The 72,089-nt window shown below is 35.7% G+C and overlaps 6 protein-coding genes across 7 annotated transcripts in view; 1 reads left to right on the top strand and 5 right to left on the bottom strand.

The window, feature by feature from the left end:
• Nucleotides 1-3,572: 3,572 nt before the first annotated feature.
• Nucleotides 3,573-4,892, bottom strand: LOC130957275 (uncharacterized). The gene has a single exon (XM_057884142.1). The coding sequence runs from the start codon at nt 4,890-4,892 to the stop codon at nt 3,573-3,575; it is 1,320 nt and encodes a 439-aa protein (XP_057740125.1).
• A 443-nt stretch (nt 4,893-5,335) lies between these two features.
• On the bottom strand, nt 5,336-6,652 carry LOC130957274 (glutathione S-transferase T3-like). Its single transcript, XM_057884141.1, has one exon. It carries the CDS (start codon nt 6,650-6,652, stop codon nt 5,336-5,338), a length of 1,317 nt encoding a protein of 438 aa, XP_057740124.1.
• A 5,903-nt stretch (nt 6,653-12,555) lies between these two features.
• On the bottom strand, nt 12,556-14,124 carry LOC130957916 (protein TRANSPARENT TESTA GLABRA 1). Its single transcript, XM_057884764.1, has one exon. The coding sequence runs from the start codon at nt 13,817-13,819 to the stop codon at nt 12,788-12,790; it is 1,032 nt and encodes a 343-aa protein (XP_057740747.1). The 5' UTR covers nt 13,820-14,124; the 3' UTR covers nt 12,556-12,787.
• A 20,083-nt stretch (nt 14,125-34,207) lies between these two features.
• LOC130954687 (dehydrogenase/reductase SDR family member FEY-like) lies at nt 34,208-38,974 on the top strand. The gene is made up of 8 exons (XM_057881445.1): nt 34,208-34,699; nt 35,398-35,518; nt 35,798-35,915; nt 36,628-36,764; nt 37,109-37,210; nt 37,645-37,737; nt 38,105-38,177; nt 38,466-38,974. The coding sequence occupies exons 1-8, from the start codon at nt 34,470-34,472 to the stop codon at nt 38,723-38,725; spliced, it is 1,134 nt and encodes a 377-aa protein (XP_057737428.1). The 5' UTR covers nt 34,208-34,469; the 3' UTR covers nt 38,726-38,974.
• Nucleotides 38,975-43,335: 4,361 nt separating this feature from the next.
• On the bottom strand, nt 43,336-44,571 carry LOC130957273 (uncharacterized). Its single transcript, XM_057884140.1, has 3 exons — nt 44,439-44,571; nt 44,155-44,267; nt 43,336-44,058 (listed from the first exon to the last, which is right to left on the bottom strand). Exons 1-3 carry the CDS (start codon nt 44,569-44,571, stop codon nt 43,336-43,338), a joined length of 969 nt encoding a protein of 322 aa, XP_057740123.1.
• A 25,206-nt stretch (nt 44,572-69,777) lies between these two features.
• LOC130956517 (kinase-interacting family protein-like) overlaps nt 69,778-72,089 on the bottom strand; it is an 8,118-nt gene continuing 5,806 nt past the window's right edge. Inside the window, exons 1-2 of one of the 2 annotated variants that reach the window (XM_057883569.1) lie at nt 71,453-71,486; nt 69,778-71,366 (exon numbers count right to left, since the gene is read on the bottom strand). In XM_057883569.1, coding sequence (XP_057739552.1) covers nt 70,288-71,366; nt 71,453-71,471 — 1,098 coding nt within the window. In that variant the 5' untranslated portion in view covers nt 71,472-71,486 and the 3' untranslated portion in view covers nt 69,778-70,287. Of the gene's footprint in view, nt 71,367-71,452; nt 71,487-72,089 lie in introns of those variants that run through there. The other variant, XM_057883568.1, reaches the window with a different exon arrangement.

Raw genomic sequence — 72,089 nt, 5'->3', positions numbered from 1 at the left:
GAAGCTAAAGGGCTAACCTTGGAGGTCGGATTTTGCTTGGTGAGTAGCTGGAATTTCAAAGCTTGAGGTGTGATATATAAGAGAGGTGTTCCAGGTTTATTGGAAAATCGGGTAAGGTATAGTTTCGGTTTCTCGTAACTAAAATATAACGTGTCGTGAAGACTTAGGTTAGTTGACCGTAGGATAAGAATTGAATTATTAATGTTGTTGATGATTGTGATGAATTGATATGCATAAGGATTAGTGAGTTTGAAGTTGTTGTTGGTGCTATAATGGTTGTGATATTGGTATTGTGTTTGATAGAGATAATTGGTGATATGTATGATAATGATAATGACGATGATGTATATTGAACTTGAATTGTTAGATATGGTAATGATGATGTATATATTGAAAATATTGTGTTGAATTGAATGTGAAATGGTTGAGTTTGTTGTAATTTGGCATGAGGAAGTTGATGGTGTTGATGATGTGTGTATATATATATATATATGCGTTGTTGATATGGATTATGTTGTTGTTGGAAATGAATTATTGTGTGGGAGTGATCATATTTGTGAAATTGATGTGATATGGAGTAGAATTGGTGTATTGAAGAATGTTGGGACTTGGTTTGATGTGGTTTGGGTAAGTTTTAAAAATGGTTGGAATTGAATTGTTGTGAAAAATGAGGTTTAGCAATCTTTGGGAATTTTTGTGAAAAGTTAAATTTTGACCAAACTTCGGCAAGTTATAACTCGGCTTTTGGACCCCTAAACTTTTTCAAACTTATCTCATATGAAAATTGGGTCCGTGAAGTTTACACCGTTCGAAAAACGGATGAAAAATATTTTAAAACGAAAAAGTTATGCACGTTGGAAGTTCGGTGTGCAAAACTAAAATTCTGCAGCACTTAGCTAATTTGTCACCCTGCAGAATTCGCGTACGTGACCACCTACACGCGACGTGGCCATTTCCTTCGGGTTTGGTGTCTTGCGTATGCGAGTAGGTGCATGCGTACGCGAGCAAAGAAAAATACACCCACACGTACGCGTAACCCACACGTACGCGGGACTCCTATTTTCAGCAAAGTGTATTTTATATTTTAAATTCGAACTTCTAAACCTCTATTTTCACTCTTTTAGCCCCTAAACCTTAGTTATATGTTGATTGATGAGAAGAAGTTACGAAGGGGTGGTAACTTAGAAATGAAGAAAGCTTGAGACATGATGAATTATGTCTGAGAAGTGCAGAGATGTGATATACAAGTGATGAATGAGATATGATTGGGAATAAATGTGTGAATGATTTATAATGAATTTGAAAATGAGAATTCTTTGTGGGGTTCGTGGTGGTTTACCGCCCACGTGTGTGTGTTGTTTTCCAATTGAAGATCTTGCGAGGTTCATGGTGGTGTACCACTCGTAATGATGGGGTTCATGGTGGTGTACTGCCAACCGATTTTCAAGAGGACGATATCTGGGTTAGCTACCGAATGTGTCGAGTTCTGGCAAAACAACCGACACGTGAGCTCATGGCCAGTAGAAAAAGCATGCATCATATGCATTTATGTGTCTTGTTTGGTTTTGCATTCTTGGGCTTGCGTAATTGATATTCATGCTTAACAGCTATATGTTCTTGTCGTATCTGTATCCTACTTGTATTTGCTTTGTCTGTATTTCTTGTCTGTGTACTAGAGCTTTGGAGGATTGGAGAAAGGGTGATAAAATTAGGGATTAAGTTAGAATTGGGATAAAATCAAGAATCCTTAGATACTTTACCTTATTTATGGTTTTAAATGTTAGCTTTAAGTTTGAATCTTTTGTCGGAAGTTCTAGGATTGCCTTCGACTTTTCTGGGATCTTATATGTTAGTTATATAGGCACTGTTACCATGCTGAGAACCTCTGGTTCTCACCCCATAGATATTCTGTGGTTTTCAAATGCAGGATGTGAGGCACCTCGCTAGACATACTGGGAGCTTCTGAAAGCGAAGATCTTTTATGCTTTTGGGACTTTATTTTTGGTTATGTCGTATATATGTAGATACTTATTATCTCCACTATATATGTATATTAAGTTTTATCCTTCTTAGAGGTTGACTTAGAGAAACAGGTTCTGTAAACTGTATTTTGGGCATGTCTTTTGGGATTCTCTTGTATATGTGTATATATGTATATATGCTTTGGCCGATTTTAACTTCGCGAGGCGAGTCAGGAGCTGTGTGTGTGTGTGTGTGTGTGTGTGTGTGTGTGTGTAAAATTTTGAATATTATAACATTTTTTTTAAATTTTGCCAAACATAGATATCTATTTAATGTAAAAAAAGAAATTACTTCGAAAAAACTAATGCTTTTGAAATAACAGACAAAAATTCTTATTTATTCGATTGGGTCATGTCATATGAATTTAATTTTACTGCATATCAAACAAAATAAACGAATATTTTTATTTGATTTGACAAATTTCGTTTTATGATAATTTTTTACTAAAATACAAATATTAAAAAAAGTGTATTAGGAATTTGAATTTGTTTATTCGACCTTTTTTAGTACTTTGAAAAATTCGAAAATATTACAAGTATTGTGCAAAGGTGTGTGTATGTGTGTCATTTTGCTCTTATCCGTATGATTACGTTTATCGATTACGCGAGTGATGCGCTTTTCTGTTTAATGCTTTTGTTTATCTTTCCTTAAAAAGTCTCTTAGGTAAAACCCTTTTTCACCTATATTATATATATGATTTTATTTTTAGAGGACGTAATATCTCGTCACCTTGATTTTATGACTATAGCATAAGACTCTATATAGTAGGATGTTACATTTTTAATATAAGAGACCAACCCAAATGTTGATGAGAAGTGTGAGAAAGTGTGATATGAAGGAAAAAGAAAAATATTCTTTTAGTAAGATCTTTTTTTTTGGACAGGTAGTAAGATCAAAAGAGAGAAAAGTAAAAACATATAATAAAAAGGGAGAGTTGATAAAGAAAAGGATAAAACTAAGAGTGGGGTCACAAAAAAAAAGAAGGATATAAAAGTGGAAAAAAAGAACTAAACGGAAATTTAGAGAAGAAATTAGTAAGAAAAGAAACAAGGCAGGCTTTGAGGGAGAAGTTCCAAGTGCAAGTGAAGATGATGAGTCTGGAAGTAAAGCTACTAAAATATGAAGAATAGGATCGCAACTTAATTTGACTTGTAATGATGATGAAGCTATAGTAAGTTACATTAGACCATCTCCAGTAGGGAACTCATCCCAGTTCCTGTTTATGGCCCACCTGTCATAAAAAGTAACTCCACATCAGCTTTTGCGTCATAAACAGTAAATAGGAACTCAAAGCATCTCTCTCTTCTCCATTAGGAGGAACTAACTTTAGTCCCTGTTGTGGTCTCACTTAATTAATTAATTAAAATACTTGTAATTAATGTAATTAATTTTTTTAATAATATAATTTAAATATTTAAATTTAAAAATAATTCACTATTAAAAGATATTAATATTAAATAAATTCATATATAACAATAATACACAATAGATGAATTCGGGGTTACACTAATTTGTAAAATTACTTAATACAAAGAAAACATAATTAAACTCTATAGTTGACGACAAGCATTGTGAAATTGCCATATGTGTTCAATCAAGTCCTCCTTCAATTGTCTATGCTGCTGCCTATTTCGAAGTTGGGCATTTCTTTGGAAAAATTGATGGTATGGTGCAAAATCTTCCTCTCCCAGCTGAGGTTGTGATAAGCCATTTTCAACATCATCATACTCTAAGCCTTGAGCAAAATTTCCTGCATAGCTGTCTCTTTCATCCTCAACAATCATATTATGCAATATAATACAAGCTCTCATTATGTTGGCAAGCTTTTTCTTTTCCCAAAAACGAGCTGGACCACGTATAATTGCAAAGCGTGCTTGCAACACTCCGAATGCTCGTTCCACATCTTTTCTTTGCCCTTCTTGGTATTGTGCAAATAACTTGCGTTTCTCACCTTGTGGCTTTGAGATTGATTTGACAAATGTGGCCCATTCAGGATAAATACCATCTGCTAAATAGTATCCCATTGTATAATTATTACCATTAATAGTATAATTTACCTCCGGAGCACGGTCATTTAGAATATCATCAAACACTGGAGAACGATCTAACACGTTGATATCATTATTTGAACCAGAAACTCCAAAGAATGCATGCCATATCCAAAGGTCTGAAGATGCTACAACCTCAAGTACTATGGTTGCAACCCCACGATAACCACTCATGTACATACCTTTCCATGCCTTTGGACAATTTTTCCATTGCCAATGCATGCAGTCAATGCTACCCAACATGCCAGGGAAGCCACGACCTTCCACCATTTGTAGCAGGCGTTGTACGTCATTTGGATTAGGTTTTCGCAAGTATTCATCCTGGAACACGGAAATGACACCTTCAACAAATTTTTCCAAGCATTCGATTGTAGTGCTCTCGCCTATGCGCACATAATCATCAACAGCATCAGCTGCAACGCCATATGCTAACATCCGTATCGCAGCGGTACATTTCTGAAGTGGCAACAAACCTCTTCTTCCAGTTGCATCAACCTTTTGTTGGAAATACGGATAGACGTTTGAGAGAGCGTCTACTATCCGAAGGAACACATCTCTTCTCATTCGAAATCTCCGTCGGAAAATGTCAGCATTATACACCGGTTCATCTGCAAAGTAATCTTGGAAAAGGCGATCATGTCCTGCTTCTCGATCTCTGTTGATCCATCTACGAGGAATTGGGATAGGGCTTCTATCGATATCTTCTTCTTCTGAATCTTCAAGTAAATACTCATCGATCCAATTATCTATGAGTGTGTTATCTTGCCGTCTTCTTTTGCCATACAAAGCCTCATTGAACATATCATCAAAATTTCTAGCCATATGGATAAATGTAATTTTTAGTTCTCTGTCGATGTGAGAAACAAGAGTTGAAGTGGAGTTGTGGAGTCATTGATAGTTGATATTTATAAGTGTGTCTGCAATAAGTACCTTAACGGCTAGTTTTGTAACGGCTAGTTTTGCAACGGCTAGTTTTGCAACGGCTAGTTTTACAACGGCTAGTTTTTCTTAACGGTTACTTAACGGCTAGTTTTGCAATGGCTAATTAACGGCTAGTTTTGCAATGGTCACTTTAATGAACAACAACGACACAATAATATTGACTAATTTCAAATCTTACATCAGAAATAAATAAAACAAACTACATCACATACCAGTAATATGCAATAAATAAATAAGAACATACTACATAACTCTACGAATACAAGGAACCATTAAGTAAACCACTTGGCCATTATTTTCTCACATGCAATCTCATGAAGAGCTCATCGTTTCTCACTCATTGTAGACGTGTCAGCATTAAGTATTTGCATATCCATTTCCCTTTCTTTTGCTTTTATCTCCATTTCTTTAATATACCTCTGAGTTTGTAATTCTTGTTCTTTCATTGCCACTTGAATTTGTATCTCCTTCTCTTTGATTGCCATCATCTTTGCTCTATGTTCATTCTCCTCTTCTCTTTCTTTTTCCCTTTCCATTAGTTCCTTTTCTCTAACATTCTTAATATCTTCCATGAGAGATAATTTTTTGACAACCGATGATTTTCTTTCGCTACAATCTTCAGACATCTGTGCTTTTCCCTTACCTCTTCGCTTGCTCTTCTTTGATCCTTGTGGGCGAACGGGAGAGTCCACACCGGGTTCGTCAGCCAACGGTGTTTCTGGGTTTGATGAGGATGAGTATGCTCCAGTTGCACTAACCTTGATTCTCTTTGAGCCGCCACTCTGTGTAGGTAGTTGGCTTCTCCATTTTTGCTCCAACCGAAGCATGTTCCAATGCCTCTCAAAAGTGAACTTTTGACCATAATTTGTGGAATAAAGTTTATAAGTCAACTCCTTTATATCATCAGCGTTCGAACCACTCCTTATGTTTCGACTAGCTTGATCGTAGCAACTAGCAAATTGTGCAACAGCCTTGTTGATCTTATACCATCGTTTCTTACATGCAACTACCCCCCTTGTCATGTCGGTGCAAAATTCTACACAGTAGCTATGAATTCGACTCCAAAATATTTCCCACTTTTGATCGGTACCAACTACAGGATCAGTTGAAACATTTAACCATGCACTGATCAACATCTCATCCTCTTTCCAATGCCAGTGTTGAATACTATCTTGCCTCCGATCTTCAATATCATCATTGAGGTCGATAGCATCTAATCCATGAGGGTTGGCAAAATCTGAATATTGCGAATTTGGACTAGATTGTATAGGAGTCTGAGAGGATGGGTTAGAAGAGCCACCAACACCAGATGAGTTATGTCTTGATGCACTAAATTGAGTTGGAAACGGCAAGGAAGTTGGAGTAACATTTCCGATAGAAGGGTTAAATATGGATGAAAATGGTAAATGGGGTGTTTGTGAATTTTGATTTTGTGGTTGGAATATAGGAAATTGATTATTATAAGGAGTCTGAAAATTGAAATTAGAGAGATTTTGTGGATTTGGATTTTGAAATGTATTTGGTAGTATGAAGTTTTGATTTGGAACTTGAGAGTTTGAGGTTTGAGATTGTTGGGTATTTGGAATTTGAGGAAAGTTTTGTAAGTAATTGAAGAAAGAGTTGAGTTGGTTTGGATCCATTTTTTCGAACAAAAAATAATAGTAGCAAAACTTTGATTTTGTAAACTTGGAAGAAAATGAGGAAGAGTAGTAGAGAGTGTAAGAATAGAAATGTATCTAAGTGGTATATATAAAGTAACAAAATATTAATTTATTAATAATAACAGTAACATAGTAACGGCTAGTTTCCAACAGCTAATTTTACAACGACTAGTTTTGCAACGGCTAATTTAATGTAATAATATAAATTATTAATTAAATAAAAATTTAATTATTTAATTAATTAATTATTATAATTATTAATAAATTAAATATGATTTAATTATTTAATATAATTATTAAATCATATTTAATTTATTAATAATTATAATAATTAATTAATTATATAAAGTATACTATATATATATATATATATATATATATATATATATATATATATATATATATATATATATATATATATATATATATAACGTTAATATGTATAATATATATGAAGTATACTATATGTAACAGTTCAATACATACATATATATATATATATATATATATATATATATATATATATATAAGTTTTAATTTTATTAATAAAATATCATTTTCTTTGAGAGAGACCGAGTCCCTCTGAGCAGGGCTTCACCTGCTTTGAAATTTGTGAAGGACCTCATTATTTATTTGCTCCAATGGTAGAGCCTTTCTTTTTACTGACACACAGTAAATGAGGTTCATAATTTTTGAACCGTTGGAGTTGCTCTTAGGCAGGACATGCACGGAAAAAATGAGATAGAAGATATAAGTATAATTACAAGAATCAGAAGAAAAAAAAGAACAATACAACGATAGATATAAGAAAAAAGAAGTTCAATAGAAGAGAAATATGTTATAAGTCTTGTAGTGTCTTTCATATAAAATCGTGTTGTCTTGCTTGTTATGGAGCCATATTCGGTCTTGAATTGCAAGAACGCCAGGTATTGGTTGTGTTTGATAAAGAAGGTTTGTTTTTGAGCTATTTGTGGTGATGTATTACCATGTTTGGGTGTGTTAGTCTCTGTATGGCTTGTTTTTATTCAGTTTGAATGGTTGTGATCTTTTGATTTATAGTCTTGTATGCACGGAGTACTGACGTTATCTCTCCTTCGAGATCTAGAGTCTTACAAATGATACAAAAAAGAAAAAGACTTCTTCATATCTGATATCTATGGGAAGTTGAATACAATAAGCCTTCAAGTCCAAATGAAACTTAGATCAAGCTAAGTCATCCTCTGTTAAATGGTCGTTAAATTTAGGCCATTGAATGCCATTTTCTTGACCACTAAAAATAACTGCGGACCTAATAAGTGCATTAGTGCAGTTTACTCTTCAAAACGTTCTTTTTTTGTCTCTTTCACTCCGAATCTGAGTCACAAAATACGCCCTTTATTTTTTTTTTTTGGTTGATAAACGGGGCTTCAAGCCCAAAAAGAAAAAAAGAATCACATAGTAACGATTCTGGGCAAACAAGCCCCTCTACTATCTTAAGCTAACATACTCCTCATTTCAGAGGGATGTTGATCTAAAAATCTTATACCCACTGTGGTGTTTATGCTTGCTTTTGCCAGGTAATCTGCACTGCGATTCGCTTCTCTATACGTATGAACTATTCGTATAGTCCAATTCCTGTTCACTAACTATTTAATTCCCCTCACTATAGCTTCTGGGTGTTTTTGAATTTGCATCTTTTTGCTAACAATATTAAACGCAGCCATAGAATCTGTTTCTACCTCAATCCTCTTCAGACCAAGTTCCCAGCATATCTTCAATTCCTTATATAATCCCCATAATTCTGCAATGAGTGCAGTACAACTACCAACATTGGGCATAAATCCCGCTACCCATCTCCCTAAGTAGGGGTGGGCAAAAAAATCCAAAATTTGGATTTTAAACCAAATCCAAACCAAACCCTTAAAAAAAAACTAGTTTTAAACAAAAAAAAATCCAAACCAAACCAAATTTATTTTATAATTTGGTTTTAAGTCCAATCCATTTAAACGGTTTTAATCCGGATCCGGATCCAGATCCAGATTAAAATCCAAATCTCACAAAACCCTAATTCTTAACTTTTGATTCTCAAAAAATCCAGATCCAGAGCACCGTCACGAATCCTTTTCTCCTTCGCCCGCAGCCGGCATCGCCGCACCGGAGCAGGCAACTGGCACTGCAGTTTCGTAGCTGCCACCACCACCAGAAGCGCGTCGCGCCACTGCTCTGTTCCGCCATCCGCGGTTTCGCTGTCCGCCTTTTCTCGCCGTGACCCAGCTCTGTTCTTCGTTCTCTGGGTACCCTCAAGGCGCCGTCCACCTTTTCTCGCCGTGACCCAGATCTGTTCTTCTCCGTTCTCTGGGTACCCTCAAGGCGCCGTCCACCTTTTCTCGCCGTGACCCAGCTCTGTTCTTCTCCGTTCTCTGGGTACCCTCAAGGTTAGATAGGTTTACCATTAAGTAATGTCTATTTTTGTTTATCTTTAAATAAACCCCAAAGTATGTCTATTTTGTTGTATAGTGACAAATTGACAATGAATTCAGTTACTCAATTTTGTGTTTATCATATAGCATTGTTCACTTGTTCCTGCAATTAGGAGCTTACATAAGCAAAGTTACTCACTGAAACTTGATTATTTTCCTGTTTGAATAAATTTCAAAGTAGGAGCTGAACACCTTACTTTTTATTAAAACATTTGCACTTGAAGAAAAAGTTACATTGCATATCACAAAGTTGTTTGATTTTGCATTACAATGGTGAAGTAAAATAACTGCCAACTTATACACACATGCATCAAACAATTCTTTATTCATATTCACACAGAACAATTGTTGGACTGCAACTTCTGTGATTTTTAAAGCATAATATTCTCCTATAAAACTATCTGAAGCTGCATAATTTGAATTTTACATCCATCAATTGTCAGAAAATCATATCTTGATGACAACTTTGACACAATTTGGCTCTGAGGAGATCAAATGCTTTGCTTATATCTGTCAATGGGACCTCATGGGTGAATAGCTCCTGAAGAGGGAACTCCTGTGAAAATGTAAATAAATAGTCCGAATACATTAAATAATTGTGAGACTTTTTCATCAATGAATTAAGCATATTCCAGAAACGATAATGTAGTGTATCTATTGACTTAAGTGTCTTTAAAGTTTAAAGTACCTCCTTTTGGCATTTGTCAGCTACAATTGAGAGGTCTGACATGGTTTTTAGACCTCCAAAAATAGAACCCTTCAGAGTTCTGCCAGCCAAAATTGCTGGATGATTGAAAGGCACAATAGGTTCATTTGGCGCGCCAATAGTTATTGCTTTACCGGTTCCCTACATAATCCGAAACAATAATTAGAAGAAGCAAGGATCATCTAATAATTTGAAGAAATCAAACTGCTGAATTACTTGACAGAAGTGAAACTAACCATCTTTGTAAAGTAGCAGGGTGTCCATATTGGTATATATATAGCTAACAACCATAAATAGTTAAATTATGCATGTTCTTGAATTTTAGAAGAGAACTGCACTCATTACTATTAAGTTCTTGCAATTGAGAAATTTGACATAATAAATAGAGGTTCCTGCATTCTGGATAATTTACAATTTCACCTCCTGCATAGACTTTGAAATTTGGGCACATTAATATTATTGTGAGTTTTTTATGAGAAATCCCTTGTAGCCTTTTGAGTTTTGACATTATTCATTTGTAGTTTTTGAACAATTGAATGCTATATTGTAACTTTGATCTTTGAGCACTGTATTTAAAACTTGCATCCATTTGTAGCATGATACTGTTTGGCTTATTCTACAACCTGAAAATTCTATGTTCAATCATACTGAGAAATCTCTTCATTTTTTTTTTCGTTGAAGCTGAGGTTGCTGCGTAGGCATGAGTCCATGCAATCACACTTGAAGAAAGTAGTTTCCGGTTCTATCAAGATTCCCAACTTGCTTGAGCATTCATATTCAAGTTCACATATTTGAAGAAGTGTTTTGCTGTTAGTTTTGCATTGAAGTACCACCTTCTCATATTCTGCCCCTCAAGCAAAGTGGCTCTGGTGTGTGTTTTCCATTGACCTTATGACACAACATACTACGTTGGAACTTTGTGGTTGTTGTTTTAGAGAGATTTTTTGGTGGTATTCTTTTGATGTCTTGAGAATGATTAAATGTTATATAGATTAGCTATTGTCATTAGATTTATAAAGAACTAAATTCTAGTTGTAATGAATTTATACACTTTAAAATGACTTTAGTATTAATTTTTACTTTTAAAAAAATTATGGTTTGAAAATTAAATTTCTAAAAACTTGTTTTAAAAGTGGATTTTATAAAAAAAACCGGATTTTAGATTTGGATAAAAAAAACCGAATTTTAGATTTGGATTTTAAAAAAACCGGATTTAAAACTGGATTTTAGATTTGGATTTTTTAAAAAAAAAAAAACTGGATTTTAGATTTGGATTAAAAAAAACCGGTTTTATATGTAAAACTAGATTTAAAACCGATTTATAAGTAAAAACCGGATTTAAAACCGACTTATAAGTAAAAACCGGATTTAAATTCTAAAACCGGTTTAAAACCGGTTTTTATTTTTTCAAACCGGTTTAAAACCGATTTCTCTTTTTAATCCAGTTCTGGTTTGGTTTTATGAACCATAAATCTGGTTCTAAAATGGATCCGGTTTGGATTTTTTTTAAATCCAAACCATGCCCACCCCTATCCCTAAATGATCTCTAATAAGACCACCACAACCTGTCTTCTCCGTATTGCTCATCACTGCACCATCATCCATCCCTCCGGTGGGCATTTCCACAACACCTGAATCTGATGTCTGCGTCTGATCTGCCCATTGTCAGTCTGTATTCCATGCGCCTTCATAATATTATAAGCATAGTCCCTGATCATGTCCACAGCTCGATTCGGTCTTTGAAGTGGGGGCTTGAATATCTCCTTGTTCCGCCAATTCCATATCATCCAACATGTAACTAAAGAAACTAGTTATGTACGTTATCCAAATTTCCATTTTGGTGATTGGTTCCGAGGAAAGATTCCATCGGATCCAAATATCGAAGGGAGTTCTAAAAAAATTGACAATGTAGCTGGGGTGGATAAGTTGCACCCATATCCTTAATGCTGCCGGGCAGTCCCGCAACACATGCATCAAGTTCTCAGTTACGTTATTACATCTAATCATCTATGGCAATTTGGATTAGTACCAAACATTCTCGTCAAAACCGATGATGTTTAAATATTCAGGCCACGCCCACCTTGGCACTTTGTTCTGTTCTCCAAAATATTCTGTTTCTGTTCTACTATTAGATTATGTTCTCAACTCAAGCCATATTGTCACGGGTTTATGTTTATATGATCGTTGAGCCATTTATTAAAACTTTGCAGATTGCCATAATAATAGATGAAGACTCATTATTATAATCCATTTTATAAAATATAACGAGTACAAAGTAATTAGTTTGCAATCTAATTCACACGTAATAACAATGTAAACCGCAGGCCTTCATCTTGTTTCCTAGCTTTGATGAATTCATCAATATTTGATCTGGGCGAAGAGCCGATTAGAGGTTCCACCCAAAAATGAAGCAAAGAATAAGAATAATATGATGTAATGCAAATAGCACTTGCCTAAAGCATTAGATGATTAGAAACAGGCTATATGCAGAGCAAATTAACTCCATTTTTTTTGGTTAATCTAAGTCACTTTAATTTAACTGCCCTTTCAAAAAGCTTATGAACAGACCAAAATGTTTTGGCATTCAAGGAAGAAATGCCAATTCCGAGGTTCATTTTATAATTTTAGCCATAGCATCATCTCAAATTTTGCCATCACGAAAAGCTAGAAAATTATTCTTAAACTTGTCTCCAACATTAATGATTACAACAATAATATATCAAGCACACTAAGAAATTCTTCTTCCCCACAACTTCACTATCTTTAGAGGAACCAAATCTTACACAAAATGCAACTTCAATTAGACTACCAATAACACAAGAAGGTAAACACCTCTTCCACTATAATCGTCAGTACATTAACTAAGCATATACATAATCAAGTTTCCGTCCATCCATCAGTTTTCAGTTATCTAAGCTAAATTCAATTATTGATTCCCCTGACCTCAAATCAAACCCTCAAAAGCTGCATCTTGTTGGCAAAAGCAATGGCGATCCAATCGGGCTGGGCCACGGACCACTGCAACTGATTAATCTCAGAAGCAGCAGAATACACAGACATTGGATCAATCCCATTAGGTCCAGCCACAGTAGGCAATTCCCAAATCAGAGCCTGAGCATCATCCCCAGCAGAACAAATGTGCCTAGAACTCTGCGGAGCCCAAGCAATTGCACTCACACTCCCACGGTGCCTCTCTAACTCCGCCACTGGCATCGTCGGAGACCTAATATCCAATATCACAACTTTATTACTGTCCATCAAGATGGTCGCCATGTACCTCAAATCCTGCTTGTTCCACGCCAAACGCAGCAATGGCGTATCGGGCTGGGGGCTCTCGTAGATGATGGTGGAGTGCTCCTTATCCCTCAAATCGAAGATTCGAACAGATCCATCAGCGGAGACTGAAGCGAAGACACGGGCTTCACCCCAAGCAATGTCGTAAACCTCTTTATCGTGCGCAATGAGCTGCGTTTCAACGACGCCCTTTTCGATGTCCCAGATTGTGCAGGTGGTGTCGATGCTTGAGGTTCCGATGCGTTTGGGATCGATGTCGTTCCAATCGAAGGAGGTGAGAGGGGCGCAAAACTCGCTGGTCTTGCTGTTGTTGAAGAGGGAGAGGGCCTCGACGGAGGATTCGCGGACCTCCCAGAGGCGGAGGTAGTCACCGGAGGTGGCGAGGAGGTCGACGGCGGAGTGGCGGAGAAGGGAGGAGGGGGTGGAGGGGTGGAACATGAGCTTTGTGGGAGGGTAAGGGTGGTCGAAGGAGAGAGAAGGGTTGGGCCTTAGGGTTAGGGTTTCGGGGTTGAAGGAGAGGATGTCAACGCGGTTTGTGTATTCTTCGATGAAGCTTCCGACGGCGATGCGTTGGTGGTTGGAAGAAGTGGAAGAGGAGGAGAGGGCCATGGCGTACAGAGGGTAAGTGGAGTCATAGGTAGCGGAGTTATCGGATCGGAGCTGGGATTCTTGGGAGGAGTTGTCCATTTTCTCGGGAAAGTGAGGGAAAATTGAAGGGGTGTTTGTTTTTCAGGTTCAGATGTGTGTTTGTAAGGACTGAGTGGCAACCGAAAAGTTAGGTGGTTCAGGAGAGTGGAAAATTCAGTGAGTCAAGGCCACCGCTCAAGACTGGAGAAGACGAAAATTAAATCTCAATATTATAATGATGGGGTGAAGACGAAGAAAACAGGGTGAATCATGTGAATCATCAACTTGCAGTATTCATTCTCATTCAATTCTTACTCGTCAAAGTCTTCATCACCAGCGGGAGAAAAAAACCAAAGCTTTTATTAATTGTTATTGTTGTGATAAGTGTGAAGTGCATCTAAGGTGGATGTCTTCGATGACCATTTCTCTATATTATTGAGAAGAAGCATGTTACACATACAAATTTTTTTGATTTACAAGTCTTACAAGTTGCTACACATACGAGCCTTGCGTTATTCAATTTCCAAAGCGCTACACTCACCATGTATTATGAACGACTCTTTTTCTTCTTCTTTTTTCTTCTTCCTCTTCCTCTTCCTCTTTCTCTTCTTCCTCTTCTTCCTCTTTCTCTTCCTCCATGTATTTTTTCGTTATTCTCTTCGCCTTTTCATTAGTTGTTTTACTTGCGTTTATCACTGGTATTCTTACTTCGTTTTTTTTTTCGATTTGCATGGTTTCTGAAATCAAGTTTTGAAATCGTTTTGAAGATAATGGAATTACAGAAATACACTCGAACGATTACAGAAATATACCCAAAAGATTATAGAAATACACCCAAACAGTTACAGGAATTCACCTAAACGATTATAGAAATACACACAAATGATTACAGAAATACACCCAAAGAATTACAAAACTATACCCAAAGGATTTAAGAAATACACCCAAAATTCGTTGAAATACACCTTATGCATAATTCAGAACTCTTTCTCCTCCTCATCTTCTGCTGCTTCTTTTTCTTCAAAAACGATTTCAGAACTTGATGTCAAAAAATAATGGAAATCGAAGAAAGAAAATAGAGAGAAAAGCACATAAATGAAGAAGGAGAAAGAGAAGGCAAAAAATGAAAAAAAAAAAAGAAGAAGAAGAAGAAGAAGAACAAAAACGATTTCAGAGCTTGATGTCAAAAAATAATGGAAATCGAAGAAAGAAAATAGAGAGAAAAGCACGTAAATGAAGAAGGAGAAAGAGAAGGCAAAAAATGAAAAAAAAAAAGAAGAAGAAGAAGAAGAAGAGGAAGAGGAAGAAGAACGTGCAGCAAGAAGAAGAAGAATGTGCAGTGAAATTGTGCAGTAACAGTTGAAGGAGAAAAAGAAGGCAAGAAACGAAAAAAAAAAGAAGAGGAAGAGGAAGAAGAATGTACAGTAAGGTTCAAGCGCGTTAATATAATGACTTGTAAAGATTTGTATAAAAAAATGCTTATATGTGGAGAATTTCTCTATTGAGAATACAAAGAGAGATAGTATAATTAATTAAGTTTGAAAAGGTGATCTGTATATAAATATGAATTTTACTCTCAAGAAGATACACATATGAATAATAAATATTTTTTTTTATACAAAACTTTTTCTCTTTCTCTTCTATACGTTTTTAATATACATAATAGTAATAAATATATATATTGCTTCTATTATTATAGTGGGATAATTATATTGATAAATATTAAAATTAGAGTTTTTTATTTAAAATTTTATTTTATATTTATTATATCTTCTTTATTTATTTATTTTACAACACGTTATTAGTATGAGACTCTAATCAAATTTTAGGAATACTTCAGGTAACAAATTTTTATTATGTCGAAATTCTCTCATCTTGAATTTAATGTTGTTAATATATCTGGAAACAATTATTTATCATGGATACAAGATGCTAAAATCCATCTTGATTCAATGGATCATGGCAATACCATTAAAGTTGAAAATAATACATCCAAAAAAGATAAAGGTAAAGCCATGATTTTTTTTCGTCGTCATCTTGACGAAGGATTGAAAAATAAATATCTCACATTAAAAGATCATGCAGATATGTGGAAAGACCTTGAAGAAAGGTACAATCATAAAAAGACGGTGATACTTCCTCAAGCCCGATATGAATGGACGCACTTGCGACTACATGATTTTAAATCCATAAATGAATATAATTCAGCAATGTTTCGAATTACCTCACGAATGAAATTATGTAGGGAAAAGATATATGATAATGATATATTAAAGAAAATTTTCTCAACCTTCCATGCCTCGAATGTGCTCCTGCAGTAGCAGTATCGAGAAAAAGGATTTAAAAAAATATTCTAAGCCAATTTCTTACTTTCTTATTGTTGAATGCAACAATGAATTGCTCTTAAGAAATCATGAAGTGTGCCCAGTTGGTGCCGCCTCATTTCTTGAAACAAATGCGGCAAATCATAACCCCAGAAGAGGTAAGTGGCAAAATTTTGGTAGAAAGAAAAATTATGGAAGGAATAAGAATTATATTCACAAGAAGGGATCTCACCAGAAGTGGGATAAAGAAAGAAACAATGGGCAAAATAAATCAATTGAGGATAAATATCTCCGTTGTGGTGGAAAGGGCCATTGGTCGCGTACCTGTCATACCCCAAGGCACCTAGTCGATCTTTATCGAGCATCTTTAAAAAAAGACGACAAATAAAAGAAAACAAATTTGTTTCAAATGATGTTGAAAATTTCACCACTCATTATGATATATCTGATTTCTTTGAGAATCCTGAAGAAAATATTGATCATTCGATTAATGATGGAATAGTTTAATGTGTTTGTTTGTTAAGTATTCATGTGAATAAATAATGTAAGAAACTTCTTGTTAAGTTTTACACATTTGAATTTCAAGTGTCATATATATGAATAATGTTTGATAAAATATTTATGTTTATGAATTTCAAAATCACTAAATGTGCGAAAATAATAATGATAAAATTTTTAGTATATACTATACTTCTTAGAAAAATATTTTAAATCAAGGAAACGATTTTACTGCGTAGGTATTTCTACTCATATTATTATTATTTGTCTTTGAAGAAAATGGCAAGGATATATAATAAAGATGTATGCCTTGCGGATAATCCAAGTTCGCAAACCATTCTCAAAAGTAATATATATTTTACCCATCTTGTGCCAAAAGAAGAATATGTTAATACTATTATTGGCTTAGGCAATGTGATAGAAGGCTCCGGAAGAGCTATAATTTTGTGTTCTAGAGGAACAAAATTCATAATAAATAATGCACTATTGTCTACTAAGTCTCTAAGAAACTTATTGAGTTTCAAAGATATTCGCAGAGATGGATATCATATTGAGACAATGAATGAGCGAAATCATGAGTATTTGTATATCACAACCCATGATTCAAATAAAAAGGTTATATTAGAAAAGTTACCTTCACTTTCATCTGGGTTGTAGTATACTAAAATTAGTGCAATTGAATCACATGTCATTATAAACCAGAAGTTTACTAGCCCAAATAAATTCATAACTTGGCATGATCGATTGGGTCATCCGGAAACAACCATGATGCAGAGAATTATTGAAAACTCCCATGGACATTCACTAAAGAACCAGAAGATTCTTAAATTTTGTTAATTTTGTTGTGCTACATGTTCTTAAGGAAAGTTAATTTTAAGGTCATCACCAGTAAAGATTGGATTTGAGTCCCCTGAATTTCTAGAAAGGATTCAAGGTGATATATGTGGACCCATCCATCTACCATGTGGATCGTTTAGATATTTTATGGTCCTAATAGACGCATCTTCGGGATGGTCACATGTGTGCTTATTATCTTCTTGCAACCTAGCGTTTGCGAGATTACTTGCGCAAATTATTCGATTAAAAGCACAGTTTCTAGAAAATTCAATCAAAGCAAATCATCTTGATAATGCTGGTGAATTTACTTCCCAAATATTTGATGCTTATTGTATGGCAAATAGAATAAGTGTTGAACATCCAGTAGCTCATGTTCACACACAAAATAGGTTAGTAGAATCACTTATGAAACACCTCCAATTAATTGCTAGACCCTTACTAATGAGAACAAATCTCCCAACCTCGGTTTGGGGGCATGCTATTTTACATTTCGCAGCACTTATTCGTTTGAGGCCAACGAGTTACCAGAAGTTCTCTCCTATGCAATTAGCTTTTGGAAAACAGCCAAATATTTCTCATTTAAGGATATTTGGGTGTACGATATATGTTTCTATTGCACCTTTCGCACCAAAATGGAATTCCAAAGAAAATTAGGGATATATGTTGGATATGATTTTTCCTCTATAGTAAGGTATCTTGAGATACAAACTAGGGATGTATTTAAAGCCCGACAGTTCTAAAGCTCATATCATAATATATAGAAGGAAGTCATAATACTAGAAGCCCGACAGGAAATAAAAGCTCAAAGTCTCATAAAAGTGGAATTACAAAGTGCGAAGCGTTCACACACGATAACTAAATGCGTAGGTAAGATAAGAACAAAACATATAAATATATAACCTTGCACTAAAGCCCCAATATACAAGGTAGTAGCTAATAAATAAACAAAGTAAAATATATATGTGATATACAAAAAGAACTAGTCACAACCTGTAGAGTTTTGGCAGACTAGTCAAGAAGTACAACAGAGTTTCATAAAAAGCTTACTTCCTATCTCTCAAAGTTTAAAGCAAATTCTCTAAGGCAACAAGTTATATTTATACAAAAGATGAGAGCACAAATACAACAAAATAAAGCAGAATAAAACAAAAGAGAAAGCATCCTCCGCTCTGTCACCATGTTCGCAAATTCACTAAGGTGGGTTGCGACCTGCATCTGTAAAATAACAACAACATATGGTATGAGAACCGGAGGTTCTCAGCGTGGTAACAATGCCCAATATATAAGATATAAGGTTTCAACATGTCAAAGGCAATTTTAGAACTTCACACCGATATAGAGATTTAAAACTTAGAAACAATTTAACAAATTCATAAAGGGTTATTGAAATCCTAAGAAATTTCTAACTAACAGAAACACCGTGTATACATGCCTGTAAAATGACACGCTCACGTACGCATGCCAGTGCCCGCGTACGTAAGATTACTTGGTAGTGGCCAACGTCCGCATTGTGTGCACTATTCCGTGTATGCATGCATTGGAAAACTTAGATTTCAAAAGCTGTAGAATTTCATATTTTCATACCGAACTTTAAACGTGCATAACTTTTTCGTTTTAAAATATTTTACATTCATTTCTCAAACATCTTAAAGCTCTTAGACCCAACTTTTATTTAAATCAAATTTCAAAAAAAAAAAACAAATGTCCAGAGGCCAAGTTATGTCTCGTCAAAATTCATCAAAAATAAAATTTTGTCAAGATTCACAAGGTTCTCTAGTTTTCCAAAATATCAAACCAAACCACATTAAAATACACTCTAATCCATATCAAAACTTGCCATTCAACACAAAAATCATACACCTATGCTTCATCACTTACCAATTCACTTTTTCAATCAATTTCACACCTAAATATTATTCAATTTACCACTCATTAAATCCATAATTCAATAACATCGTAAGACCCTCAACTTCCACCACTTATCATCATTATCAACCATAATAATACATATTCATTTCCAACATTAAAAGTCTCAACAATCAACATCAATCATAATAATTAATGCCCATTTTCATCATCAATATTCAACATCAAACATTAACAACACCATTAATCATGATAAATCATCAATCATCATCACATTAGAATTCACCATAATCATATCTCAACACATACATTTTATTCTATCTCCACAACATACATATACCACAAACACAACCCAAACAACCATATATTCAATTCAATCCTATCTTATGGTCCACTAGCATAAGTTTCACAAAACATTACATATTATATAGAGGAAACTTAACTATACCTTGGCCGATTCCTATGCAACTCAAAACTCCCAAAAACTTGATTCCAATAAGCTTCCACAAGGTTTCAACTACCAACACCAATCCAAAAGCCAACACCACCAAATATTAACTTATACACATATAATATACCAAAGTTAATACCTAGGGTTCACAATATACCAAACCACAAGGGTTTCGAGAAATCTTACCTTACCCAATAGTATTAGGGGCACAAACCAACAATAATCTACTATTGAATGACACCTAAACAACCAAAATCATAAAATCTAATCAAAACTCAAACTTAAAATTTCAAAATCTATTAGGGCTAAAGAAAGGAGTAGGAAATGCGATTTTTTACCAAAAATACTTAGTTAGAAATGACGGGCTCAGCGAGAGCTTTGCGTAGCTATAAACAAAACGTGAATCGGAGCACCGTAGCTCAAGCTATAAGTGAAAGAAGAAGAGGATGAATAGTGTTTTCTATCTTCTCTTCTCCATTCAACTCAGTTGCATGTTTGTGTTTTAGGACAAATGAATGAGCTAAAAGCTTACTAAAGAGGTTTATATATGTTGGGCTTGGGCCTAACTTGGCCCCAGTCCAATCCGTTTAGTATTTTGGTCATTTTGGCCCAACTTTGGGCCAAAACCTTTAGAATTAGTGTCGAATTTTTAATTCTAAATGGTTTTCTAAGTTTTCTACAGTTTTATTTTCTCTCACGCAATACCGAACAGACTTAAGCTGGTACTGAAGACTATTTTACCAGTACGCATTTTTACACAATTTTTCGTAAAAAGTTACATTTTCCCACTCAAAAAAATCTACTGAATTCAATCTCACCTTTAAATTGTCAAATTAATTTATTATTTTTATTTTATCTAAGCAGCTGATTTAGTCCCAATTCTTACAAAAAGCATAAGAATCTTAATAAAAATAAGAAAAAAGAAAAAATAACTAAAGATACTCATGCATCAGATATGTTGTGAAGAACTGAGGTTATGGACTACTGGTGTGGCTGTCAACTTAGCATATGTACCCTGTTTGGATTAATGAAACCCTAAGCTTGAATCTTGTCTATTTGGAGCTTAGAATTGTCTAGTGGGTTCGTGTAGTTTTACATCGTTTCTATTTGAAACTGTTACCATATTGGGAACCTTCGGGTTCTCACCCGTTGTGGATTTTGTTAATTTTCAGATATAGGACGTGACGCACTTTGTTGAGCATGCCAGAATCTCTTTGAAAAATGAAGACTCTTTTGTATTTTATACTTAGTATATATTCTCCACTTTTCAATATGTATTTGTATGTCCCTCTTAGAGGTTTTTATTATAGAGAAACATGATTATATTTTGGGTATACTTCCAGTTTATAATACTTTCTAGTCAGTATTTTCATCATAGGTTGAGGCTAGTACTTGTTATGTATCTCCTTTCGAATCACGCATATATATCTCTTCATTTCTGTATATCGACGCTTTTATTTTTAACGTTACGTGTATGGTGACGATTATCGCTTTTGTTTTATCTTTTCTTCACAGGCTCCTACCTATACTGCTATCTTTCGAATATATATATATATATATATATATATATATATATGTGATACACCACTATTTCGTGGTACATTTTGTGCTTAATTGAGTGGATTTTATCCACTATTCTCACACTTATTCATGTAATCCGCATGTTTTACACTTTCCATCCTGATTTTGTGCTATGATTGAAAACATGCTTCTTTGGCCTTTAATTCACTATTTTTAATCCTCTCTTATTACCATTCGATGCCATAATATGTGTGTTAAGTGTTTTCAGGGGTTACAGGGCAGAAATGGCTTAGAGAATGGAAAGGAAGTATGCAAAAGTAGAAAGAATACAAGAAATTGAAGGAATTACTGAGCTGTCCAGCCTGACCTCTTCGTACTAAATCGATCATAACTTGAGCTACAGAGGTCCAAATGAGGCGGTTCTAGTTGCATTGGAAATCTAACATCTGGGCTTCGCAAAGATATAAAATTTGCCATAGTTGCTTTGCTGTTAGGTGACGCGCATGCGTGAATGACGCATACGCGTGGATAGTGCGGCAGACAAGAGACACGTACGTGTGGGCGACGTGTACGCGTGACAGAGCTACGTGCTGGACATATCAGAAATTGCTGGGGACGATTTCTGTGCTGTTTTTTTACCCAATTTTGGGCCCAGAAAACACAGATTAGAGGCTGCAGAGTGAAGGAATCGGGAGATCACTTTCATTAACACAATTTTAGGTTTTAGATGTAGTTTCTAGAGAGAGAGGCTCTCTCATCTCTCTAGGTTTTAGGATTTCTCTTAGTTTTGGGTTTATTTCTTCATAATTCCAAGTTCAATGTTCCTTTAATTTTGTTCTCTTATACTCTTATTTATTCTAACACTTTGGTTTATCTATTGCTCTTGTTGATTCGCTTCTTTTCCGATTTAGTTTATGAACTCCATGTTAGATTTGATTTTCTATTTAATGCAATTTGAGGTATTTCATATTTATGATTGCTTTCTTCAATTTATGTTATTGATGCTTTCAATTGGCTGTTTGGATTTTATTATCTCTTATTGCTTTTCTATATTTTTATGTGGTGCCTTCCAAGTGTTTGATAAAATACTTGGGAGGATTTTAAATTAGCTTTTTATGTCTTCTTGGCTTTGGTAGAGTAATTGGAGACTCTTGAGTTATCAAACTACTTTGTGATTGATAATTAGAAGTTACTGGTTGATTTGGATCCCTCTAAAGCTAGTCTTTCCTTAGGAGTTGACTAGGACTTGAGGAATCAAATTAATTTGTTCACTTGACTTTCCTTCATAGTTAAAGGTTAACTAAGTGGGAGCAATGAACAATTCTCATCACAATTGATAAGGATAACTAGGATAGGACGTCCAGTTCCATACCTTGCCAAGAGCTTTTCTAGTTATTAATCTATTCCTTTTACCATTTACTATTCTTGCTTCTTATTTTAAAAAAAAAACCCCAAAAATATACCTTTACATAACCAATTATAAGAACACTTCCCTACAATTCCTTGAGAGACGACCCGAGGTTTGAATACTTCGGTTATTAGATTTATTAGGGGATTGTTACTTGTGACAACCAAACTTTTGTATGAAAGGATTATTGTTGGTTTAGAAACTATACTAGCAACGTGATTTCAATTGTGAAATTCTAGACCACACAAAAATTCGATCGTCAAAATAGCGCCGTTGTCGGGGAATTGCAAACGTGTGCCTTATTATTGGTTATTGTAAATATTTTTTTTTTGCTTGTTTGCTATTTTTGTTAGTTTAGGACTTAGTTGCTTATTTTTACTAGTTTTTGTTTTTATTTTCTTTAGCTACTATGAACTCTCACCCATTTGGATATGAGTTTGGTTATAATTATGTTGTAGGAAGAGGAGATTACAATGAGAACATGCATCAAGGTTAGAACAACCAAAGAAGGGGGCGCCACAAGTATTTGATCAACCCTCTTGGCAACAAACTCCTCCAATGTGTTACAAGCAACAACCTTTCTGTGATGCATATCAAGGCGATGGTTATGGTGGACCCTTCTGTGACAATCAACCTCCACCACACTATACCTATGAGCCTTCTCCTCAACATAACTTTGAACCACTATACTCACAAGCCACCCCCTACCAAACACCCTTCTATGATCCTAATCCTTACCCACCATACCAAGAACCTTATGAGCCATACTTAGAACCACCGTAATCCCAACACAATTACTCCCAAAAACCACCACATCAATATACGCCATCTCCATATCCTTATCAAGAAGAACCACCTCCGTATTATGAGCCCTTTCTCCCAACAAATAAACCCTCCTATCCACCCCAACCTCTATTGGACAACAACACACTCATCTCTAACCTCATTAGTCTCACCTCTAAACTCCAATATCTTATATCCCGCAGGGACCAACCCTCTACCTCTAAGATTCAACCCTCAAACTTTAGTGCACCGCCACCCTCCGTGCAAGAATACCCATATCCATCAATCCAAGAGCAAGATGATTCCAACTATGATGTTGACATGGAACAAGAGAGAAGGGATCGTCTTTACGAATTCATACTTCAAGAGAAGCTAGCGGAGGCCCTAAAGGTGGAGGTAGTAGAGACCCTTGAAGGCGAAGGAGTGGTTGACGAATTAGTGAAGGAAGACATCAAGGAGGACTCTGATTTTGTATTAGAGCAAGTGGAGAAAGTCGAAACTATAGAAGAAGAGGAAGTGGTTGAAGACTTGGGAGATGCGGAACCTCCATGGGAAAGTCAAGTCATAGAGCCTCCTTCTAAGACGTTTGAAATTGATGTTGAGGAAGGTGTACAACCTCCAAGGCACATCCTGGTTGAAGACTTTGAAGAGGTTAATCCAGAGATAGATTCAATCATTGATGAATTCTTATTTGTAATTGAATCCTCTCCCACCGAACTTAACATGGAGACCAAAGAAGACACAGCACAACCTCCCGTTCCCTTGGTGAGCAATGAAGAAGAGATTGAATTAGAAGAAAGCTATCAAGAGAGAGAGGTTGATATTGAAGAAGCTCGCAAAGAGGTGGAAGTTGTTAAGAAAGAACACGCAGAAGTAGAACTTGAAATCACCTTACCAAAGTTGTTGGAGACCTCTCCCCCTAAGTCACCATCATCCTTCACAACATTCAAGTGGGTAAAATTCATATCCCTTAGCTTTCTCATTCCACTTGAATATGATTTACTTGAGACAGATGGTCAACTTAGAGCTCTTTGTGGCGTTGAGAGTAAGAGGAAGATGGTTAGTGGTAGGAATTGTCATGCAAGGTTCAATATGGTTGTATGCTCCAAGTTGAAATGCAAAGGTTGGTGTAGAGCTCGATTGCATGGGTCTAGGAAGTTGTTTAGACGCTTCAGTGAGAATTCAGATTGCTTGCCACCCGGTTGGAACAATGGTGATCAACACAAAGACGGGTGCAAAAGCAAGGGTTGGAACCCCGGAATTCATTCTAGCAATCAACACTCTTGGGGCCTTGTCACTTGCTTCACCTTGCTTGAAGGCGTTATGCACCTAGTTTGGGATCCCAGAGGCCATTGGAATTACAAACATTAGTGGAGATTCTTGGATGAGTTCAAGCACAAGCCACCATGACAAGGAGCTCACCAAAATGTCCAACTTAAGGACTTTAACTAAAAGTGCTAGGTGGGAGATAACCCACCATGGTATGATCGTCTCTTTTTATTCTTAGTTTTATTTTATTTTAATTTTATCAGTATTAATTCGTAAATTCTGCATCATCATCTGTATTCTGCATTCTGCATATAAGAAAAAATAGAGAGAGAAAAGCGCGTTCCACGCGTGCACATAAATCACGCGCACGCGTCACATGCGACGCTAAACCTTACAGAAAGTTACGCGGGAGCTGTGCAGGAAGGGTGCCTTGCGCACGAGCCAACCCACGTGTACGCGTGGGCGACGCGTGCGCGTCACCCATAGTTTAGTCAAACCACGCGTAAGCGTTAGTAACGCATATGCGTGGGGTGCAAAATCGGTATCAATGGGTGATTTGTCCGAGAGTTGTGCTGCCTTGGTGCTGATATTGTGCGTTTAGCACAACCAGTGGTCACGCGTACGCGTGACCGACGCTTACGCATCACTTGGATTCTTGCTCACCCACGCGTAAGCGTGACCGACGCTTACGCGGCGCCTCTTCTTTTGCACAACTACGCGTACGCGTGGGCGACGCGTACTTCGCAGATTCCATTCTTCTACTTTTCTCTCTCCTTTCTTATTCATCCCTCCTCCTTTCCTACTTTCATCTCCTCCCTTTTTCCTTCTCATTTTCTTTTCCTTATTTCATTTACATACTTTTATTCATTGCATTTTAACTATATGCATGTTTTTATTTTCTTTTCTATGTTTATTATTTTTCTATTGGTGTTAAAAAAAATTTTCTTACTCAATTATTGCATATTTCTTGCATTAATTTGGGTGCTTCTTGACTTGTTTGCTATTCAGTTGATGTGTCCTGTGCTTCTATTGTTTTCCTCACTTGCATGTTGTAGCTACCATGTAGTTGAGATCCTCATTATTTGGCATCAACCCACCCAGATTCTATTTGTTTTCCTATCTTTGTTTGTGTGTTACTCTTCTTCCTTTCTCTCTTCTTTCAGGATGGCCACCGAGAAGAAAAAGGGAAAGCTTCTCAATGGGGCGAACAACAAGTCTATTTGCACAATCTATTAAAGAAAGAGCAGCAGTTGTAGCTTACACCCCATCCACTTGCACATCTTAGCATGCACCGTCTTTAAGTGCGGGGAGGTCGATACTGATCTCCGTGGGTTAGTTACTTTCCTATCTCAACACCAATGTTTAAATTTTCTTTGTTGAATTAGTTGTTGCATGTGCATGTTTGTTTGATTTCGTGCATATTCTACCACTACTCAGTTGAACTGATGAACTCTTTTTCAAGAAATTATTTTATAGTATTTCACTAATTTGAATTAAAATTTTTGCTAAACTTGTTTGAAGATTTTTATTTGGAACATGATTTTAGAGGTCAAATACACAAAACCAGTGAGATTTTGAGCCTATTTGATTGGTTGCATCTTATCAACCAATATTTTATTCTTGATGTGTATTGTTCTCTCTAAAATTGTGATATTTGTCTTGCTTGATTCTATATTTCTATGGTTTGATGTATTCCTATACTTATATGATTGAGGCCTTGTTTCACTTAGCTTACATACCCATATGGCCTTACCCTTTCACTATCCTTTGCAAACTAATTTGAGCCTATTTTACCATATTTGTTCTTTACTTTAGCTCATCACTAACTCTAAGCGAAAAACAATAATGTCCTTAATTTGAATCCTTGGTTAGCTTAGACTAGTGAGAGTGCTCATGAATTAAGTGTGGGAAAAGTGGGTTTGGAAACGTTTGGTTTGGGAATTGAGTATGTTAGACTTTTTGTGAAAATGTGAAAAATATTGAGGACATGTTTATGCATTCAATACGTTAATCATATGCATTGTGAAAAACAAAAGAAAAGAAAAGAAAATACAAGAAAAAGAAAAGAAAAAGAAAAAAAAAGAGCGAATAATAAAGGGGACAAAATGCCCCAAAGTAATTGATGATAGCAATACATATGAGTTGTACTCAAATTTAGGATGCATGAATATGTGAAAAACGTAGTTAATGGGTAGTTAGATTTTATATTATGATTGCATGGATTGTCCTAAGTTAGGTGAGAAGTTTAGGTTAATTAAGGATTCTGATTTTAGTCCACTTGACCAAATACAATCCTACCTTGACCTTGACCCCATTACAACCCTTAAAAGACCTCTTGATTTGTGTATTTGTGCATCAAATTTTTGTTGATTGTTAGATGAAGAGCAAGCCTTAGAAAGCAAGGTTAGTAGAGAATTGAGAGAATCAAACCTTAAACACTTGAGTAAGTAGAGTATATACACTTCCAGTGAGGGTTCGAAGCTCGATTCCCTGTTTCCGGCTTTCACGAGCTATTTTCTTTTGCAAGTTTACTTGTACCTCATGATTTGAATTAGTGAGATTCAGTTCATATTTCTTCTTGAAGAATTTGTTTACTTTTAACCAAGTGGGTAGAAACATTTTGCATGTAGTCGCATTCATATAGATAGGTTGCATTTCATACTTTCTACCATTCCTCTTCACTCTTATAGTTTCTCTTGAGCTTAGCATGAGGACATGCTAATGTTTAAGTGTGGGGAGATTTGATACACCACTATTTTGTGGTACATCTTGTGCTTAATTGAGTGGATTTTATCCACTATTCTCACACTTATTCTTGTAATCCGCATGTTTTACACTTTCCTTCCTGATTTTGTGCTATGATTGAAAACATGCTTCTTTGGCCTTTAATTCACTATTTTTAATCCTCTCTTATTACCATTCGATGCCGTGATGTGTGTTAAGTGTTTTCAGGGGTTACAGGGCAGGAACAGCTTAGAGGATAGAAAGGAAGCATGCAAAAGTAGAAAGAATACAAGAAATTGAAGGATTTGCTGAGCTGTCCAGCCTGACCTCTTCATACTAAATCGATCATAACTTAAGCTACAGAGGTCCAAATGAGGCATTTCTAGTTGCGTTGGAAAGCTAACATCCGGGGCTTCGTAACGATATAAAATTTGCCATAGTTGCCTTGCTGTTAGGTGACGCACATGCGTGAATGACGCGTACGCGTAGATAGTGCAGCAGATAATAAGCGACGCGTACGCGTGACAGAGCCACGTGCTGGAGGTATTTAAAATCACTAGGGGTGATTTCTGGGCTGTTTTTGACCCATTTTTCAGCCCAAAAAAATATATATTAGAGGCTGCAGAGTGGTGGAATCGGGAGATTACTTTCATTCACACAATTTTAGGTTTTAGATGTAGTTTCTAGAGATTTTAGGATTTCTCTTAGTTTTGGGTTTATTTCTTCCCAATTCCAGGTTTAATGTTCCTTTAATTTAGTTCTCTTATACTCTTATTTATTCTAGCACTTTGGTTTATCTATTTCTCTTGTTGATTCGCTTCTTTTCAAATTTAGTTTATGAACTCCATGTTAGATTTGATTTTCTATTTAATGCAATTTGAGATATTTCATATTTATGATTGCTTTCTTCAATTTATGTTATTGATGCTTTCAATTGTTTGTTTGGATTTGATTATCTCTTATTTCTTTTCTATGTTTTTATGTGGTGCCTTCCAAGTATTTGATAAAATGCTTGGGAGGGTTTTAAATTAGCTTTTTATGTCTTCTTGGCTTTGGTAGAGTAATTGGAGACTCTTGAGTTATCAAACTCCTTTGTGATTGATAATTGGAAGTTGCTGGTTGATTTGGATCCCTCTAAAGCTAGTTTTTCCTAAGGAGTTGACTAGGACTTGAGGAATCAAATTAATTTGTCCACTTGACTTTTCTTCATAGTTAGAGGTTAACTAAGTGGGAGCAATGAACAATTCTCATCACAATTGATAAGGATAACTAGGATAGGACGTCTGTAAAACCTGGTTAATTAACGGCTAATTAACCCATAAATGAGAATTTATTCTAGAAAGCCTAAAATGTGATTTTTATGGCTAAATGTGATAGAGGAGACTGAGACGAGAATTTTGGTACCAATTTTATGGAATTCGGACCAAGATTGGACCGAACGGGCCAAACCGGGCCAATTGGACCCAAAGTGGGCCCTTGGCCCAACATAACTTAACCAAAACCCTAGTTTTCAGCACTCTCTCTCCTCATTTGTTACACATTCACGCTGAATTGAAGAGAGGGGAGGAAGAACACTCTCTCTCAAGTTCTTTCTCTCACTTGATCTTCAAACCACCATAACTTTTGATCTAGAGCTCCGATTGCCGCTCCGTTTGCGGCCACGCGTTCACCGCGGAGAGCTCTACAAAACCCATACAATCAATCTCGAGGTAAGCCACACTATGCTGTTCGAAACTTCAGCCCCTATTTTCGAATTTCATGGGTGAAATGTTGAGATTTTGGGTTCTTTGATGTTATAGGACCCAACTCTCTTGAAGGAGAAGGTTAATCTTGTCTCCTTGGACCTTGGGTGTGGTAAGATTCTCAACCCTAGTGTATTTTGTTGTTTTATGATGTTTGGGTTTTGAGATGTTGTGTATGGGTATGATGTTTATGGCTTAGGTTGTGTATGTGTGTATTTTGGAGCTTGATTGGTGACTTTGAAAAGCTTGGAAAGGGTTTGGTGGTGAAAAAATCTGTTCTTGGAGGTGTTGAGACCTTGAGAGCTTGTGGATAAGTGGTTTGGAAGTGCTCCGGTGGAGCTTGGGAAATTCGGCTAAGGTATGGTTTCGGTTTCCCGTATCTAATATGTAATGTGGTAGAAAATACTTAGGCTAGAGGCCCTAAGATAGGCATTGAATTGTTGATGTTGTTGAATGATTGAGATATATGATGTGGTCATATATGTGATGATGATTATTGATGCCTTGGTGGTGTGATGTATGAGAAATATGCATGTTGTGATATATGCTTGATGATTGGTTATGGTTGAATTGTGGGTTGAACCATGTGGATGGTGAGTATGATATTGATTATGTACAATGATGGTTTATTGGAATTGATGTTGTTGAGAATTGGCATGAGTAATAGTATATGATATGTCAATATGTTTGAGTTTGAGCCACTTGGGTGAAGTGGGGGTAAAATGATGTGATAGTGATTTTGGTAATTGTGGTAATGTGTCAATGTGTGAGTTGAGGAGGCTTGATGTTGAGTTTGATACATTTTGATTGTTTTCAAAGAAAAGGGATGAAATTGGCATGTTTTGATTGACTTTGAAAGGAGTTGAAAATGGTTTGTTTTGAAAATGGCATATTGTGGTTTTGTATGAAAATATGGTTTTTGGGCATACTTTGACGGGACATAACTTGGACTACGGATCTCCGTTTTGTACCAAATCTGTTTAGAAATGAAATTGGATCCGGGATGTCCATACCGTTCGAAGAACGGGTGAAAACGATTTAAAATGAGGAAGTTATGTCCGTTGGAAGATTGGGGTTTAAATCTGTGAATTCTGCAGTTTTTAACTTAGAAAATTTTTAGCAGAATGACCCCTTGCGCGTGGGCGCACCTGGCGCGCACGCGCCGATCTTCCAGAAAACGCCATCCACGCGTACGCGTGATGTGCGCGGGCGCGCCGATTGTGCTGCACCCAATGCCCAGCCATTTTCCAGAGAGTTATGCCAGAACTGTGCCGGTGTTGTGCCTGGGGCACGAGAACACCCGCGCGTACGCGTGGTTGACGCGTTCGCGTCGATTGGCAAGTTTTGAATCCACGCGTTAGCGTGTATGGCGCTTGCACGTCGATGAGTTTTCGAGGCCATCCACGCGTGCGCGTGGAGTGCGCGTACGCGTGGCCCTGTTTTCATCCCAAAGTTGATTTTTGAGTTTTAAAAGCCAAATCTCATACTTCTAAGCCTCCGATCTCACCATTTATGTCTTAAATCATTATGACATGCCTAGCTATTAGAAAGGGGCTAGTGAATGAGGTAACTTGCGAGTGAAGCAAGGGAAAAATGAATGATCAATGAGGATCAAGATGATTATGTGAGATGCGGAGGATGGTGGTGGAAGTGCTTGTTATGCCATTGGCCGAAGGGCCGTGATTATTTGTGAATTGGCTGGTTATGGATTTAACCGTGAGCCGGAATAGCTGTGTATGCTATGAATATTGGCTGGTTCTGGATTGAACCGTGAGCCGGAATGGCTGATATGGATGTTGATCCATGGATGAGAATTCATGCATGTTGATGCTGAATTATTGATTATTGTGATTTGCACTTCCACTATCTGAGGTACGAGTTTCCCTGGGTAGTAGCAGTGGCTAGCCACCACGTGCTCCAGGTTGAGACTCGAAGCTCTGTTAACCCTATGTCGTAAGTGTGGCCGGGCACTGTGAAAGGCCCGGATGAGCTCGAACCCCCGTAAATATTCACCAGTGAAGGTGATGAATATGGATCATGTTTATGATCAAGTTTATAACGAGTATAACTCGAGTTTGGGGATGCATGACAGAGGGACAGTCCAACGGTTAGCGACCAGGACTTGTCGGGTTGGCTATATAACCGACAAGATGATATCATCGGCCACTAGGGACAGGCATTCATCATATGCATACTATGTGAATTGTTTGAGATTGCCTATTTGACTGCATAATACTTGCTAATTGTCTAAATGTCTTAACTGCTCCTATTTGTATATTCTTTGTCTGACATAACTGTGTTTGCTATAATATACTCCTGCTGGTGGTTGGGAGGTTTGAAAGAATTGGAAAGGGAAGTATTAGTTAGACTGAAGAATCTTTAGTCAGATGCCCTTATATGGTTTAGCTTGTTTATAAGCTTTGATATTATCTGGAGGAAGTTCTAGGATTGCCTTTGGCTTTCCTCTATTATTATGTATTATATATGTGGAAGCTGTTACCATGCTGGGGACCTCTGGTTCTCACCCATGCGGATTTTGTGGTTTTCAGATGCAGGACGTGAGGTTTCCCGCTGAGGCATGCTGGAGACTTCTAGATTTGCGAAGATTCCTGGTTCTTGGGGACTCTGTTTAGTTTATGTGTTTTGCTTAGATACTTTTATCTCCATTAAATAATACAAACTGTGATGACTCCTCTTATGGGAGATTTTGGAGAATAGGTTTTATGTATTTGTGTCCCTTTGGGTTTCCTTTGGGGTTTTCCTTATTTTATCATATGTATATATTGCTATGCTCGGACCGGTTATCTTCGCAGCCGGATCTTGAGTCTTGATATTCCTGTTGGTTGACACTCCTTTGTATATATATAATCTCGCGTTGGTTTATCCTTGTTCGTTACGTTATCGATCGGAGTGATGCGCTTTTGAGTTGCGGTTTTTGTTTACCCCTTTTTCTACAAAGGCTCCTAGTTATATTCAATCATTCATACTACTATACGTACTAAATTTTTTTATTTTAGAGGTCGTAATACCTTGCCATCTCTGAATTATGACTTAAGCATAAGACTCTGTATGGTAGGGTGTTACAACGTCCAGTTCTCATACCTTGCCAAGAGCTTTTCTAGTTATTAGTCTATTCCTTTTACCATTTACTATTCTTGCTTCTTATCTTAAATAAATCCCAAAAAGATACCTTTACATGACCAATTATAAGAACACTTCCCTGCAATTCCTTGAGAGATGACCCGAGGTTTGAATACTTCGGTTATTAGATTTATTAGGAGTTTGTTACTTGTGACAACCAAACTTTTGTATGAAAGAATTATTGTTGGTTTAGAAACTATACTAGCAACATGATTTCAATTGTGAAATTCTAGACCACACAAAAATCTGATCGTCAGTATGTATGTATGCTTTTAGGTGCCGTAATACCTTACCACCTCTGAATTATGGCTATAGCGTAAGGCTTTGTGTGGTAGGATGTTACAGGATTCACAACTGATGTAGCGTAATGGCAATGAGGCTGAGTCGCTCACAGAGACAAATTCATGTTCGAGTGCGAGTAAGGTGGTTGTGGTTAATTAGGGTTACAATGAGGTTTAGGAAAGAAAATTTTGAATAAAGAGGGAAGTGAAGGGATCGATGTAGATGTCATTGATGGCGACGCCGTTGATAAACAAAGGGTTAGTTTTGACAATCAAATCTTCTGGTCATTGTTGACTCTAAATGCGTGGCGGTTCCTGGATTGAGATCTGAGAAAGTCGCGATTATTGATGGATAGGGTAGTGTTGATGTTGGTCTTGGTACGAGAAAGGATGGTGGATAGATGATTTTTAATGATGTAGACGAGGGAGTGGATATCTCTCTTTGTCTTGAGCTTGAAAGAGAGAGAGAGAGAGAGAGAGAGAGAGAGAGAGAGAGAGAGAGAGAGAGAGAGAGAGAGAGAGAGAGAGAGAGAGAGAGAGAGAGAGAGAGAGAGAGAGAGAGTTAGTAAGTGAAAGAAGAAGGAAGAGTAAGAGTTGCCTTTTGATTTTTGTGGCAAAAGATTAAGTAACGATGGTAGAAAAGGGAGAAAGATTAAAACTGAAAAGATGATATATAATATGGGTGAAGGAGGGAAAATGATTAGAAGCGAGATGATAATGTAAAGGGTAATTTAGAAATTAAAAAAAAAATTAATAGAGTCAACTCTCAATTTAATAATTAGCTAGTATTGTCAAAGAAAATTAATTTTTTATAGTTATAATATTGGATGAACCACAAAAAATGCATCTGATTTTTTTTATACTGACAAAAATGCTTCCAAATTTTGTTATCCACAAAAAATGTCCTCAAATTATTTAAAAATGCGACAAAAATGTCCAAAAAGAATATGATTTTTTTATAAGTAGCAGATGATTTTTGTATTTGACAAATCGCTTATGCATTTGATCTAAAATTTTATAGGAGTATTTAGATAACTATTTAGAAAATAAAAAAAAACTGGATAAAAATTTCATCTCTAGATTTTTTTTAAAAAAGTATTATTAGTTATTGACAAAAAATTTACAAAAAAATACACTTTGCAAAAAATCACCAAATTTTAAAAGTAAAATTATCTCATTTTTTTTAATTATACTTACAAAAATTTATATCAAAATTTGATAGCTAAAATATTTTTGAGAATATATATGTTGGCCATTTTTATTATATTTTTGAATAATATAAAAATTTTTTGTTAATAACAAAATTCAGAAATATTTTTACCAACGCATTCTTAGTAATTTATCTTTATAATGTTATTTTATTTTTTATAATTAATTTTATCAACTGGTTAAATTTTTGGTGGTGCAGCTCCTAACCAAACAGGTAAACCTACCATTTGTCTAAGCCTGAGGTGCATTTAAGCTTAAGGATTTGTTTGGTTGAGGAACAAAAATGAGGTGAAATTTGACAAGGTGAGTTTCATGTGTGTATTTAGTATTTACTCATCATTCTCGTCAATAAAAATCTTCAGCCTACTTTTTACTTTCAACCAAACATAGCCTAAGGGTCTGCTACATGTTACACAAAATTATAGTTTTGTAAGTCACACGAAAATATGATTCGGCCGTAAATAGACCCAAGCCCAATTCCTAACGAGTGGCGGAACTCAGTGTCTCTCTCTCTTTCTCTGAGCACTGTCTGTCTGACTAACTGTTACAGTTCCATTGATTCTCCCTCCACTCCATTCTACAGTCTACACCATACCAATCATTTCCGTACACACACCTCTCTCTCTCTCTCTCTCTCTGAAAGATCTCTGAGAAACATGGGAACGGAGGATGAAGCAGCGCCGCCGTCGTCGTCTCTGGTGAAGAAGAAGAAACAGGGTTTGGGGTGGATAGAATGGATCAGAGGCTGGATGGTGGTGGTTCAGGAGATGCTATTTCAGCGGATCATGGCTTCCCACTTGCACAACCCTATGCCACTTCCTCCCATCAACGACCTCACCTGCATTGTCACCGGATCCACCAGCGGCATTGGCCGTGAAATCGCAAGGTTGCCCTTCCTCCTCTCTTTTAAAACTCTCCAATTTTGTTGTGTCATTATGACTAAAGTTGTAATTTTCGGAAATGGATGTGTTGTTTTTGAGCAAGAATTATTGGCAGTTTTGGAAGCAAAAAATATGAACAAGTACTAGTGGTTGTCATTATTCATTTCATTGAATGACGTACTATGTTGGTAGCCATTAATTGATATGAAGTAGTTCAATAGAATTTAAATATATGTAGTAGCTATATGACCCACTTGCCAAGTAATTATCAAACATATTACATTTTTTTTTTTGGTTGTGTTTTTTGTTTCTCTTGACTTTTCTGCTTTACATTACATTAACGATTACATACATTAACTATGTGCGTGTTTCCCTCCTTCCTACTTGGTTAACCTGCAATGGTTGTATTTAAGATTTCACATAGCATGGTAAAATAGAAAAGGTAAAATCGTGGAACTAAGAGTGGAGTTGGTGTTGCTGTTGAAAGAATGTGGAGAAAGGAACAATTTTGAGAATTGGCATAGATCTATGATATTTAAACGTAGAAAAATATGAACAAGTATTTTCTACTTTTTCTATTTCTATCAGTCATTTAACATTTTTTGGTTTCTTTTATAATTTTTTTAAGCTCTGAAAGGCGGCATGCCAACTTTTTTTTTTCTTTAGAAAAAATGTTTTGTGTTTATTCTTGCTCATCATGCAGGCAATTGGCACAAGCAGGGGCTCATGTTGTTATGGCTGTTAGGAACACAAAGGCAGCTCAAGAGTTGATACAGCAGTGGCAGATTGACTCTGAAGGGTTTTGTATTGCTCTCAATGTTGAGGTAATTCAATATGTGTATTTGTCATTGTGGTGTGCGGAAAGTCAAACTCACAATCTGGATATTGAGCATGCTTTGATTTTTTTTACATGAATATATGATCTGTGGAATTATTTCTTGTTGGTCACTGTGTTTCGAACTTTGATATAGGGAATTCTGATTCCAGCAAAGCTATTTAAGAAATGTTCAAGAGTGGGATTATGTTTGAAAATCTGCTTGAATGTAAGAAACAAAGTAACACATTTACTTCTGATCATTGACATTTGGTTTTGGCTTAACTAGGTGATGCAACTTGATCTTCTCTCATTGGATTCTGTTGCAAGGTTTGCTGAAGCTTGGAATGCTCGCTCAGTTCCCGTGAATGCTCTCATTAACAATGCTGGAATCTTCTCCATTGGAGGTTGGTATTTCTGTTGTAATAATATGCTGAATTTTGGCATTTATTATCTTTTGCCCATCATTCATAAACAGAGACAGAACTTGGTGCTAGGTTCTCTACTTTGTGATTTGTGAATTGTAAACGTGACTGTAATTTGGTGTCACATGTTATAAGTATATTTAGTTTTGAGGCTGAAATAAGGTTTTGGTCCTTATAAATATGTAAAGTTTGGTTTCGTCTCTATACATTCAGTCCAACATTTCAAAAACATTTGTTTTCAGTTGCTATAAATATTTCACTTTGATAAAGGTGCCAACGTAGTATAAAAGATTTGGTTTTGGTTCCCTGGAAAATTGCGATAAATTGATTTTAGGAAGTCCAAACTATTATTTGTTAAACTAAATTATTACAATTGTTTAGGGAAGTAAAAGAAATATATTCTCTGGTGCAACCAGAAGCCAACAAAACAATGGTAGGGACTTAAAAACAAAGATATTTAGAAACTTTGGTCATGAACTCAAAAAAAAAGTTTATAGGTCCTAAGGCAAAAATTTGGAATATTTTTAAGAACCAAAATCTTATCTAAGCAGGCTTTTTATCATCTTTGCTGTGACAAACTTACCAAGCTTAAGGTATTGATAAATGCCTTCAATGATTCTACAACAACAATAGAGGTTTCAGAGATTCTAATTAAAGAAAAAATACCTAACAAGCTGTTTTTATCCTTATTCAGAGCCACAAAAGTTTTCGAAAGATGGTTACGAAGAACACTTGCAAGTGAATCATCTTGCTCCTGCTTTGCTCTCAGTACTTCTTTTGCCATCACTTATGCGGGGTTCTCCTAGTAGGATTGTGAATGTGAATTCTGTTGTAAGTCTCTTGCCATCTGAATGCAAATATGTATGTAGGATGCAACTTGACAGTTGAGATAGCAAAGTTTTCTTCCCATCTATTTTTAATGACAATATGTTTATTTTTCTACTGTTTACATTGAGGAACAAAATAGAAAAAACTTTTCCTAAATTCTATTTGATAGATTAAGCTTTCGTTTTGTGCTTGGATCTTGTCAGAGTTTAGTCAATAGTGAATTTTGTTATTCCTAGGATGTTGACAATTTTATTTTTTGACAGACTATTGTCTTCTCTTTAAACATCCCTTCTACTCATAAATCTTAGACAGATTTGTCTTTCCATTCCTTTCCTTATTTTCTGTAGATGCATTACGTTGGCTTTGTTGACCCCGAAGACATGAATGTTACGTCTGGTAAAAGGAAATATTCTAGTTTTATTGGGTACACAAGCAGCAAACTTGCAGAGGTAGACCTCCCTTCCCTTTTGAAGTTTTGAAAAACTAGATCTACATCTGTATGCCCTTAATCTAGGTGAGCATGCTTCTGTGTGCTGCATCTGTATTCAAATTGGTTCATTGGTTGTTTCAGTATTAATGAGTATTAAGGAAAGAGACCTTTGGATACATTTATTTGTGCACTGCCCTGTACTTTGTTAATGTGATTCTCAAATGGTTTTCTTTCATGCACAAAACGGTTTTAGCATTTTGGTTTATTAGGTAACTTTTGTATAATTGCATCTCATCCATGTTTGGTTTCAATAGTGAACCCTTGAATACTAGAGTCACCATTACAGTGTAATCATCGATTGTACTTAATTATACTTTTCCCTTTTCCCTTTTTTACTGTTTTCTAAAAGATAATGAGTAAAAGTTGAAAAAGGAGTTCTTGACTCTATTGCAGGTAATGTTTAGTAGTGTTCTTCATAAACGAATCCCTGCTGAAGCTGGCATCGGTGTAGTGTGTGTATCACCTGGAATTGTCCAGACCAATGTTGTAAGTCTTCTGAAGAATTTATATCTGTTTCAGAGTAGGATACATATACGACTTTACTGCTTAACTATTCTTATCTATTATTTATATTCTGATGAATAATTCTCTATTCGGGTGAAATTTACTTCTGGTAAAGAAAGCTCTTTAGTTGTTATTTTTGCAAATAGAGTTATCTCTTGTGATAGATGGGGCAAGTTTGGTACACACTAAACTTCATGGCTGATATTATGGAGTAATTGTGATTTCTTGTTAAAATAGCCGGCTTTAGATCTCGAGACCTATTAATTTTCCTTTTGCTATGGTGGGGGTATCTGTAGTCATTGTCTCTTTTGTTAAATTGCTTTATTCCAACTTTGTGTGATGCATGCAGGCAAGGGATCTTCCAAAAATTGTTCAAGCTGCTTACCGTTTGATACCTTACTTTATCTTTAATGCTCAAGAAGGTGAGTTCATCCATGTATTCATGCAAGAAGTAATCAACAGTATTGAGTTTTTCAGACACTATTGCCGCCACTGCCCATATGTTTCAGATTAGAGATGAGATGTGGCTGCATTAAAAGGAGCTTCCATTCTGTTTCGTTACCTATTTAGACTAACATTCTTTGGCCTTAAAATTAAAATACATCCATCTTTGTCTTGTATTACTGAAATGTGATCCACTGTTTACAATCAAACTAGCCAAGCAGTTGATGGAATATTTTCGTAGAACCAATTATTTGTTGCAAATGCAGGTTCCCGGAGTGCGCTTTTTGCTGCCACAGATCCTTCAGTTTCAGAGTATTGTGAAATGCTGAGATCAGATGAGTGGCCCGTTTGTGCTTTTATTTCTCAAGATTGCCGTCCGGCAAATCCATCAGAAGAGTCGCACGAAGTTCAAACGCAATACGAAGTATGGGAGAAGACCTTGGAGATGATTGGCCTTCCTTCAGATGCCGTCGAGAGGCTTATAGAGGGACAGGAAGTCAAATGCCGTTATGGACAACTGCAGTAGTGACCTAAAGTGTATTCCACGCGCCGCAGCCAAATGTCATGTGAGGGCAGCAGTTTATTATTTATAGCAAGTGATGAGCATTACTAATAAACAGGTGTTTATATGTTTTAGCTTATTACCTAACATATTGATGGTCATGTTCAGGAGTAAGAACAAATTAAATTAGCACTATAGAGGCTTAGTGATTTCATAAATCATTGCATTTAAGTTCTTGTTGAATTTAGTTGAATACAAAACTAATTTTCTCTACTTGGCACCTTCTACTTCTAGGAGGATTTTAGATCGACTTGAATTTGTTGCTGATCAAATTGTGTCCAAAAATAAATAAATAAATACCCAAACTGATATCTAAGGAATTTTTAGTCGGATATTTTAGTTCCCAACAAATTTTTATTTTTTAAAAGTCTTAAAGAATTATTTCTGTCGGACAGATTAGTTTTTGAATCGTTTTGAAGGATTAATTTGTTTTAGAGTGTATTTTTTAAGAACCTAATTGTTTTATAATAAAATTTGTTAGGGGCTTTTTTTATTCATTATGTATATTGAAAAAATATTCAAAGTGATTGAGTGACTAATTTGTCCCATTAGAGTAATTCTAAATGCTTTTTAGAAAATAAAAATTTGTTGAAGACTAAAATATCTAATCTAAAATTTTTTGAAGACTAAATTAAGTATTTATTTAAAAAAAAAAACACCATATCAAGTGCGGCTTTTCTTTTAATTTAAATTAAAAATTACTTTATTTATCAAATATAAATTAGAAAAGCACCATATCGTTTTTATAGTGCTAATTATTAATAATATGGCGCTCTCCGTATAAAATGTATCATGTACTTGAGAGTTAACCAAATTCTGCATTTCTTAGGTATTAAATTCTGCTCTTATATAACACATCACTAACAGAATTCTTTTCCATTAGACAATTTCCGGAATCAAACAAGTCTTTGCAAATCGTGCTCTTATTTTATTTATTTGCAATTTTTATACCCTGAATTTATGTGTTTAATAAATAAGCGAGACATTCCTCCGATACTACTTTATCTAACATTCAAATGGCAGAAGAATAAGGCTCCCATATATGTTAGTACTAGTATTTTTATTCGTAATAATTTAAAAAATGATTTAATTTTAATTATAATGAGAGAATGACATGTGCCACATTTTGGTTGTAAAATTAGTAAAAAAAAAAGAGAATTCTTTAATTTTGGAGAAAAAAATTTGATTTCAATGACAATAAAAAAGTGACATGTAGCACATTTTGACTCTAAAAGTAAAGATATTAGTGTTAAACTCGTGCGATGCACGGACTTACATTTTAATTTAACATAGTAAATCAAAAATAATATTTTATAATCATAAATTTCTCAAGTTTAATATAATACTATTATTGTCATTATATAATAAACGTACTTAATATGTTGTTTTATCTTTTCTCAAAGTAAAATGCAAATGAAACAGTTTAAAGTCTATGATATTCTTGAGCTATAAGAAAAGAGACCTGAAAAAATAAGAATATATATATATATATATATATATATATATATATATATATATATATATATACTGTAATAGTAGAATGTCAATTTTATACTAAACTTTATATTATAAGGCTAATGAAAATTTATCGACAACCAAATATTTTACTAACCTCATTAGAAAAATAATTGGCATATGATATTATGCTCCATGTTACACATTTTATTTCAAGTCTGAAAGTATAGTTAATAAATTAGTTATATCTACGACAAATATTTATACAAAAGTATAAATCATAATATGTTACTAAAATGAAAATTTTCTTATTTAAATATTATTAAAAACTTCGTTGTGGTTTCAGAATTCTTTTTTGATAAAGATTATTGTTTCAAATTTAAAGGGGGAAAGTGATAAATGTTCGATAACAAATTTAGATATCAATTTGGTTTGTGTTGAGCCATTTTTTTTGAGTACCTGAATTAGTTTTTAAAATTTTTAAATCACACTTTAATCTCTTAAGTTTTATAATATACAAATGAGATTTCAAAATTTTTTTTATACAATGCAGTTTCTCTGTGTTAGTCATTAATAATAACTGATGACGTAAAATGTTAACTCAGCACATATATCTATATTGTCTAACAAAAATAAATCTTAAAAATTATTTTATGTATTTTAAAATTTAAAAGATTAAAGTGTCCAATTTTAAAAATATCAGAAACTCATTTGGAGAGCTTTTTATTTTTAATATTGGGGCTAATTTGGTGTAATTCACCGAAATGCCAAAAAACTGTATTTAACGCCGTTATAAAAATCACTTACTGCTACAGAAAAATGTCACCACCATTTTCTCATCCACGTCACTTTCTTCTTCAATAAAACGTCGATTACGTTTTGTGTGCATGATTAACACGTGGATGAAAGGTTTTTTCTCGTTTCAGCATGAAGATTTTTCACCTTAGTAATTCCTTCTCTTTTCCATTTCTTAAAACAGCTCTTTTCTATCGTTATCATTCTTACCCCATTAAAAACAAGAAAACCCACAAAGCAAAATGGCAACACCCTTACTTACCAGTCACCACAACTAAACTAAAATCATTCAGGTAAATACTTGTATGTTTTAGTGATGGCTTTTTTTTTTTTTTTTTTGAACTGAAAGTGTGAACAAAAATTTTTAAAAAATAGGCTAAGGTTTTGTAATTATTTTAGGTTATTTTATTATTAATTAATAGTAAGTTAATTAATTGTTAGTAGTAGTACCGGCGTTAGTATAGGTGTTAGTTAATGTTAGGGTTAGTTTTAGTAAATTAATTATTGTTAGTGACTTAGTGTTACCGTTAGCGTTAGGTTAGTGTTATTTAAAATAACTGTTTTGAAAAACAAAATTATTTATGTATTAATAATTGATTATGATTAATGTATGTTTGGTTTTTTTTTAGGAAATTTTTTACTTTATAATTGATTTATAACTTTATTAATTTAAAAAACAGAATTAAAAAAGAATTAGTTAATAATTTTCAAAAAAATTTTTAATTTACGTAAAACATTAGTTTCAATAATTATTAATTTATATTTTAGTTTTGCTTGAAATATTTAATTAAATCTGAATTATTATAAAAAGTATTTAAAATAGAATTATTTAATAATTATTTTAATTTTTTATTTTACAGAAAACATTAGTTTCAATTATTATTAATTCATATTTTTAGTGATGTTAGTTTTAGTTGAAATATCTTATAGTTAAATCTGAACTATTATTAGAAAATAGAATTAATTATAGTTACGTTACTTTTATTACTATTAATTTTTAGGATATATTAATTTGGTTTAATTTTGGAATGTTTTTTAATAAAAAAGTAGAATTATTAAAGATATATTAATAATAAATTTTTATTCATTTCGAATATTTTTTAGAAAAATATTTTAATTATTCAAATATGTTCTTTCTAATGCAGAGTTTAAAAAGTGAAAGATGAAAAAATGTGACATCATACGTGCTGAAAACCATATTATAAAATATATTCGATGTCCTGTATATGTAAGTAATTTTTGTATTTACTGTAGTAATTAATAATTAGTAATTTATTTAGTAATTATCAATTATTAGAATATGTAGTGATTTAGTAAGTGTTGAATATAATAGCAGTTATGAACTTGATATAGTGATTTACTATTAATGATTAATTTTTGTTTTCAGGGATTCAAGAAATTTGCACATGAGACACTTACACCATATAGACTCATATGATAATAGAGTGGAAGAACAACTGAGAGCGAATGGATTCTATTATGTTTCTCAAATTGGGAGGATCGTCTCTCATTGGCCGACTGTAGACGCACTTGTTGAAAGGTGACGTCCGGAAACGCACACATTTCATCTTTCATATGGTGAGTGCACGATCACTTTGGAGGACATCGCAATGATTCTTGGATTCCGAACTAACGGTTTGCCGGTGACTGGATCAACCGATCATAGTACAAGTGGGTTAGAAAACGAGTGCTTGGCCTAATTTAGTGTTGCTCCTGGGTCGAACGACCACAGGAGAAGCGGAATCAAGTTGGCATGGTTCCGCACCCTAAAGCAGCGCCAACGTTTGACTGATCAAGTAAGTAAGAAAATTTATGTGAAATGTCACATAATGTGTCTATTTGGTACGATGTTATTTAGTGACAAGTCTGGAATCTCTGTGCACTGGAAGTATTTGTCGTTGCTTCGTGACTTTTCTCAAATTCATAAGTTTAGTTGGCGTTCTACTTGCCTTGCGCACATGTATTGATCATTATGTCGGGCATCGAGATATGATTGCAAGGATATGGATGGTCCTCTGGCGTTGCTCCTTGTGTGGGCCTAGTTACGAATGCCGACAATAGGGCCTCTGCCAGTGGATACCAGCTTTCCACTCGCTCGCAGATGATATTTAACTAAGTTGTCAATTTTATTATTTTTCTGTATTAATTTTTTTCTAATATGAACATGATATGGCAGGTGAAATGATTATCAACCCACCACTGAGCACTATAAAAAAGCTAATGTTGGTAATGCGTATTGAATTCACGCATTGTTCTAGAATAGCCAATGTTCACAATTAGCTTCTGCAGGAGTGGTGCCTTGAAACTCCTCAAAAATTTGGATGCTATGTGTCGGATGCAAAACATGTGAATAGCTCTTGGATATTCCATGCTCCATTACTACGACCCACAGGTGAAATGATTGACTCGTGTCGATCAGAGATAAGGGCAACATCATCCCGATTAACTACATGTGTTCGAAAATGGCTAAGAAAAAAGTGCCAGACATCGGCAATCTCACCTTCGATTATGGCAAATGCAAGAGGCACAATATTTCCATTGCCATCTTGTGATACTGCAACTAAAATAGCTCCTTTATACTTTCTATATAAATGTGTGCCGTCAATCTGAACCGCTGGCTTGCAACTTCTGAATGCTTTAATGCATGGGTAGAAAGCCCAAAAGACTCGTATCAGAATCCGGAGATCCTCAACTAACTCATCCCCTCGATAGTCATATGCAGTTTCGTACTCAACAGCTGCTGATGGTTCTTTTGCAACCATTGCTTCAAACCATGTGGGCAAAGTTTTATATGAAGATTCCCACCCACCAAATATTTTCTCCACTACCTTTTGCTTGGCCAACCATACTTTGCGATAACTTATCGTGTAGTTGAATTTTGATTGCACTTCAGCAATGACAAATTTCACCTTTATGGACGGGTCAGCTTCAACTAATGGCTTTATCACTTCTGCAATTGTATCAGAGTCTAGTTTATCATGATCCTGAGATATGGTACTTCTGGTGTACATGTGACTACTATTGTACCTCCTTATCACCCAACAATACTGTCTTTTCATAAGACTAACTCTGATAAGTCAATTATAACTTGTTCCGTACTGTACGCATTTAGCATAAAATGTTGTTGGTTCTGATTCATATACCCTGTAATCAACTCCTCTTCTAATGGTATACTCTTTAACTGATGCAATAATAGTCTCTATAGAGTTAAACTCCATTCCAACGGCAAATTCACCGTCAGCTACAACAGTTGGGGCTACATCAATAATAAAATAAAAATAAATCTAAATAATATTCTATTATTATTAATAATAATGACAACAATAAATAGTAATAACAATTTAAAAAATAAAAAATACTAACCTAAAAGCAAAACAAATAATAATATTACTAATATTAAAAAAGTGAACAACAACAACAAAATTACCTATATTGACGTATTCAGGAAATTTCGGTGCATGTATGACATTAAGATTCAAAGCATGCATAAAAGATGGCTCTCCAGATGGATGTTGTCCGGTTAGTGCATTTGCAACATCTGCCACATCTCTTTCAATCATTATCTCATCTTCCTCTACATCTTTAGTTGGACCAACAATTTCATAATTACCTTCAAACTCTTAATCGCTTTCAGTATTATAACCCACCTAGTCTATGTTTGGTTCTGGAAAGTCAACATCATCGATTTCTTCGAACTCAACATACAACTCGATAAGTGAGGCATGTGCTCTAGTTTGATGATAGGTAAAAAACATTCTCTGTATACTAGCTTCATCAGTCACATGCATTATTTGAAATTGGCCGAAACTACCAAATATTAGCACAGGCTACCTATACAGAATATTTATGACTCTTTTTTACACTTGATGATCTACAGTTTGAGAAAGTATACTCTTAAGTCCTTCATATGTTATTGAAAGAGGAACAACAATAACACATAGATTCTCATATAAAAAACTCACGCCTTCATGTGTATGAGATAAAATCTGACCATTATAGTATATTTTTAAACTAATATAACCCTCCATTTTATACACTCATCACATTCACTCACGAATTTTTTTCACTCTCTTAAATTGAGAATATTTTGTAGAACAAAGCTCTCATTACTTCACTTTTATTAACTTTACTCTCGTACTCTATTTTCACGGTTTAACACAGTCCAGAACTTCTTTTATAGTTACTTTTATATTTTTTTATTCTCCCCAACATAAAACGTCGCTGACGTTTTCACAAAACGTCATTAACATTTTTACTTATTTGCAATACATCAACAACGTTTTGATCAAAAAATAAGTTAAAAACATGTCTTCAAGCAAAACGTCACTGACGTTTTCCTTTGTGACAATTAAAAAATAAATAAATATACAATAAGTCGCTGACGTTTTCTCCATGCAAAATTTCAAAAAAAAAAACAACTTATGCAATCCGTCGACGTCGTTTTACTTTATTTATTAAAAAAATCACCCTCCCACAAAACATTGAAGACATTTTGTTTCTTTCAAAAAATTGAAACAGATCCATAATAGAGTAATATACAATACCAATCAAATATCATTGAATAACATACATTAGTTTATAATATAAAAAAAACTGAGCCCTGATTTGGATATTTTTTTTAAACCATAAAAAAAACGATTACTAAAGATCCCATTTATTTTCATAGTGAAAATTTCAAACATGTAACATAATTATGTAATTAATAGTATTAGTTAATCTACCAAACAAAATAAAAAAGTATCAACTAATACCAAATACGGAAAAGTTCTACATACAAGCGATTAGGGCTTGTAAGCATTACAAGTCAATTAACCACTAACCCCCCCCAAAACGCGCTCCTAGTATTTGGTGCGGATTTTACAACCCACACTTACTAACCGGCAAGTGCACCGGGTCGTACCAAGTAATACCTTACGTGAGTAAGGGTCGATCCCACGAGAATTGATGGATTAAGCAACAATTATTGAGTGATAAGCTTAGTTAGGCAAGCAGAAATTGGTTTTGAGATGTTTAAAAGGTTTAAGTTTGAATTCAAAATATCAAAAGTAGAGAAAATTAAATAAATTGGGAATAAAATATGGATAAACAGTTAAGGCTTTAGAGTTATCTATTTTTCCGGATTAACTTTTCTTACTAACTATTTTAATTATTTAGGATTTAATTTATAACAAACTATATGTGACTAGACCCTAATTCCTTAGACCTTTCTAGTCTCCTCTAAAATTCATCAACTGCCAATTCCTTGGTCAATTAATTCCAATTAGAGGGTAAAATCAATTTTCAGTTTATATGCCACAAAAATTCTAATTACCCAAAAATAAGGGAATTATATGTCACGTATCCCATTAAATCCAAATAATTAAAATTTAGGAGAATATGTTTTCAAGCTGTTGTTCAAGTAAAGAGCTTTTCCAAGTTTTACAAGAACTCAAATAGAACATGGGTCATACTTCCGTTCTCCACGCGTCCGCGTCGCCTGCGCCGCACAACATATCCCAATTTGCCAAATATCTTATCTCTTCTTCCCCAATCCTAATTTTTCCCTCCCTCCTTTCGTCCTTACTTCTTCTTCCCTTCTTTCCCTTCTAATTCTTCTTATTTTTCTTTTTATTTTATTTTAATTCATTTGCATACTTTCATTCATTGCATTATTTTCATTGGTGTTAGAAATTTATTTGGGTAATTATTTACCATATTTTGCTTGTGGATTATTAAAGGAATTGTTTGACAATTATATTAATTTTCAAAGGGTTGCTTGCATGTTCAATTTAATACTTTCAAATAGCTTATTTCCCGTGCATGCTATGTGTTTGTGAAAACGCCTGTATGGCATTGTGCACTATTTTTAAGATTTCTTTTAATCTACTACTATAAATGCCTGCTTTTCACAAATTCCTTTTACTATTTTATTAATTAAATATAATTGTTAATACAAACGTTATTGTTAGTTTCTCACGACTAACAATACATTAAAAGCTTTTGATGCTTGATCTATGCTACTCATGCCCTTGCCGACATGCTAATAAACATCTTGCATCCAATACTTCTCATGCCTTGCTATATTTCCATTGATGAACTGATCACATGGAATCGCGACCATGTCTTTCATTCACTATTTCTTTTGCTTGGCATGATTATCACTCGTACCGCCCTCCTCTTTGCTCCACCCCTTTGACTTCATGTGCCTTTCTCTTCTCTCTTTTTCAGGCTGGCCACCAAAACGGGTAAAGAGAAAGCCTCTACAAGAGAGCACCGGCTGAGGAACCACAACCCCCATCCACCTGCACATCTCAGCATGTACCGAGGACGGTGCAATCTTTAAGTGTGGGAGGTCGATACCGATCTCCATGGGTTAGTTACTTCTTGACTCAACACCAATATTTTATTTTATTTATTTGTTCATTGTTGCATTTGCATGTTTGTTTGATTTTTGTGCATATTTTACTACTTGGTTAAAGTAATATTCTTCTTTTTCAAGAAATTTTTATAGTATTTCACTAATTTGAATAAAACTTTTTAAAAAACTTGTTTGAAGAAATATTATTTTGGAACATAGTTTAGAGCTCGAACACACAAAACCTGTGAGATTTTTGAGCCTATTTGAATTGGTTGCATTTTATCAACCAAAAAATTTTGTTTTAGTGTGTATTTTTCTCTCTAAAATTGTGATCTTTGTCTTGCTTAATTCTATATTTTCATTGTTTAATGTATGCATACACTTACATGATTGAGGCCTTGTTTTACTGAGCTTACATACCCATATGGCCTTAACCTTTTCATTATCTATTGCAAACCAATTTTGAGCCTATTTTATCCCTTTTGTTCTTTATTTTAGCACATCATTAACTCTAAGCGAAAAACAATAATGTCCTTAATTTGAATCCTTAGTTAGCTTAGACTAGTGAGAATGCTTATGAATTAAGTGTGGGGAAGAGTGGGTTTGGAAACATCTGGTTTGAGAATTGAGTATGTTAGAATTTTCTGAAAATGTGAAAGAAATGTTTAGGACATGTTCATGCATTCAATAAATTAATCATATGCATTGAGAAAAAAAATATATATATATATATAAAAAAGAACAAAATAAGTGAAAGGGGACAAAATGCCCCAAAGTAAGAGGTAAAAGCAATGCATATGAGTTATACTTGAAATTAGAATGCATGAATATGTGGAAAACATGGTTAATGGATAGTTAGATCTGGTATTATGATTACATGGATTGTCTAAAGTTAGGTGGGAAAGTTTAAGTTAATTAAGGATTCAGATTTTAGTCCACTTGACCAAATACAATCCTACCTTGACCTTAACCCCATTACAACCCTTAAAAGACCTCTTGATATGTGTATTTATGCATTAAATTTATGTTGATTGTTAGATGAAGAGCAAGCCTTAGAAAGCAAGGTTAGTAGAGAATTGAGAGATCGAACCTTAAACACCTGAGTGATTAGAGTGTATACACTACCAGTAAGGGTTCGATGCTCAATTCCTTGTTCCCTGCTTTCATAAGCTATTTTCTTCTTACAAGTCTATTTGTGCTTCATTTTTATGATTTGACTTAGTGAAATCTGGTTTATGTTTGTCTTGAAGAGCTTATTTACTTTTAACTAAGTAGGTAGAAACATTTTTTTGCATGTAGTTGCATTCATATAGATAGGTTGCATTTCATACATTCTACCATTCCTCTTCATCTTTATAGTCTCTCTTGAGCTTAGCATGAGGACATGCTAATGTTTAAGTGTGGGGAGGTTGATAAACCACTATTTTATGGTTTATCTTGTACTCAATTGAGTGATTTTTATTAACTCTTTACCCACTTATTCATACTATTTGCATGGTTTTATATTTCCTTCCTAATTATGTGTTTTGATTGAAAACATGCTTCTTTGATCTTATATTTGCTTATTATTAATCCTCTCTTATTACCATTAGATGCCTTGATATGTGTTAAGTGTTTTCAGAGATTATAGGGCATGAATGGCTCGGAGGATGGGAAGAAAGCATGCAAAAGAGGAAGGAATGCAAGAAGTTGGAGAAATTGCTAAGCTGTCCAGCCTAACCTCTCTGCACTCAAACGGCTATAACTTTAGCTACAGAGGTCCAAACGACGCGGTTCCAGTTGAGTTGGAAAGCTAACGTCCGGGGCTTCGATTTGATATATAATATGCCATAGTAACCCTGACGCTAGGCGACGCGACCGCGTGCCCCATGCGGCCGCGTCGCAAGTGACGAAAATCAGCGAATTTGAATTCGCAACCAGCAAATTCTGGGCTGTTTCTGACCCAGTTCTCGGCCCAGAAAACACAGATTAGAGGCTATAAAGTGGGGGAACGCATCCATTCATTATCATGCACTCATAATTCACTTTCCATGATTTAGATCTAGTTTGGAGAGAGGTTCTCTCCTCTCTCTCTTTAGGATTAGGATTTAGGATTTATGATTTCTTCTTGTTTTAAGAGTAACTCTGGATCCCAGGTTCAATGTTCTTTTACTTTATATTTATTTCCTATTTTCAGATACTTCATTACTTGTATTAGATATGTTGCCTAATTGGCTTATGAACTTTTCCATGTTAAGATTTGAATATTTTATTTAATGATATTTGAAGCATTTCAGTTTATGATTGTTCCTTTTTATCTGAGGATATTGTTATTCTAGTAGATTTAGTTTTTCCCCTTTTGGCTTTGGTTAAATAATTGGTGACTCTAGAGTTATTAAACTCATTGTTGATTGAAAATTGGAATTCATCCACTTAACTTACCTTCATAGTTAGAGGTTAACAAAGTGGGAGAAAAATCCAATTCTCATCACAATTGATAAGGATAACTAGGAAAGGACCTCCAGTCTTTATACCTTGCCAAGAGTTTATTTTACAGTTATTTATTTATTTTTATTGCTTTGAAAACATGCTTGTGCCCATTGCCCAAATTCTTAAAACCCCCAATTTACAATCTCCATAGCCAATAATAAGAACATACTTCCCTGCAATTCCTTGAGAAGACGACCCGAGGTTTAAATACTCGGTTAACAATTTTTAAAGGGGTTTGTTACTTGTGACAACCAAAACGTTTGTACCAAGGGATTTTTGTCGGTTTAGAGACTATATCTACAACGCGACTGTTTTTATGACATTCTTTACTGGCAAAAATCCCGACGTCAAAATCCCAAACATAAATTAAAATAGAAAAAGTAATAAAATCAATCCATACAAATAGATAGAGCTCCTAACCTTAACAGTGGAGAATTAGTTGCTCATGATTCAGAGAAGAAAAATAAGGGTTTTGGTAACAATCTGGTCTTTGTCTAAATGTACAGAGTTTCTATTTATTACTAATCCTAATAGGTAAAAAAAATCAAAAATTAAAATTAATATCTTTTCCTAAAAGATAAGATTTGAATTTAAATTCGAATTAATTAACAGATTTTCAGTTTATGGGTGAGGACCACTTGAATTGTCCATTCTGCAGCTTCTAATATGTATTTTCTGGGCCGAAAATTGGGTCAAAAACAGTCCAGAAATTGTAACTAGCGTCATTTGTATTTTTGCAGATCGCGCATGTGACGCGTCCGCGTCATCCATGCGTTTGCGTCATTTATGTAGATTCCAGTCCACGCGTTCGCATTAGGCACGCGATCGCGTCATTACAATTTCTCCATTCTGCGCGGTCGCGTGAGCCATGCGTCCGCGTCGGTCTTCGTTGGTCATCTCTTTGGTTTCTTCTTTTTCTCTGCAGAAACTTCATCAAATCCCTCCGAATGCTACCTAAAATAAATAAAATTGCACAAAACTCAAAATAGCATCCATAGTGGCTAAAATATAATTAATTCTTAATTAAACTCAACAAATTAGATGCAAATTCACTAGGAAAAGATAAACAAGATGCTCACGCATCACAACACCAAACTTAAACTGTTGCTTGTCCTCAAGCAACCAAAACTAATATAAGCTTATGATGTGAATTTGCATGAGAATGAGAGTTCGATTAAGCTCATGTCTCTTTTTATAGTGGGGTTTATAACTGTAATCCTGAATAGGTTTAGCATCTCACTCTCCTTTGAATCAAGAATGTTATTGTCATTCAGAATTAGAATCCGGATGATATTATGAATTCTCTGATCTTTACATTTCAGTTTAATCCTTGAACACAGCAAAATTTACTTTAATTTATTTTTCTTTGGTGCTTTGCACCTTGAGCCTAGCCGTGACTTTAAATGTTTTATCTCAAGGATTACTTGACATAGAAACAACACAAGCACTTAACTGGGGAACTCTCTTTGAGTTCTGATTTTTCTTTTAATTACTCCCAGACAGTGGTACTCAAAGCCTTTGGCATACTCTGTTAAACGCACTTGGTCTCGACTCTAAGTGTTCTGTCTCAAGGATTACTTGACACAATCACACCACAAGCATATGACTAGGGAAACAACTCTTTGAACATTTAATCATATCTGACCTCCCTAGTCATTGATGTTCAGAGCCTTGGACTTTGTTTTTATTTTATTTTAATTTTTAATATATATATATATATATATATTGCTGTTTCTTTTCCTTCAAAGATTAAAATTTTGTTTATTTCAGAGAAGTGATAAACCCCATTTTTAGGGTTCATCTTGTATTGAATTTAGAGTATTTTGATAACATTTTCTCGCATTTAACCTATGAATTGGCATGGTTTTGTAATCTCTCCCGTATTTGTGCTAAAGTGTAAAAACATGCTTTTTAAGCCTTATTTTGATGAATTCTAGTTCCTCTTTGATTCCATAAGATGCCTTGATGTGTTTGCTAGTAATCTCCGGATGAAATAGGTTAGGCATGGATCAAAGGAGCAAGGAAGGAAGCATGCAAGTGGAGAGAAGCACAAAAGCCAAAGAAATTGATCTCGGCCATGCACGCGCACGCGCACAAGGCGCTCGCGCGCACATTGCGAAACAAGCCAGGGACGCGCACGCGTACCGTGCGCGCACGCGTCGATGACAGCACATGACCTCATTAATGCAACACGTGCCTGGCGATTTGAGAGGGTTTCTGAACCCATTTTTGGCGCCAATTGCTAAGGGAAAGGAATAAAAGGATGAAGGATTGAGGGGAAGGCATTAATTGATCAATCAATCAATAATCATCTAAGTCTAGCATATAGAATATACTTAGGATTAGTTTAGAGTTTTAGAGAGAGAAGCTCTCACTTCTCTCTAGAATTAGGATTAGGTTTAGTTCTTAGATCTAGGTTTTTAATCTTAGCTTTCTTCTACTTCTACTTCCCAATTCTTTGTTGTTACATTCATCATTCTTCTACTCCTTTGTTGTAATTTCCTTTATATTGTTCTTATACTTTGTTATAGATCTACTATTGCTACTTCTATTTTCTTTCAATTCAATAAGAGGTAATTCATAATAATTGTTCTTCATTGCTTTTCTATTGTTGATCTCTTGTTTTTGTAGTTGTAGATTCCTTTAATTCTTGCATTTAATAATGTTTACTTGTATTGCACTCTATGTGTTTGATGAAATGTCTCTTCTAGATATAGCATAGATTTTGTTCCTCTTGGCTTAGGTAGAGCAACTAGTGACACTTGAGTTATCTAATTCCTTTGTTGATTGATAATTAGAAGTTGCTAATTAATTTGAATATCTCTAAAGCTAGTCATTCCTTTAGGAGATGATTAGAACTTGAGGAATCAAATTGATTCATCCACTTGACTTTCCTCCATAGTTAGAGGTTAACTAAGTGGGTGCAATGAATAATTCTCATCACAATTGAGGAGGATAACTAGGATAGGACTTCTAGTTCTCATATCTTGCCAAGAGCCTTTTATAGTTGTTAGTTTATTTTCATTCCAATTTACTTTTCATGCTTCTTATCCAAAACCCCAAAATAACTCACAACCAATAACAAGACACTTTATTGTAATTCCTAGGGAGAACGACCCGAGGTTTGAATACTTCGGTTTATAAAATTAGGGGTTTGTTACTTGTGACAAACAATCTTTTGTATGAAAGGGTTATTGTTGGTTTAGAAACTATACTTTACAACGAGATTTTATTAGTGAAATTCTAAATCGTCAAAAATCCAATCATCAAAATGGCACCGTTGCCGGGGAATTGCAATGGTGTTGTGTTATTGGTTATTGTATATATGTGAATATTGTGAATATGTTTGCTTTTTGCTTCTTTGTTAGTTTTTAGTTTGTTCTCTTTATTTGTTACTATTTTTTTATTTTTGCGCTCTCTTGCTATCATGAATTCTCACTTTGGCTATGAGTGTGATTACAATTATGTTGTAGGTAATGAGGACTATAATGAAGATGTGCATCAAGAATGGGACAATCAAAGGTGGGAGGAACCATATGCATATGATCAATCTTCATGGCAACAACCTCAACCAATGCACTATGAAGAAGAGCCATTCTATGATGCATATCAATCCAATGGCTATGGTGAATCACCTTGTGACCTTCAAGAACCACCACCATATGTCTATGAACCATATCCTCAACATAACTCTCAACCACACTCACAAGCCTATTTTCACCAAACGCTTCCATATGAACCCAATCCATATTCACCACACCATCCAACTTTTGAACCATATGAGCCATACATGGAACCAAAATTCCAAGATTACTACTACCAAGAACCACCTCGATGCACACCACCTCCACAAATTCACCAAAAAGAACCACCGTCCTATCATAACCCATCCTCCCAAAGTAATGAACCCTCCTACTCACCCCAATCCCCAATAGACGATCCTCTCACTTTGTTACTCCAAGGACAAGAAGACATGAAGCGGGATACACTTGAGTTTGTGACCAATTTGACCAAGGTGGTGCACACTTTAGCCCACCAATATTTGAATACTCAAGGTACTTCCATGACGACCTTTGAAAAGTCAACAGAAGAGCAAAGTATGAAGGAGAAATGGGACAATTCGGTAGAGAAGGAGAAACCAAGTTCCGCATTGGAACAATTGGAGGAGCCAATGACCATTGAAGAAAAGGAAGAAGTGGTTGAAGATTTGGGAGATGTTGAAAGTCCATGGGAATGTAGCATCATGGAGCACTCTTCCAAGAAGCTTGATATTGATGTTGAGGAGGGTGCGCAACCTCCAAGGCATACCATCGTTGGAGATTTGGAAGAAGCTTACCAAGAGATGGATTCAATCATGGATGAATTTCTCTCTACAATGGAATCCTCTCCCCTTGGACATGAAGTTAAAATTATAAGAGAGTGTGCACAACCTCCCAAGGAAGACAGAAATGGCATGGTGTATATTGAAATTGAAGAATATGAAGAGGTTGATCAAGAGATGGATTCATTTATCCACGAATTTCTATCCCAAATTGAATCACCTCCCATTGGCCAAGATGAAGTTCTTGAAGACAACACCAAGCCAAGCGAAAAAGGGGATAAGGTTGAAATCAAAGAAGTTTGTAAAGAGGTGGAAACAACCAAAGAAGAGCCTAAAGAAGTAGACCTTGCATTGTCTAAGTATGGGGAGGTCTCCTTCCCTAAATCAACCTTCAAGTGGGTAAAACTCTCATCCTTAAACTTTACTTTCTCACTTGAATATAGTTTAATTGAAAATGATGGTCAACTTAGAGCTCTTTGTGGAATTAAGAATAGGAAAGAGTTGTGTAGTGGTTGGAATTTCGGTATAAAAATCATAAAGGCCAAGACTCTACGGTGTATGAATGAGGATGGTACGAAAATCACCATATATGGGCTTAGAAGGAAGCATTGGCGGAATAAAGAGAATTCTATGTGTCAGTCACCATCATGTCAACCACCCGTCCGACAAAATCATGAAACTCAACTAACGGATGGGTGTGAAGATAAGATATGGGATCCCGGTTCGCTATGTGAAGACCAACTATGGGAACTCATATCTTGGGTAGAACTTTGCCCGAGCTTGATGAAGATGGTTGGAAATTCTGTCAACCAATTGTGAAGCATGGATCCTTGGAAATTCAAGGATGAGCACAAGCATAAGCCACCATGACAATAAGCACCTCAAAATGTCCAACTTAAGGACTTAAACTAAAAGTGCTAGGTGGGAGACACCCCACCATGGTAAACTCTTTCCACTCTCTTTTAAATTTGCCTAGTAAGTGACTTGAGTTACCATTGTAGGTAGATGTTTCACATAAATTTGTTTGCACAACTCAATTGTTAGCTTAGTCACATGTATGTTGTGTTTAGTAGTAGATGAATAATATCATATTGCATTTTTGTGAATTGCATTCTTGTGTTTAGTAAGTAGATGCATAAAGAGTTGTGAATAGTATGGGGAGCACTTCAACATATTTCTCTCATAAAAAAAAAGAGAAATGAGGGGGTGGACGCGCGCGCACAATGTACGCGCACGCGTCCCTGAGCTGATACATCATCACCCACGTACCCGAGTGTTGGGCCTCTCTTAGGCAAACATTATGCCCTGAGCCCAACATGACCCACGCTGACACGCACTATGTGCGTGCGCGCAGATTATGAGAACATGAAAGTTCACGCGGACGCGCACCTACTGCGTCCGCATTGATCTGCTGCTGCAAGTTTTTTGAGCCAAGCCCCAGAGAGTTGAGCCGGCTCTGGGCCAACTTTAAGTCCCTGACCCAACTCGATTCGCGCGGACGCGCACTTGCCACTTGCGCGCCCATATGCCCAAGGAAGAACAGACGCGAGCGCACGCACCGCGCTAGCGCGCCTTATCACAAATCATCAATGTACACGGACGCGCACTTGCCGCGCGCGCGTCCTTACATGATGCCGCCACTCTAGGCCTTTGCCCCGAGAGTTGGGCGTGCGTCAAGCCCACTCTAAGCCTCAGGCCCAACCCCATGTACGCGTGTGCGCACTGTACGCGCACGCGCCCTTGCATAAATCTGCCAATCCATGCTAGAGCGTACTGTACGCTCACGCGTGGATCCCTATTTTCTCAATGTACGCGGACGCGTAAGGTGCGCGCCCGCGTCGATCCAAAAAAGGGGATAACCCTAACACGCGAAGAGTGTCGCGCAGCCGCGCACCCCTTTCTTCTTCCTCAATCTCCATTCTTCTTCTTCTTCCCACTTTGGTCGCCGCTGTTGCTCTGCCGGCAGCCACCACCGGACGGCCATCCTCTCTTCCTCTCTCATCACCACCCGACCTCTCTCTCTCTCTCTCTCTCTCTCTCTCTCTCTCTCTCTCTCTCTCCTCTCACTCATCCAGTTTACCCCAACCGTCGCTGCCACCCCGCGGTCGCCGACCTTCCCCACTAACCCCGCCCATTCTCTCTCTCTCGTCCGCTCACCCTGCCTTCACTCTCCCCTCTTCCTTCCGGTCACACCACCGCAGCCGGCCATCTTCTCGGCCACCATCCACGGCGGCGCGCCTCTGCTGCCCACCAATCCCAATTCTTCTTTCCTCCACAGTTTTTTTCTCCCGCTCCTAGGTTCCTGTTCATACTCTGTTTGTTCTTCACCGTTCAATTTTGTTAGTTTTTGTAATTTTCCGTTACTTAGTTAGAATTTGAGTTTTGCATGTTAGGATTAGATAGAAATATCTGCTGCTAGGTAGCTAGGGCTGGATAGAGGATTCTAGGCCTGATAAGTGCTCCGTTTGTGTTTATTTTCTGCTTGTTCATTTGTTTGATAAGTGCCACATTTGAGTTGCTCTGTGTGCATTCTGTGTTGCCTAGAGGCTATCTTGTTGTTGCTTTGAATAAATGATATTGTAATCATGATTGTTTGTGCCATTTTGCAATCCGGGAACGTCCAATTTTAAGCTGAAATGCTGCCCAATTTTCGAGAATTTTAATTTCATTTTGCTCTCTATTACGAATTTGGGCTACCTTTCGTTATTTTCGACTTCCGGGATTTGCATGATATGTTGTGACCATGATTTTTATGCTTGAAATGTTCATTTTTCATCATGTACTAATTTTTAACTCCATTTTTTTCCAACTCACTGCTTCCGTTTCTTCCAAGTTTGCATTTTAACTCTTTAACCATTCTTTGAGTATTGATGATGTACATGCTTATTCTTTATGAATTTTGGTCATTAGTGAACATTGAATTCTTGGAATATGACTGTGTTCTCTGTTCTTATTTGTCGGCCATATTTCAAGTTCCATTCACATCATGTTTGCTGTCATCCATTTTACATCCTGAATATGCTTTCTTGCTTTGTGCTACATGCTTTATTGCTTATATTCCATTATATTTCTTTTTCAGGATGTCGGATAAAGGAAAGGCTATAGCCACCTCTTCCAAGAAAAGAAAGCACTCTACACCCTCTATTCCCTCAATCTACAAGAATTATGCTAAGAATCCTCTAAATGACGAAGAAAAGGAAAATCAGCTGTTACCTTCTACTGACCCGACTAAGTTCCCCAATCTCTACTGTGAGCTTCGACTTTCCAAGTACCGGACAACAAAACTGAATACCGAGAAGAAGCTTGTTCTCCCCAATGACGTCCGACGGTCCATTACTAGTCGGATTCTTGAGTTGGGTATAGACTTTGTTGACCGAGATTTGGGGGATATCAACATATCTTGGGTGAAGGAATTTTATTGCAACTTCTTTCGTCCGACTTTGGATTCGGTCCAGTTGAGGGGTAGAGAGATCATGATTACTGAGACTGCCATAGAGGAGGCTTTACAGTGCCGCCATATTCCTGATGGCACCTGCGCCCATCAGCAGGCTGAGTTGGCCATACACAGCATGACTTTCAATTATGAGGCACTTAGGAGCGTGATTGGGTTACCAGACGCCACATGGGTTATGGATGCAAACAATACCAAGCCTAAGGGGATGCTATTCGCTCACTTGACTAGAGAGGCCAGGACTTGGCAGATGATCTTTGCCCACTACGTCTTGCCTACCACTCACTTCTCTGAGATCCCCATGGAGATGCTTCTGCTGATCGGGTGTGTCATGGAGGGGAAGGATGTCTATTTTCCTCGCCTCATCCGGCAGTGCATGTGGCGGGCACATATTCGTGGCCTACTTCCATTTCCTACTTTGGTCATGAGTATGGCTGCCCTAGCCGAGGTCCCTTGGTCAGATGATGATGTGTTACCACCACCCCCTGATGCAGATGACAGAGAGGTTACTATTCCTTGGGGTGGTTGGGTACATGAGAGGCCGCTAGCTAGACGCCGTTCCAGGGCTAGAGCGGTAGTGGGGACAGCTGGACAGTCAGCCCCTACAGCAGCACCATCCTCCTCTACAGCCGCAGCTCCCTCATCATCGACAGTTTCACCTGCAGCACCTGAGCCCACCTACTTACTGGTCCATCGTCTATTCCGGTTTTTAGAGCGAGAGAGACTCCATGTCAAACGCCGATTGGATCGGATGGACCAGGCGCTTATTTCTCTGGGTGCTGAGTTACCTCCGCTTCCAGACTCTCCGGCCTCCGATGAGCAGGATCATCAGGAGGAGGATGCGGAGGCACTGACTCAGCATGCTGCCCCTCCAGATGCCCCAGACACCACAGAGACAGCTCAGACCCATGCGGAGCCGGTCCCACAGCCACAGCCAGAGCCAGAGCCTACCGTTGCGCCTCCCACTGATCCTCCAGTTTAGCATCGAGGACGATGCTTGATCTTAAGTGTGGGGAGGGCACCGGTAGCATTATTTGGGGACCGGTGAACTTTTCGGCTACTCTCCTAGTTATCTTATTTTGCATACCTATTGTATATATTTTGATGCATTTTGAGTTTATTTTGGACACATTTACTGCTTATTTTGGATTTTAGATATTTTGATGCTTGTGGATTTCTTTAGATTTCATACTTTTAGTTGGAATTTTCTTTATACATTTTTGCATATCTTTCTTTTTAGTTTGTGGTTGTGATTAGAAATCATACTTTGAATTGCAAAAACTTAGTCACCCTTTTTGCATAAGAAATTGGTTTTAAGCAAAAAAAAAGGGTAAACTAAGGAAATTTTTGGATTTTTCAGTCACAACAATGCTTAGTCAAACATTGAGATTTTTCAAGAAGTTTAATTATAGGGCATTAACCCAATTGATTGAAAGAAAATTTTTGGTGAAACTTGCTTGAATTTCATACTTTGTGAATCATGTATTGAATTGAGAACACAAGCTTGTGAGACTTGAGCCTATTGATGTGGTTACATTTTATAACCACTTATTTTCCATTCTTGTGTGAAATTGCTCTCTTTCTATGATTGTGATCCTTGATTTGCTTGACTCTATATGTCCATTTATTTCTTGTATTCATGCATTTATATGATTGAGGCCATTATTTCATTAGCCTACTTACCCAAATAGCCTACCTTTTACTCTCCATTGTTAGCCAATTTTGAGCCTATGCTTAACCAACTTATTCTCATTTTAGCACATTACAAGCCCAAGGCGAAAAACCAATGAAAATTCTTTGTTTAGATCTTTGATTAGTCTAGGCTAGTGAGAGTGTTTATTATTCAAAGTTGGTGAGGCTTGGGAACATTGGATGGGATAAAAAGGGTAGTACACTTTCATGTTTAGGAGTTGGGTACATACTCATGTATTGATTAAATGTAGAGACCTTATGCATTGATGCTCTTGTGTATAGTTTGGAAGAAAAAAAGGGAAAAATGAAAAGAAAAAGAAATAAAAGTGAAAATGAGAAAAACAAAAGAATAGAAAAAGGAAAAAAAAGAATATAATAATAAAAAAAAAAAAGGAAAAAGAAAAAAAGGGGACAAAATGCCCCAAGGTGAAGTTCAATAAAAAGGAATCAATGCATAAGTGTTATGAACTAAAGAATAGAATGCATGAATATGTAAGAACAAAAGTAAAAAATGGGTAGTTAGAATGGTTTGAACTTGTATAGGTCATTATATAGTTAGGTGGGAGAGTCTATGCTAATCAAAGATTCAAATCCTAGCCACTTAACCATAAATGATCTTACCTTGACCCTAACCCCATTACAACCTAAATGAAAGACCTCATGATGAATGTATGCATGCATCGAATAAATGTTGATTGTTAGAAGAAAATCAAATTTTGGAAAGTATGATTAGAAGAGAATTGAGTGGATTAACCCTTAAACACTTGAGTGAATAGAGCGGATACACATCCGGTGAGGGTTCGAAAGTTCAATCACATGTGTTCACCCATATTATCTATATTCTTGCAAGCTTGAACTCTTTTTGATAATTCAATACAATTGTGGTTTGGACTTAATTCCTATTGCCTAGCTCTTGTGCTTACACATGCTCTCTTGGGAATTGACTTGTTTGAACTAAGCATTTCCATTTGCTTAGATAATTGCATTTAGATAGGATTCATATAGTTTAGTTGCATTCAATAAATGTCATACCCCTTAGTTCCTTCTTATTTTAGCATGAGGACATGCTAAGGTTTAAGTGTGGGGAGGTTGATAAACCCCATTTTTAGGGTTCATCTTGTATTGAATTTAGAGTATTTTGATAACCTTTTCTCGCATTTAACCTATGAATTGGCATGGTTTTGTAATCTCTCCCGTATTTGTGCTAAAGTGTAAAAACATACTTTTTAAGCCTTATTTTGATGAATTCTAGTTCCTCTTTGATTCCATAAGATGCCTTGATGTGTTTGCTAGTAATCTCCGGATGAAATAGGTTAGGCATGGATCAAAGGAGCAAGGAAGGAAGCATGCAAGTGGAGAGAAGCACAAAAGCCAAAGAAATTGATCTCGGCCATGCACGCGCACGCGCACAAGGCGCTCGCGCGCACATTGCAAAACAAGCCAGGGACGCGCACGCGTACCGTGCGCTCACGCGTCGATGACAGCACATGACCTCATTAATGCAACACATGCCTAGCGATTTGAGAGGGTTTCTGAACCCATTTTTGGCGCCAATTGCTAAGGGAAAGGAATAAAAGGATGAAGGATTGAGGGGAAGGCATTAATTGATCAATCAATCAATAATCATCTAAGTCTAGCATATAGAATATACTTAGGATTAGTTTAGAGTTTTAGAGAGAGAAGCTCTCACTTCTCTCTAGAATTAGGATTAGGTTTAGTTCTTAGATCTAGGTTTTTAATCTTAGCTTTCTTCTACTTCTACTTCCCAATTCTTTGTTGTTACATTCATCATTCTTCTACTCCTTTGTTGTAATTTCCTTTATATTGTTCTTATACTTTGTTATAGATCTACTATTGCTACTTCTATTTTCTTTCAATTCAATAAGAGGTAATTCATAATAATTGTTCTTCATTGCTTTTCTATTGTTGATCTCTTGTTTTTGTAGTTGTAGATTCCTTTAATTCTTGCATTTAATAATGTTTACTTGTATTGCACTCTATGTGTTTGATGAAATGTCCTTTAGATATAGCTAGATTGCCTCTATGTTTTGAGGTAGAGCAACTAGAGACAACTAGTGACACTTGAGTTATCTAATTCCTTTGTTGATTGATAATTAGAAGTTGCTAATTAATTTGAATATCTCTAAAGCTAGTCATTCCTTTAGGAGATGATTAGAACTTGAGGAATCAAATTGATTCATCCACTTGACTTTCCTCCATAGTTAGAGGTTAACTAAGTGGGTGCAATGAATAATTCTCATCACAATTGAGGAGGATAACTAGGATAGGACTTCTAGTTCTCATATCTTGCCAAGAGCCTTTTATAGTTGTTAGTTTATTTTCATTACCATTTACTTTTCATGCTTCTTATCCAAAACCCCAAAATAACTCACAACCAATAACAAGACACTTTATTGTAATTCCTAGGGAGAACGACCCGAGGTTTGAATACTTCGGTTTATAAAATTAGGGGTTTGTTACTTGTGACAAACAATCTTTTGTATGAAAGGCTTATTGTTGGTTTAGAAACTATACTTTACAACGAGATTTTATTAGTGAAATTCTAAACCATCAAAAATCCAATCATCAAGAAGTCATAATAATTCTCTAAATTCATGTTCCTTATACATCAACATCACTTGATTCAAATTCAAATATGCACTGTTCATATCATGCATTCAAAAATCACAGAAAATACCACCACATTTAAGTAAATAAGACTATTCTTGGAATTAACTCAATTTCTCATGCAATACATCACTTCTTTTTCTTTTTTTTTTATATTCAAGTTCAGTGAGTGGTACATGAAACATCTTTTCAGCATTAAAGAAATTAAAAAAAAAAAACAGTCCTAGAATTCTAACTAATAAAAGATCATGCAACAAACAAAGCAAAATAGCAGAAAGCCAGAACACAACATAGAAAAAAGAGGGGAGGAATAAAAATGAAAGGAACTCAACCACCTTAGTTATCCTAGCGGTCGCTTTATTCTTTAGGTTGTGCTCCTCCTTGAAGATGATTCGCCTCCCTTTTGGTGCCATAGGAATAAACAAAAAAGCTTTAAGCGAAGCGTCAATACCAAACTTAAAGGTTTGCTTGTCCTCAAGCAAATAAGAAACATGCTCGACGCGTTCGCGTCAGTGACGCGTCCGCGTCGTATGCGCTTCCTCTTTTTTTTTTTTATAGCTTGAGGTGTTTGGTTCCTGAGATAAAATAGCTGCATGATCAGAAAATTAGTAAGAACTCAATAAAAACCAAATAAGTAAGAAAATTACTACTACGAAAAATAACTAAAAATGAAAAGAAACGATCATACCACGGTGGGTTGTCTCCCACCAAGCACTTTTAGTTAAAGTCCTTAAGTGGGACATGTGGTGATCTCCTTGTCATGGTGGCTTATGCTTGTACTGATCCAGGAATCTCCACCAATGTTTGTAATTCCAATGGCTACCGGGATCCTAAACTAGGCGTATAACGCCTTTGAGCAAATTGAAGCAAGTGACAAGGCCCCAAGAGAGTTGATTGTGGGAGTGAATTCCAGGGTCCCAAATCTTGCTTTTACGTCCGTCTTCTTGTGGATCACCATTATTTTCACCTGGTGGCAAGTAATCTGAATTCTCACAGAGACATCCAAACAACCTTCTAGACCCATTTAAGTGAGCTCTACACCACTCCTTGCACTTTGATTTGGAGCATGTAACCATACTGAACCTTGCTTGACATCTCTTGCCACTAACCATCTTCCTCTTACTCTTAATGCCACAAAGAGCTCTAAGTTGACCATCCGTCTCTAGTAGCCCATATTCAAGTGGGAAAGTAAGGATTAAGGATAGGAATTTTACCCACTTGAATGTTGTATTAGATGGTGATGGCTTTGGAAGAGGTCTTGCAAGCTCCACTCCCTTGTGTTCTTCTTTGAATTCTTCTACCTCTTTGCAAGCTTTCTCAATTTCAACCTCTTCCTCTTGGTAGCTGTCTTCTAATTCAATCTCTTCTTCATTACTTACCAAGAGCATTGGAGGTTGTGCATCTTCCTCTTTTTCTAATTGCTTGCTTATTTGGCTCATTTGCACTTCCAAGTTTCTTATTGAGGCTCTGGTTTCCTGCATAAAACTTGATAAGATTGCTTCCAAATCATTGTTCTGTTGAGGCTGAGAAGATTGAAATTGGTGGTTATTAGAATTATTCTGTTGAAAAACACCCTGAGAACTATGATTAAAATTTTGTGGTCTCTGAGGTTGCTCTCCCCACTCAAAATTTGGGTGTTGTGTGTTGATAGTTGGGACTTACATGCCACTCATCTGTTGAGTAAGTAAACTTAATTGTTGAGTCATAAGCTTGTTCTGGGCAAGAATAGCATTAAGAGTTTCTACTTCCATAACATTCTCCTTCTGAGAAGTTTCAATATCTGATGGTGGCTCTTGACATGGGTAGAAAGATGATGGTTCTTGGTAGTTGGAACATGGGGCATTGAAGTTTCTTTGGTTTTGGCTTTGCCAACCAAAATTTTGATAGTTCCTCCATCCACCATAGTATGAATCACTACTTGGATGTAAGTAGTAACCCATGTGATCTCTTTCCATTATTTTTCCTTAGCACAAAACATCAAACAGGATTAAACGCACCATGTGGTAATAGGAAAGTAAAGAAGAAAGAACAGAATTCTAAGAATTACAATAAAACTAACTGGGAAACATCAAACTTAATTTCAACAATTAAAAAAAATATTGGTGTTATTTATTAAATTTTTTTTTTGAAAATTTAAAATTTAATTAATTTTTTTTTTCAAAAATTAAGTCATAAATGAAAATTTTTTTTTAAAACGAAACAGGGAATGGGTACACGGAAAATAAGAGAAAATATTTTTATTTATTTATTATTTTTATTTATTTATTTATTTATTTATTTTATTATTTTTTTTAAACAAAATAAAAAAAAGAAACAAGAAAGAAAGAACAGAGGGGAGGGGGTTAAACGAAAAGGAAAAGAAAAAAGTTAACGTAAAGGAAAAAAAAAAAGAAAAATACCGTAAATTTTTTTTTTTAAATTCAAAGCAAAATTTTGTTTTATATAAAATTAAAACTAAAACGTCTAATTTAAGCAATCAAACAATTAATAGTTGTCAATCACAATCAATCCCCGGCAACGGCGCCAAAAACTTGGTGCGGATTTTACAACCCACACTTACTAACTGGCAAGTACACCGGGTCGTACCAAGTAATACCTTACGTGAGTAAGAGTCGATCCCACGAAGATTGATGGATTAAGCAACAGTTATTGAGTGATAAGCTTAGTTAGGCAAGCATAAATTGGTTTTGAGATGTTTAAAAGATTTAAGTTTGAATTCAAAATATCAAAAGTAGAGACAATTAAATAAATTGGGAATAAAATATGGATAAACAGTTAAGGCTTTAGAGTTATCTATTTTTCCGGATTAACTTTTCTTACTAACTATTTTAATTATGTAGGATTTAATTTATGGCAAACTATATGTGACTAGACCCTAATTCCTTAGACCTTTCTAGTCTCCTCTAAAATTCATCAACTGTCAATTCCTTGGTCAATTAATTCCAATTAGAGGGTAAAATCAATTTTCAGTTTATATGCCACAAAAATTCTAATTACCCAAAAATAAGGGGATTATATGTCACGTATCCCATTAAATTCAAATAATTAAAATTTAGGAGAATATGTTTTCAAGCTGTTGTTCAAGTAAAGAGCTTTTCCAAGTTTTACAAGAACTCAAATAGAACATGGGTCATACTTAAATATAAATTCCAAACATAAATTAAAATAGAAAAAGTAATAAAATCAATCCATACAAATAGATAGAGCTCCTAACCTTAACAGTGGAGGATTAGTTGCTCATGATTCAGAGAAGAAAAATAAGGGTTCTGGTAACAATCTGGTCTCTGTCTAAATGTACAGAGTTTCTATTTATTACTAATCCTAATAGGTAAAAAAAATCAAAAATTAAAATTAATATATTTTCCTAAAAGATAAGATTTGAATTTAAATTTGAATTAATTAACAGATTTTCAGTTTATGGGTGGGGACCACTTGAATTGTCCATTCTGCAGCTTCTAATATGTATTTTCTGGGCCGGAAATTGGGTCAAAAACAGTCCAGAAATTGTAACTAGCGTCATTTGTATTTTTGCAGATCGCGCATGTGACGCGTCCGCGTCATCCACGCGTTCACGTCATTTGTGCAGATTCCAGTCCACGCGTTCGCGTCAGGCACGCGATCGCGTCATTGCAATTTCTCCATTCCGCGCGGTCGCGTGAGCCATGCGTCCGCGTCGGTGTTCGCTGGTCATCTCTTTGGTTTCTTCTTTTTCTCTGCAGAAACTTCATCAAATCCCTCCGAATGCTACCTAAAATAAATAAAATTGCACAAAACTCAAAATAGCATCCATAGTGGCTAAAATATAATTAATTCTTAATTAAACTCAACAAATTAGATGCAAATTCACTAGGAAAAGATAGACAAGATGCTCACGCATCAGTATTACGTCCTTTACACGCGCTATATAACAGATCCCGCGTTTCCTTCTTCGTTCTCCTTCTTTCCAAATTTTTTCGTTCTTCTTCTCGCGCGCCCTGCTTTTTTTATCGTTCTTTTCCCCTACTTTCTCACTGGTTTGTTCTTCATCATTGACGTGACTTCCTCTCTCTGTAACTCTAGCTTCGTTTTCTTTTCGATTTTCTGGTTTCTGAAATCAAAATTTGAACTCGTTTTGAAGATAATGGATGATTCAACCTCAGATTGTCAGCTGAATCAGGGTGAAGTGGATTATGAATTTGAATATAACAAAGTTCTGATGTTTGATTTACATACGATTACTGTGAATTTTGTTGTAGTTATTTGTATAGCATTGTGTAGCTGACTAATTCATGAACATTGACTGTAAAATTAACGCGTGAACATAAATCTGTGGATTGAATCTAATGTATTAGTTTTGATTAATTATCTGCAATTTATAGCAGACGCTCGGGTATAGATCAGAATTTTTTGGGTATATTTTAGGGGAAAGTGTGGGTGTATTTACAGTTTATGGCTTTTTTTGTTATTTTAGTTGAGTGGTTGTCGTTTGGGTGTATTATATCAGACATGATTGGGTGTATTTTTAGTTTTTGACATGGTGTATTCTGCAGCCTCTCTCTGTTGTTGATGACCAGTTTGTTCCCAAGGTTGGAATGACCTTTACCACCCTTAAAGATGTTGAAAAATTTTACAGGAACTACGCCAAGGCTGCAGGTTTTTCTACAAGAGTTTGGAGGACAAATAGGAAGGAAAACGAGATTAAGAATAAATTGATTACATGTAGCAGAGAGGAAAAATGAAAATCTAAAATATCTCCAACCGAGAAGACGAATTCGACAGTCGGTTTAAACTGTCCTGCAAGAAATTATATACACACATTGAAGGATGTTGCTGCTTGGATCATTTCAAAGGTTGTGTTGGATCATTCACACCCTTGCTGTCTAAGTAAAGCAGAGATGCTCAAACAGCATAGGAAACTAAGCAGAGATGCTTAAGGACGTGTTATGAATTATCAGTTTAGGGTACCAGCAGCGGCGGATAACTCTTTGGGTGTATAGTTACAGAATATGAGTGTAAAAGCACTGTTGTTTTGGGTGTATTTTTGTGAATTTTCTTGTGTTTCACATTTTACATATATATATATATATATATATATATATATATTTCACATGCTATTTATGTTATAGAATATTGTTTTTTTTATTATGGTTTTAGGGTTTAAGGGTTTTAGGTTTTAGGGTTTAGGGTTTAGGGTTTAGGGTTTAGGGTGTAAGGGTTTAGGGTTTTAGGGTTTAGGGTTTATGGTTTAGTTTTTAGGGTTTAGGGTTTAGGATTTAGGGTTCAGGATTTTAGGGATAAAGCATCAGGGGGATAGAATTTTGGGTGTATATTCAACTTTATTTGGGTGTAAAAAAATGTCAGGTCATGGGTGTATATTTGGTTTGATGTTTTTCTTCATATTATAGTACCTGTAATTCAGACATTTGGTTTAGGATTTTAGGATTTATGGTTTAGGGTTTAGGGTTTAGGGTTTTAGGGTTTAGGGTTTAGGTTTTTAGGGTTTAGGTTTATGGTTTAGGGTTTAGGGTTTTAGGGTTTAGGGTTTAGGGTTTAGGTTTTAGTGTCTAGGGTTTAGGGTTTAGGGTTTAGGGTTCAGGGTTTTAGGGATAAAGCATCTGGGGGATAGAATTTTGGGTGTATATTCAACTTTCTTTGGGTGTAAAAAATGTCAAGTCATGGGTGTATATTTGGTTTGATATTTTCCTTCATATTATTGTACCTGTAATTCAGACATTTTGAATACAGTAGAGAAAATTTTACTCATAATTGGCAAATTTTTACAGCATGTGTTCAATTTATTACATTAATCAGTGTCAATATCTTTAGAATCTATCTGACACTTGGGTGTAAGTTGTGCATTCGTTTGCATTAATCAGTGGCAGGATGTGCATCAGGCCACCAAATCCCAAATCCATAACAATTGTTTTCTTCTCCTTGCTCATGTTTCTGAATTTCTCATTTAACAAATGGGTTGCACACTTAAGGTCTTTGGTTTGCTGTAAACAAAGCAAAATTATAGTCAGACATATTTCTATTATATAAAACTGATTTCATCTAAGACATATATTTGTTCTTACATTTTTTCCAGCTATTTTTTCTAAAATGAAAAATACACCCATAGATATGAGTCAGATACACCCATAGATATCAGTCAGATATCACTCAAACATGCATTAATATACAAGGTCAAGCAACATTACAAGGTCAAGCAATATACACCCATGGACAAGCAAATATTAGAATAGTTGCAACTGTTTACTATATTACAGTATATCAGTTCAGAAATATACACCCAACAAATTATGTCATATACACCCAACAAATTATGCCATATACACCCAACGAATTACGTAATATACTCCCAAAAATCAGTTACGAGAAGAACTAGAACAACAAGAACAATAACACCTAGAACAACTAAGAAGAACAGTATAACCTAAAACCAAGAATAACAGTAAAACCTAAAACAAGTAGAACATTAAAAACTGTAAAATGAGACCTAGAACAAGAAGAAGAGTAAAACCTAGAAGAACGTAGAAGAACACCAAAATTATAGTCAGATACATTTCTATTATATAAAACTGATTTTGTATAAGACATATATTTGTTCTTACATTTTTTCTAGCTTGGTTTCTGGCTGCCATTGTTTCTGAAATGAAAAATACACTCATAGATATCAATAAGATACACCCATAGATATGAGTCAGATACACCTATACATATGATTCAGATACACCCATAGATATCAGTCAGATACACCCATAGATATCAGTAAGATATACCCATACATATGATTCATATACACCCATAGATATGAGTCAGATACACCCATAGATATCAGTAAGATATTACTCAAACATGCATTAATATACAACGTCAAGCAACATTACAAGGTGAAGCAATATACACCCATGGACAAGCAAATATTAGAACAGTTGCAAGTGATCACTATACTACAGTATATCAGTTCAGAAATATACACCCAACAAAATACTCCATATACACCCACCAAATCAAGCAATATACTTCCAAAAATCAATTACCAGAAGAACTAGAACAACAAGAACAGTAACACCTATAACAACTAAGAAGAACAGTATAACCTAGAACCAAGAATAACATTAAAACCTAGAACAAGTAGAACATTAAAAACTGTAAAACCTAGAAAAACGTAGAAGAACAGTAAAACCTAGTTCTTCGTTTTCGAAATCTGGAAAATATAGAATATGCGTAAAGTAGTAACTTAACGTACCTTGAGTATTATAACTTCGTTTTTTCTGGAGATTGTTGATCGAGAGTTCTATGTTGTGTTGATGGAGAGTTCTGATCTTCGCGACGAGTGCTATCTCTACAGTTTGGAATGTTGCTCGAAAATGGACGGTTTGTGTTTTCTTCAAACGGGTTGGAGAAGTGGAAGAGTGCGCCATTAAGGAGCGTTATTTGCGAAGAGAAACCGTTTGAGTGGGACACGTGCAATTTACGCTCCATTCAAACTGAGATGAGTGCGCGTGTGAATGATGTGTGGACTGGGAACTTGTAAAATTTGTAGATCCTTTTTGTTTGTATGTGTAGCAGGCCCGTACCAAATATCAATAACTGACCCCACCAAATTTAGACGATAATAAATTCAAACATCAATCATTTAATAACTCAATCCACCCGATATATTTCTGTTCGAGCTAAGCTAATCCTATCATGACAATTTTAAAATTTCATTGGAAGATCTGAATGAAAGAAACCTAATATGAACAAGTAACAACATACGCAAAACATGGCTGAGAACCAATAATTTTAGATAAAATAAAATGTTAAGAACTTGATGCTTCAACTATTATATACGCGTTACATCATTCAACAAGCATGGATCTTCTGCATTTATAAGAGTCCTGAGCAAAATAAACAGCAATAGCACAATTAGATAAGCTAATAAATAGTAGAGGCAAAAAAGCATTGCCTCTAATATAATGTTCCCTAATCTACAATTAGTTTAATCATTATGGATTAACTTTAGCTAAGAGGTATTCATAGACCTCACATTGGAATATACATCAAGGCTTGTTAACACTAATAAGTAAGTACATTTAGTAAAAGAACCAAAAAGTATACATATTTTGATTCTAAGTAAACTATCAAACCAGTCTCCAAGATTATAGTTTCTAAATTCTAAGAAACTATATTAGGCCAATAATCTTGGGAGGGTTAATTCGGAGGGTTAATTTGGTACTTTAATTGCATTAAATTTGCGTTTTCATTTTTAATATTTTCTATTTTCAAGATTCAACAAAGAAAAATGAAGAAAAAACAAGTGAAATATTTTTTTCTCTTTTTCCTCCATAGAATTTTGAAAGCAGAAAAACTGAATGAAAACGCAAACCAATGGCAAGTGTGAAAGCTTGGGATCAAGCACATGTTGGATTCATCCCACAGAGAATCAAGTCCATGTTCTTGAGCTTCTTCCACAAACTAGTTCCTTTCTTATTCTTATTCTTCTTGAGATCATCAAAGCTCCTTCCAGAAACAGAACCAGTAGAAGAAGAAGAAGAAACACTTCCAACATCTTTCCACTTGAACCTTCTGAGAACACGAACCTCCAAAGATATTCCATTGCCACCAACATCATTGTTCTTATTCCCTTTGCATACTCCATTATCACCAACACCATTGTTGTTATCTCTCTTGAGAAGCCTCTCATAATACTCCTTGTTCCTCTTCTCCAATCCATGAATCTGAGCCTGAAGATCCTCAATCTTCCTATGCAGCATAAACACTCTATGATCCTCCCTCATCTTGAGCACACATTTCGCCAATTCCCCTGCCTTGCGCTTCACGAAAGCCGATTCGGACACAAGTTCCTTGTTCTCCTCCACCAATGTGTTCACCCTATAACTCAAACTAGCATTCTCATTCAACAAAACAAGCCTCTCAGACTCCAAAACCTCAAGTAGACTCTTCTGAAGCTCGTTCTTCCGCGATGATTCGCAGTACTTCCTCTCCATTGCACCAACCTCATGAACCATCACATCACACTCCACATTCTTCATCACAAGCTCAGCAACAATGACATCAAGATCAAGAATTGGACTCATGCTTGAATTCACATGCTTCAACTTCACCACATTGGATTGTGGTTGGTACGAGATCGCGCTTTCGGTATCCGAATAATCAACATTGCTTGTTACCCCAATGCTACTTTCTTCTTGGTCAGAAAACCCTCCTCCATCAAGTGTTGAAACCTGTGAAGAGTGCCTGCTATGGTGGTGGTGGTGATTCAAGTTTTGCTGTTGTTTCTGCTTTGCAAGTGTTTGAATGTACCTATCAGATAAAGTGATGTAGCCATTGTATAAATCTTGCAAAAGGGAAAGTAACTGAGGCCTCTTTTGGTAATAAGACTCAGCTCTCTCTGCAAATGTGTCACCCACTTCTTCGTCTTCATTTTCTGTTGTCCCCATTGTCAGCACTTTCATCCTCTCCTCTAACTCTGCCATCACCAAAAGGTTTCAAATTCAAACATTAACTAACACAAGATCATAATATAATAATAATGTTAATGCACACTCTTGTTACCTGATTTACTAAGTTCCATGGCTTCAAATATATAAGTAAAGGTCACAAATTTCTAACAAGGGTCTAATAATCAATGGGGTTCACCAAGAAAAAATAAAAGGGGTGGAGGGTAATATAGGGGTAGATGAGATCTCAAATGGGGTTGATGAGTAATTGAGGTCTAAGATAGTGACAGATTACCCAACAAGGACATTAAATATAATGCAAAGTAGTAAAAAAGTCCAATTTAAAATTGAATTGAATTGAATTGAAATGTGGCTTCTTTATGGTCATATATCGAAGAAAGTTTTCTCTTTTATGATGCATATATAGGTAGGGTATGGTACTCTTGTACCTCTGCGTATCTCTGCCTCTAGTTTTAGGTGCAAGAGTCAACATCATTGTTCATTTGTACTACAACTGTGCATGTGCCACTGTTTAGGTTTAGCCAGAAAAAAAAAGGTCTATTTCTCTCACTTTTCAAATTTTTTTTTCTGTTATAAGTAAATTATTTCTTTGTCGGACAATTTTGTCCTTTATATTTTCATTACATTCAAAATTCTCAAATCATATAACAAAAACTTTCTGAAATTTAAAATATAATAAATTCATCCTTCATAATTTACAATTAGTTATTTTACCATTAGAAAAATCATTT

This window comes from Arachis stenosperma, chromosome 10 (assembly GCF_014773155.1).
Source record: "Arachis stenosperma cultivar V10309 chromosome 10, arast.V10309.gnm1.PFL2, whole genome shotgun sequence".
NCBI lineage: Eukaryota > Viridiplantae > Streptophyta > Magnoliopsida > Fabales > Fabaceae > Arachis > Arachis stenosperma.
The sequence above is the reverse complement of the archived record's forward strand: the minus strand, read 5'-3'. Positions and strand labels throughout refer to the sequence as shown.

Excerpts from the sequence above, each read along its gene's own strand:
- LOC130957275 (XM_057884142.1), bottom strand. The coding sequence starts at position 4,892 with ATGGCTAGAAATTTTGATGATATGTTCAATGAGGCTTTGTATGGCAAA.
- LOC130957274 (XM_057884141.1), bottom strand. The coding sequence starts at position 6,652 with ATGGATCCAAACCAACTCAACTCTTTCTTCAATTACTTACAAAACTTT.
- LOC130957273 (XM_057884140.1), bottom strand. The coding sequence starts at position 44,571 with ATGATTGAAAGAGATGTGGCAGATGTTGCAAATGCACTAACCGGACAA. Across the intron at positions 44,268-44,438 it reads TCCTGAATACGTCAATATAG|CCCCAACTGTTGTAGCTGAC; the intron begins GTAATTTTGTTG and ends TTATTGATGTAG. Across the intron at positions 44,059-44,154 it reads GAAGAGGAGTTGATTACAGG|TATTGTTGGGTGATAAGGAG; the intron begins GTATATGAATCA and ends ATGAAAAGACAG.
- LOC130954687 (XM_057881445.1), top strand. The coding sequence starts at position 34,470 with ATGGGAACGGAGGATGAAGCAGCGCCGCCGTCGTCGTCTCTGGTGAAG. Across the intron at positions 36,765-37,108 it reads TTGTGAATGTGAATTCTGTT|ATGCATTACGTTGGCTTTGT; the intron begins GTAAGTCTCTTG and ends TATTTTCTGTAG. Across the intron at positions 38,178-38,465 it reads TATCTTTAATGCTCAAGAAG|GTTCCCGGAGTGCGCTTTTT; the intron begins GTGAGTTCATCC and ends TTGCAAATGCAG.
- LOC130957916 (XM_057884764.1), bottom strand. The coding sequence starts at position 13,819 with ATGGACAACTCCTCCCAAGAATCCCAGCTCCGATCCGATAACTCCGCT.